The following is a 62,127-nucleotide window of genomic DNA, read 5'->3' on the forward strand; positions in this document are numbered from 1 at the left end:
CCCGTGCCTCGCGTGCGAAAGAAGACCGCGCTTCCGGCCTGCTTTCCTCCCTCGCGTGCGCTACATTGAGCCGCGATTGCCGGCTCTCCCTGGTACGCTTTCACTCGCACACAGCGTATGGCGCGCGGCGACGATATTATCGCCGTAGGACTTTATACGACGACAACGACGACAACGACGGCGGCGCCGACGGAATAAATGCGCTTGGAGTGTCCATATAATTGCTATCGCAATAAAATACAGTTTCAATGCTCGCGACGCCCGCCGGCTACGTACTTTCAAGTACGGCGGAGCGGCGAAATGAGCCCAGGCTACCCCTGCTGCCACCTTACGCAAAGCGGTGGCAACTCAAGCGGCGCCGTTTGACTACCTCTCCTATTCTACTATGGAGGAGCATACCGCAACGCTATTGAAGCCGAGTGTGGTGGCCCAACACATGGTGAAAACGTCAGAGTACGGAGGATATACGTCAGAGGGCGCGGTAGGTTTTAGTACTCCCGGCTGATTTTTTTTTTTTTAACAGTGAAGCTGTTTAGCTAACCGTAAAAAGTGGCACCTGCTGTCGCAAAACCTCGCCGAGCTCTGACGTCACTCGCTGCGTTGCCTAGCAACCACCTCGTGGAGTGGCGTGTGCCTCGCCTCCTCTCCGTGCCGTGCACATGTTGCCTTGACAGGGAAGGAGAGCATGCGCGCGGCGCGTGTAATGCTCGGGAGAGGGAAAGGGAAAATGAGAGCGAGATAGAGAAAGAAATTGTAGCAGCACCAACGAGGCAACGCGCAGAGCTGCTGGGAACCGGGAAACTGGGAACCCGCGTTCCCAGTTTCCCGCGTTCGCGCTGGGGAAACACGGGCGGCGTCGGCAGCAGCTCGGCAGGTTTCGACCAGCCACGCCCCGCCAAGTGCGGAGGCGCAGCTTGGCCACGACGTCACCGGGGAGATAAAGCTCGGAGCTGCCGCGACGGCGGCACAACTCTCGTTGACTCTGTGGCGAGTACATGTAGCCTTGACATGGGACGACCAAAGAAGATCCGGACACCCTAAGAAGAAGCCGCTCATCTTGAAGCGCGCCGCGCGGCCAAGCAAGAATCTGCGCGTCGGCGGCGAGCCGATTCGGAATATCGTGCCTAGCAGCGCTTAGCGTTTCCTAGCAAAACTTAGCCAAACCTAGTAAAGCCTGGAAGAAGCTAGGTCGATCACCAGCTCCGCTGTTTAGTCCAGCCTAGCACCACTATAGGCTGCCCACTTTTTTTTTTCGATACTCATTCGAAACCATTTGAAGCTCTTCAAATAAACAAAAACAAAACAAGGAAAAATATGTTTTCCTTCCTTTATGTGAGCAGCTGCCAGCCGAGCGCGCACCCAACAAAAACTACCGGTAATCAAACGTATCGGAAAATCTCGATTTTGCTCCGGCCGTGATCTCGACGAGAGCTTGGTGGCGCAACCCACGGCCCCGTTCCAAAGGGGACGCCCATAGCATCCATCCATCCATCCATCCATCCATCCATCCATCCATCCATCCATCCATCCATCCATCCATCCATCCATCCATCCATCCATCCATCCATCCATCCACCATCTAGAGTTACTGTATATGATCCTGTATAATCCTGTATATGATCCTGTACAGATACTGTCATCCATCCATCCCTTGGGGAGCAGATTTGCGCATCTGATTGAACGCGCCGCCAGCACCACTATTCGCCAAATCTGGTCACATGCGCTAAAAGCATCCGTTTGAGGAAAAGCCAACTTCACAACTGCGCCTGCACCATAGAGTTTCTGTGGCCTGCACTGCCGCCCGCCACCGCCATCGCGGAATGAAGGAGCAAGCACATTCGGCAGCCGAGCCGAGCCGTATCCTGCATTCAAGAGGAGTGGTTTCTCTGCTTAACGCGGATTCATCGGCGGGCCAGATGGCGGACCTATTTATTTATTTATTTATTTATTTATTTATTTATTTATTTATTTATTTATTTATTTACAATACCCCCAGGGCCAGTGAAGGCATCGAAGAGGGGAGTGGATTAACAAACGTGATAAAACAAACCTAACTGAATTGTTTACAAGGGTGAAAATAGCACAGAAAAAAAAAATAATGCAGTAAGAATTCACACACAACGCAGTAATCCTGTCGTTATATAATATTAGCTAAAGCGCTACGAAAAAGTGAGTTATCGTTGATGGACACAATATTGGCGGGAAGGTGGTTCCATTCAGTGGATGTTCGAGGTATGAAAGACTGCAAGAAAGTGTAAGTGTTAGACCTATCGATGCCAACTTTATGATGGTGATCCATGCGATGTGATAAGTAAGGAGGTCGAAGAACGAATTCATTGCTCAGCGTAGAATGATGATACAGCTTGTGAAACAGGACTAAACGTGATATTTTGCGGCTTGATGATAATGGTGGAAGCTGAAGGTCGGACTTCATGGCTGTAATGCTTACGGTTCGGCTATAGTTCGAATTGATAAAACGAACAGAGTTATTCTGTACAAGTTCAATGGCGCGAATTAGTTTTTCGTAACATGGATCCCATACAGATGACGCATACTCCAATTTTGGACGAATTAGAGTCTTGTACAGCAAGAACTTCAAAGAAGACGGAGCGCTGGAAAAGTTACGGCGTAGATAACCAAGCATGCGGTTTGCGTTTTTAATTACGTATTCTATATGGGTTGTCCAAGTGAGGTTGAATGAAATAAGCCCAGGTACTTATATGAACTTACTGATTCTAAAGGAACGTTATTCAAATAGTATACATGCGGGGTATTAGTAATCCTGTCCACATGCACAGATTTACACTTACTAATGTTAAGTTTCATTAACCAAAGTTCACACCAGTTAGCAATCGCAGTAAGATCAGTCTGAAGAGAATTAAAGTCGTCAGAACCTTTAATTTCGCGGAAAATAACACAGTCATCGGCAAAGAGGTGAATGTTAGAAGATATTTGAGAGGGGAGGTCATTAATGTAAATTAAAAAGAGTAATGGACCAAGTAGAGATCCCTGAGGTACACCAGAGTGCACCTCAGTAGGTGAAAAGTTGTGACCGTTAACTGAGACAAATTGCGAACGTAGTAAGAAAGCATTCTATCGATTTTAAAACAATAGACTCAATGTTAAGATGACTAAGCTTATGAAGTAGTAGTTTATGGCAAACCTTGTCGAAAGCTTTGGCAAAATCTAAAAATGTGCAATCGACGGAGTGATGATCGGTCGAGAATGCGATGAAGTTTATGTGTGAAAGATCCGAGTTGAGTTTCACATGAGTATGACTTACGGAATCCATGTTGTGCAGGTGTAAAGAACAAGTTAGATTTAAGGAATTCTGTCAGCAGCTTTAAAGATTATATGTTTCAGTAACTTACAGCATGTACTTGTTAGAGAGATGGGGCGATAATTAATGGCCATGACATTGCTGCCTGACTTGTAAAGAGGAACCACCTTCCCAATCTTCCATTGTGTAGGTAAAGTACATGTGTCAAGAGATTGCTGAAATATCTTCGCTAATATGATAGAACTATATGCGGACGTATTTTTCAAAAATTTTGCATTGACAGAGTCAAAACCGGGAGAAGAGTGATAGTCCAGATTTTCAATAAGTGCGCGCTAACTGTGCTCCCGTAGGAGGCGTATGCGGTAACTCTACACCCATCTAAAATCTCTTGATGACTTGAAAGTACCGGCACTCTTTGAACTATGCCGCCACCGCGCGACCTCCTCGCCACCTCCTCACCACTTGCGTGTCCCCTCAGCGGGTACCGGTTTTGCGCCCGTTTTTCTGCACAACGATTGGCCTCCCTGCCGTTTCCCTTGAAAACACGCGGATCTCGCGTTTTGCTTGTGTTTTTCTTTTTCGTTGGCGCCATGTTTCTCCTTAGCTCGGCTGGCTCGGCGCAGCGAACGTTGCACGCTGTGTTTCCTGCGGGGTTGTGCACGCGCTGTGCCGTGCTCTAGCGCATATAACTGCAGCAACAAGCCTGAATATGGTTATGCAGTTTTGATGATACCATAAGGAAAGCGCGACGGCTTGCGCAAGAAGCAGTGGCTGCACAACATTGGCCGAAATTGCACAACATTGGCCGACAAAGAACTGTGTTGTTTGCGAGGTAAGGCGCCTTATTCCTCGTATCAAAGCATCCCCTAATGCTGCTTTTTTTTTTTATTCTTCCGGACTGCTGATCAGCGTTTTTGCAGCAACAATTTGTACGTTGCATAAAAATGGGGTTGTCCTCACCATGCTGAATATTTTGCTGGCACTCCATCGCCTCGCACGTTGTCAACTGTTATTCAGTCGGAAATGCAGCACTACAGTATAGAACCTATTGACCCTTTTCTCGGAGCATTTTGCTCTAGAGGAACGAGATGGCGCTTTCGGCGGCGCGCCATACGTTGCCTCAGCGAATGCGCACGAATACGAAACCATTACTACTAATTCTGCCCTGCTACTGTGCGATCAGCTGTCGGAAATGCAACTGGGTGTTCGCTAATGCACTGTGCCCAATTCATGCTGCAAAATGTGTAACGATAAAGGGAAGACGTGTGCGCTAGTTCGCTGCAAAAATAGTGATTCACATATTAAGGAATGGAATCAACCTGTTGTAATGCAGTGGTTTGGGCTTGTTGGTATGACATTGTGAGGCTTATAGCGCATGAAAAGACAAGGACGAAGGAAGACGGGACACACACTGGCGCTATGTGTGTGTCACGTGTGCGCCTGCGTGCGCCAATGTGCGCCTGTGTGTGTCACGTCTTCCTTCGTCCTTGTCTTTTCACGCGTTATATAAGCCTCACGAAATCAACCTGTGTCGCCGCTGCTACATAAGGCCTGCCTGTGTTGCCGGCCTTTTGCGATGCACGGCTTTCCTCGAGCATAAAAAGTATAATTCATCCGCCAGCGCTATATAGCTAACCTCAAAAGAAAGGACTCCGGAACGTCGGCACTTAAGAGTGAGTACCGCTCGTTACAAAAGGAAGTAGCGCCTCTTACTAGCATAGTAAGTTTCTCGCACGTTATCTACACACATCCACCCCTACTCGCACGCAACCTTACGCCCACCCTATATATCGCCAACGTATCAATAATAAGTGAATGGGCGCACACTTGAATCAATGTGTCGATGTGCCAAAGCATGAGTGACGGCGACTACACCGACAAGACGCGAATGTTGGAAGCTGAACGTTTCATGACGGTCCACAGAGTAAGCGAGGGACTAGCGAAAATACCCCTTTGCTACAAGCTACCACAAAGTACAGAAGATTTATGTTCCAAGCTTTGTGCGCAGCAAGAGCAAATCTATCGCAGCAGAGCAAACCCGCGAGCGATTAGACTGAAAATAAACAATGAGATAGTGATCGACCGCACCGAGGAACCAAAGAACTTTACTAAGTCAGAAACATGACAAGCCGCTGCTTCAAAATTATTCACAATAAATAAGGAAGAGCACACTAATGCTGATTTAATTCATAAGCGGAAAGTGTGGACAGCTTGCAATACATTTCTAGCCCGCTTTTAATAGAAGCACCGTATACGCTGCTCGCGCCGTTTGGACAAGGCGTAATGAGCTCTGAAAGCACTTACATGTCCTCTAAAGCTGTGGCCAAAGCTTCTTCTCGTCCACACAGTCAACTTCTACGATTTGCGTCGAAACGGAGGTTTGCTACGCTGCACCGGCGTCACGCGCTTGCATTGTAAACACGGAGGCAACGGAGGCGGCTGAGGCAAGCAATGGACGCGTCACCATGTGATCAAACATGGCAGCGCCCACGGGAGCGCCGGGAAAAGGGTCAATATATAGGTTCTGCTTTCCGCTGTGAACAATTACATATTGTGGGGATGCGCGACTCTCACGCGTCTCCTGTAATCCGGCTTCACCGCGTAGCTAAGTGCCGGCGGCGGTCGTGGTGGTAGCGGCGCATTGCGAGAGATGGCGCGAGTGTCGCGATGCTAATAAAGCCCATATATATATATATATATATATATATATATATATATATATATATATATATATATATAAAGTAGCGCCATTCTTAGATCTTACCGCCACCGCGCTCACCCCGGCGTTTCCTCCTTGCCGCCTGCTGTCGCCCCAGCCTCCTCCGCTCCCCCATAGGCTGGCGCTGAGCCGTGCTCCCTCAAGGGCTGCAGAAGATAGCGCCAACCTTTCCCTTTCCCTCAAGAACCACTTACCACCTCCCCCATAGGCCAATCCGTGTCACGTGGAAGCACGCGTTGCGCTTTTGTACATTTTTTCTTTCCAGCGCGCTCCGACTGCCAGCCTGTGCGACGAAAGTAGGCCGTTTCACATGGCGCGATTTTCACACAGCGACACAGCGAATTCCGTCGCTCAGCGGCCGCCGCGACGTCGCGGGCTCTCCGCGACGGGATTCCAACATGTTGGAATTTCCGTCGCTGAGTCGCAGCGATCGGCGCGATGTGGGCGGAGCAACGTGACGTAACAGCAAGCGCCGTCGAAATAGGCACTTTCCTGTTTTACCGCGTGTTGGAAGCTCAGCGGAGCAATGTCGCGCACCAGTTTCAATGATGTTTTAACAGAGCGTACCCACCAGCGCTTGTGGCTTAGGAGCTTCATCCAGAATTTTTTTCGCCAGCTCGCACAATTCATTTAAAAGGAGAAGCTGCATGCTATCCAGGTCGGGAGCTGACGCCGCCTTCAACATACGGCACGTGCTCTCATGATCGTCGCCGTCGTCAGCGTCTTCATTGCTACAAATTGTGCCAGGCACTTGCACACTTAATAGTAGCTTCTTCTTTTGGAGAGGCAAATACTCCTACAGGAGAAGAGTTGTGGCTTCCATCGTACCGCAACAACACAACTAGAGTGTACAAAACAAAACCACCCACCACGCCGCACGCTTATGCGGTTTGTGCAGCATTTTCGCTATCCGCAACTGCGGACTAAGCGATCGCAGTCTCAACGCGTTTAAAGGCTGAAAAATTATGTACTATTCTATTTTCAAAAAAATTGTAATGTAATGTATATAATGAAATTGTAATATTTGACTAGTTTACATGTTGTTTTTATTTAACGATGCAGGCATGGATACTTTGTGAGCAGGGAGCAACCTTGGGCGTCGCTGCGACGGAAATCGCGCGGTCGAAGATGCATGTGAAAGCTGCCAGCGAAAATCGATCTGCGACGTGCGCGACAGAACGATTTTTTTTCGCCCCAATCGCGCCATGTGAAACGGCCTAGTGCTGTACGCACAAACGGATCAAACTGTGTTGGGACAAGAACTTCGTTGCGATGGCATGCTGCTGCGCCTCAAGTTGCCTGCAACCGACAAGGCGAGGGCAAAAGGTTTTTTTTTTTTTCTTTTTTTTTTTTTTTACCATCCGGCGTGCGCAAACGCTTGCTGCACACTTGATATTTGCGCCGTCTCGCATCGTCGCGTTGCTACTTCCAAAACGGCATTATTAAGGCGAGTTACTGACTGATACCGAGTTCCTCTGGTAGCGCGTTAGCTGTCGTCGGCCACGGCAGGCCCGACGCAGGCGGCGCCACTGTCGATATCGCGCCTCGATCGCGCTGGTCGCGCCTCAAGCCCCTCCATCCACGCGAGGGGCTTTAGTCGCGCCGAGCGCGATAGTGGAACGGAGGAGGAGGGAAGTGGATGGGGCTTTAAATGCTAACGCCACCGAACGGCGGGGTGACTTGGGAGAAAAAGGTCAAAGACGCTTCCTCTTTGGCTTGGGATCGGCGACCAACACGCACGAATTAACGCTTCGCGCGTGCGCCAGCCCGCTTCGCGGGACCGTCTCGCGAGGCTAAGAGCAGGACACCGGTATGGACGAACACGGATCGTTCGAACGCGCCACTGTTCGCGTGACCGTACACGTGAACGACTAGGCGATGGTGTCACTGCATGGGGCGAATATATTCGCTCGCTGTCGGGTCGCGGTGAGTCGGACTTTCTTGATTTGTCGCGCGCCCATGTGAATGTTCTATTAGCTGTAATTCGGCTAGTGTACATTGGTGTATGAAAGGCGCAATAAATGCCCCTTTGCTTGTTTGCACCACTGTGTTGTCGTTCCTTTGTCCCAAGAGCACGTATGAGACCCCACAATATGTGCGAAGATACAGCCTCTCGATTGCACTTTTCGCGATTGTTAGGATCAGTTGCCTGTTTTACAGAAAATCGAAATAGTGGCTTGTACAGGAGCTTTCTTTCCAGATTACTTCGATGGGTGTGACAGTCACTTAGATACAATGAATGAACGCCCTGAAAAAGTTGACGGCAAGTATACCCGTGGTACTGCGGGTGGTGAGCGTTAGCTAGTCCACATTGCGTTCTTTCAGTTCTTGAGTTTGCTTTCAATTGGGCTGCCACGCGAGCATGAGTTGGTGACGATTAATATGTGGTTTTCTCACAGGTACAGGCAATGTACAGGGGGTGTTCACATGATCGCCCATGCTTTCTGGCACTGGAACTGCGCAACCGTCCTATTCAGTTTGGAGACCACAGCGCAAAAGCAACTTTCACATTGAGAAGACAAACACATGGACGGACGATGCACTCGCGACCAATTCATTATAAAAAAGGCACACTGAATATAATCCCTGCGGTGCACATGCTCGCACAGCAAAAAAAAAAAAAAAAAAAAAAAAAGCCGACAGAACCCACGCCCTGTGGGAATCAATGTTATGCGAAGCAGTGTGCGGAGAGGAGAGCCTACCAAGTTAACGAAACGACCATGAGAGCACCAAGACGTAGGCGGCTGTTTCAGGACCTACATGACACGCCTATGTAATGACATTTATGTTCGTCATACACTCTTGTCATACTGTGCTGATTTTGGTACATACCAAGTTAACGAAACGACCACGAGAGCACCAACACGTAGGCGGCTAGATAGATAGATACCCTCAAAGTGGCAAATGTTCGCCGAGAAATGCTTCGCATTTGAAAAGCCAAACACAGAGGGATGTGCCATAAGCAATACTAGACCAGATCCACAAAGTAAAGCATCTTTTCATGTGGCACAAAAAAAATGTACATATGGAGCATACAACTCACCTCAAAGCTCTTTTTATCAGTATGCCCCATTCATTCGGCTGAAAAATCTGAAAATTTACGAAAATGCTGAAAATGAATCCTCAGTGTGCGATTACACCGAAAAGAAGTAGTCACTTAGCTCATTTTTCAGCCGATGGCTTTATTTTTCGCGTTTTCGTGAGAGCGCGCCACGTCGCCCGCCCGCGCAAGTTGGAAGGCGTGACGACACGACACCCTCGTCGGATAGCCAGCCATGGCTGGCTATCCGATGAGGTTGCAGCCGGCCGCGGTCATTCGAAGCGCGCCGACGCCGCCATCGCGAGCATGGATTCGACGTCCGGTGTCTCTACCAGCAATGAGTACACGTCTGAAGACGAGGACCACTCCAACTTGGCAATAAATATAACCGCTTACGGTTACGAGCCTTCCGCGTCAAGCGACGAAGAAGAGCAGGCGGCCGTCGACGTGCCGGTGAGGTTTTCGCGAACCGTAGCGCGAAAACCTCACCGGCACGTCGACGGCCGCCTGCTCTTCTTCGTCGCTTGACGCGGAAGGCTCGTAACCGTAAGCGGTTATATTTATTGCCGAGTTGGAGTGGTCCTCGTCTTCAGACGTGTACTCATTGCTGGTAGAGACACCGGACGTCGAATCCATGCTCGCGATGGCGGCGTCGGCGCGCTTCGAATGACCGCGGCCGGCTGCAACCTCATCGGATAGCCAGCCATGGCTGGCTATCCAATCGATGATTTTGCTCTGCACCAGACACTTATGCAAGAATTATTTGTCATTTCCACTGTACACTTGCTTTTTCAAGAGCTCACGCAGGCGAGGCGGCTGCGGGGTACTTCAACACTGCGTGTATGACTGAATAGTAGTTTATGCCGTCGGCGTGATCAACCGCACAAGAAGGTTGCAAGTGAGCGAAAAAAGTACCGACCTCTTTTCGTCTCCGCTTTTCAAACGCGCCGCTGACCCTTTCTGCCTTGCGTTTTCGTGAGTAGACCGAGGGTACGGCGTCAGGCTTTAGGCGTTGCCGAGGCGTTTTAGCCCAACCGGGCTGGTCACATAATCATCGTCGACGAAGTGGTCCGCGCAAATGGTCATTTTTAGAGGCCTCCAGGCTGGGCGTGATGGCTGACAGGCACATATCCAAAGTTAACGCACCTTGTCATCTCTAGGAAATGTGTGCGACCGCGTGTCACAACCGACGATGTTGTTATAACAGCCTTGGGCGCAGCATTAATGTCCGGGAATTTCCTTCCGCCGCGATGAACGCGGGAAGGCACATGTAAGACGCACCACCTGCGCGTGGAGCGCCGACGGGGATAATAATGTTTCAGACGGACCACGTGCGAAGATCACCGACGGGGATAAACGCTGCAAGGGACCGACACCCCCGAAAGATTGCGACGGCTGTGGCCGACCTTGGCCGCGCGGGTGTTATATGACGTACGTCAAATTTCAGCTTCTGCCGGCGGCCGCTTGAAGGCAACGCGCAACGGAAATCGAAAAAAAAAAAGATGTTTCGCGTTCTTTTTTTCAAGGCAGCTTGTTGTATTCGACATTTTCGACAGTTCAACTTTTCTTCCGACGCAAAAAACCACCCGCCAACTTTTGTGTCCGTATCCCTTTAAGAAGAAACCAACCTCCTCAAAAACGTTCCCTTCAGCATTCTCGATGCTGTTATCACAATTTTTCAAAATTTTGTACACCACTGGGTGCCAACTGGCCCAAAATCATGCGCCTCCATCGAATGCTGCGGCCCGTCCGCGGGAGCCAAGGAGAAAAAGCGTGCCGTGCGCAGCGCGCGCGAGGAGAATCGAGGAAGAAAGCGCCACGGGGAGATGAGTGTCTCTACTTTCAAATAGTCAAGGCGCTTTACATCCATCTAAGGTCCCTCCGAATTTATTGAGGCACTTTACATCCATCCATCCGCCAACGCCACCTAGAGGAAAGTCTAGGTGGCGTTGAGCGAAGTGGGGAAGGAGGAGAAAAGAGGGGAAGCTTCGCAGAGGGGGAGGGTAGGCATAGGCGCGCTGGGTTGACCTGGGGCGGTATATTCTGTAAGAGTCCAATTAGTAGACTGTCCATTTCGGCTGTTGCTGATTGGCTGCTGCTTCACGTGCAGGAAGTAGACTGGCTGGCACCTTCCTGCACGTGAAGCAGCAGCCAATCAGCGACAGCCGAAATGGACAGTCCACTAATTGGACTCTTACAGAATACCGCCCCTGCTCTGGCAGTTGCTACCAAGTTGGTTGTTTATTCTATGATTGCTATTGTGCGCCGCATGGGCGTTGCGGATTCGTCTCGTCATCGCGCCGTATGCTGCATATGTGCGAGTGAAAGCGTACAACGGTGAGCCTACGATGGCGGCTCAAACTCGCGCGCGCAGGGGAGGGAGCACGCCATCTTCCAACCGGAAAAGGGGGGGCTTTTACTCCGGCGGCTGCTGCTTATGGCGCGGCCGCGCAAGCGCTATCTTGAAAGCGATCTGCGATGCGGACAGTTGAGGCGTAACGAGAGCCAGTAGCTTCATGTGCGCTTCAACGGAACCACCTACGAGGTGCTCACCCACGTGGCTGACCCCTCGGACACAGCTGTCACGGCGTCATCCTCCTACCTATCGACTCACCCGAGCAAGCCATCCTAACCACCCTCATCAGCCACCCTCATCCTGACCTCACAGTAGGATCCGTCAGGCGACTGGGCAACACCGAGTACATCAACTACGAGGGTTGTGCCCTCCGCTGTATCCCGTGCCGGCGTGCCTACAGAAGATCGAGGCTTGCACTCGCTGCCGCAAAGTCGGCCATCGCCAGGACTTGTGCCCATTCTCCACAGACACACGCTGCCCGAACTGTGGAACCCTCGACCCCCTCCACGGACCACAACGGCAAACCGGTGTGCATTGGTCGTTTGTAACGGTGCACACCCTACGGGCTCCCAGCTGCGCAAGCAGCGCTGCAAGCCCCAACCCGCTCCCTCCAAGGCAAGGAGCCAACAAGCACCCTTATTCCCGGCCCTAGATCCTGCCCAAGCCCATGCCAGGAGCAGCAGCAAGACCCCAGGGCCACACTCCACCTCCCAGAGTGAAGCCTGGCCCGCCCTACCACCAGCACCGTCACCTTCCCCACCCCAGGTAAGCTGGGCTAGGGTAGCCTCCACCTGCTCCTTGCCATCTCAGCCATCCAATCTCGAAACATCTCTCCTTCGAGAAAATGCCACTTTCAAGGACGAGATTCGCCAGCTATAACTGGCACTTCAGTCCACCGAGCCGCCCTCCCCCTCCCAACCTTCTACTCTCCCATCATCGCAACCTCTCACACCATCACTCCCATCACCTACCCCTACGTCCACCGAACCACCCTCTCCCATGGATGTTGCGCATGAATCGCAGCCACCTATGCTACCCTCTCCCCCCAACAAACGCAAAACCCCCGATACTCCGCGCACGGAAGATCGCCTAGACGATACCCTCCTTGGATTTAACGATAGAATTACCACTCTTGAAACTAAAGCCCACCAACTACAACAAGACTTCATGACCTTCCAACAAAGCTGCACTGCGCAATTCGTCGCCCTTAATGACAAACTCGACCGCTTTCTTGAGTCCGTCATGGTACAACTAGCCACTCTCACCCAAGCCATCACTCCACCCCCAACTAACTCCCCACCCACCCTCCTGAGCGATGGCGAGTGGTAGTCCTGCCCACTCCGAACTCATAGTCTGGCAATGGAACTACAGGGGGTTTGGCCATAAGAAAGCCAACATTCAGCAGTACATTGCCAGCTGCAACAATCCGCCTGCCATCATCGCCTTACAGGAAACCCACGGAACTGTGCGATTCTCTAGTTACAATATCATGCAAGCCAAATACAACGCCAAGCCCTAATACAGCCGTACTCATACTTAAACACCTAACTGCCACCCACTCTAAATTCGAAGACATTGACATAGAGCACGACTTTATCGAAATTCATTCTCGCAAATTCACACTCCGGCGTTATACATTCTGAACGTTTACAGTCGCCCTAAAGACAAACATCATAAATTCGACCAACTATTTGCTCGTGCCCGCTGCCGGTAGACACCCTCTTTTAATTCTAGGAGACTTTAATGCCCTTAACCAATTATGGGGTCATTCCAGCAGTACACCCAAGGGCAGAGCCCTCTGGGCACATATACAAAACCACCGCCTTCCACTCCATAACGACACTGACATACCCACACGAATTGGTAACAGCGTTTCCAGAGATACCTCCCTCGACCTAACACTCACACACAAAATCCAGCACGCCCAACTGGACTAACTTGCAAATCAACCTCGGCAGCAATCATTACAACACCCAAACAACCTTACGCTTCCGCCACAAACCCCTCACACCAAAGCCCCTCAATCGCACTAAATGGGACCAGTTCCGCGCTGCAAGGCAAGTGTCTGCCCCTGCCGACATTGCCGACATCACGGAATGGGTCCAACAACTCCAAGCCGATATACATAGGCACACACCACAACCCTCCCTCTTGACACATCGCTCCCCACAGTCGATGCCCGGCTCCTACACATGTGGGAAGCCAAGGAATCTCTCCTGAAACGCTGGAACAAACACCGCCACAATCGAAGGTTGAGACTTTGAATTGCTCAGCTTGATCTCCAAATTCAAACATATGCTACCCAGCTGACTAACCAACAGTGGGGCCAAATATGCAACAGCATGCACGGTCAGCTCGGCAGTAAGCGGACGTGGAAACTGTTACGACACCTCATAGATCCCACCACCTCACGTACACATCACAACCACCACATAAGCAAACTCTTACACGCTCACAAAGACAACTTAAAGGGACTCTTTGCTGAGCTTCGAGAAAAACACCTTCCCCCCGCACGCCGTTTCTCCACTCCCCACTTACATCGGCATACCTAATCTGGACCTTACTACACCGATCACAGAAGCCGAGGTGCGCCACGCGTTGGCTAACCTCCGCACGACCTCCGCTCCTGGCCCCGACCAGATTAATAACAAAATTCTCTGCAACCTGGACAATTCTGTCAAGGCACTCACAACATACTTCAACCCCTGCTTCGACACTGGCACCCGTCCCTTCCATCGATCCTCGTGGAAAGATGCCAAAGTCATCTTTATTCCCAAACCCCTCAAACCCGTCAACACATCAAACCTCAGACCAATCTGACTCACCTCATGCATTGGCAAAACTTTCGAACACAGTATCCTCAACCGCCTCAATAAATATATTGAGGACAACAACCTCTTTCCACCAGAGATGGTGGGATTCCGCCATTCCCTGTCGTGCCAGGATGTTATGCTTCGCTTGAAGCACGACATCTTGACACCCAACCCTACTCAAGACACACAAGCAAGTCTGGGTCTCAACTTTCACAGCATTTTTAATAACGTGGATCATTGCATCATACTTCGGGAGCTAAACCTTCTGGGGGTAGGCGAAAGGATCCACAATTACATTGCCGCATTCCTCTCCAACCGCACCGCAACAATACTTATTGGCGCGGAGCAATTCTCTACTTATCACCTTGGGAGCTTTGGCACACCCCAGGGGTCTGTGCTATCTCCCCTGCTCTTCAATTTCGCCATGCTCCACCTTGCATGCTCCCTTAAGACCATCCCAGGGCTGAATTCCTATACGCGGACGACATCACCCTCTGGGTCATAGGTGGCTCAGACGGTGAGATTCAAGACGTCCTGCAGGCGACCGCCGATAAAGTGGAGGCGCATGAATCTCGTCTGTTCCCCAGAGAAATCGGAAATCCTTCTCTTTCCCACCTACACCGGCAACCGTAGACACGCTCCAGACATTCACATCCTCCTCGGCAACAAACGTGTCCCCAGGGTAGACGCTCAGGGTTCTCGGTCTGCATATTAAGAGCAATTGACACAACACGCACACCCTCCAGACACTCCAATCTACTGTCGACAACACTCACAGACTGCTCGGCCGCGTGTCCAACCGACACGGCGGTCTGCAGGAAAATTATCTTCTCAGACTAATACACGCCTTTGTCATCACAAAGGTAACTTACACACTCCCATACTTGCACCTTCTCAGAAAGGAGACTGACCAGGTCAACAGCCTCCTTCGTAAAATCTATAAATTCGCCCTAGGCCTCCCACTACACATGTCCACAGAACGGCTCATGCAGACCGGTACCTTCAACACCCTCGACAAGCTCGTGGAAGCCCATCTCAGCTCCCAACACACCCGCCTTTCCAAATCGAAAACCGGACGACACATTCTTAACTCCTTAGGCATTTCTCCACCGTCTCTCACTCACCCCAAACACACCATTCCACACCACATACACACGAATTTACAAATACCACCACTCCCTAAAAACATGCACCCTATACATCACATCCCACGCAGGAGGCAAAGGGCCAAGGCCCTACACAGAAAATTCTCCAATTCAACCAACGTGCTCTATGTCGATGCCGCCGAATATGGCACTGCCTCCAAATATGCCCTCTCAGTAATAAATTCGCAAGGCGAGTTAGCTACGGCCGCCTCTGTCCATGCTTCTTCTCCGGAGGAGGCGGCCATAGCCCTGTCTTTCACTATTCCAAATTCCTCCGTCATTGTCAGCGACTCAAAAACAGCCATCAGCAATTTCGAAGCAGGCAGGGTGTCAAGGAAAGCTTTCCCCTAACCCTCTCTCACCCTCCCACACAAGACGTAGACCTGATTTGGACCCCAGCACACGCGGGTCTCGCCGGCAACGAGGTGGCTCATGCCAGCGCCCAAGGATTAATGGACCGGGCGCGGGCATTAGGTGAGTTGCAAATCGTTGCTTTCGAGAGGCTGTTTTCCGCGAGAGATTGCCTTATCACATTCCACGACATCTGTGCACATTATAGACTCGATCGTCTGATATTTTCTCCGTTGGCGTGTAATTCTCCACGTGAACGCGAGATCCTGTGGTGGCAGCTACAGACTCCCACCTTTCCCTCCTCTCACTTTCTACACGTCATTCACCCTTCTTTCTACCCTTCCCTGGCCTGCCGCTTCTGCTCAGTGGCCAAGGCCAATCTCGACCACATAATGTGAGGATGCCCTCAACACTCATTACCACCTCCTCTTAATAATTTAATTACTAGTGAGGAGCAGTGGGGGGCTGCCTTGCGCAGCTCCAGGCCCGACGTTCAGGAGGCTATCCTGGGGTGGGCTGAGAGGGTAGTGGAGGACTACCTCGAGTAGACCCCTTCCCCCCTCTACCCCACTGCCTCTTTCCTTTGTAAAAAGGATAAATAAAGTTGTTACTACTACTGCACTGTGCGTTCAAACGTCCGGCCAGCCCAGCGAGCCGCGTCAGATTTTTTTCAAGGACAAAGAGCCTTTCAAGTGAGCCGGAGGTTAAAACAGGAAGTATTTGTGGGTAGCGAGCCTCTGAAAGGTGCAAGTACTTGTTCACGGGATTGCTCCACTGCTACAGTTGACTGTTTTCTACATTCACAGGCAACTCCACACTGCGACTCATGTTGGAGTATATCACATATAGCATCTCACAATATATGTGTTCAAAATTAAGCTTTATGGTTTTCTTAAAATTAGGCACTGAGAGGCACGCGAAGACCACCTGTGCAAATAAGTTATGTGGCCAGGGGGGCACAAAGTGATCGAGATGATAATCATCGCTGTCAGAGAGAGGAAGGGGAACAGTTATCTTTGCCTATGCCTCGGCCCTGTTGTCAGACTAAACGCCACACGCAACAGCCGCGTCACATCAGGGAGGAGCTTTGCACCGATCTGCATTCTCTTGCATGCGTAATCATGCGAACCAAAGCTCCGGAACAGGGGGGGGCAGTTGCCCCCATACTCAAATCTGTTCCGACCGACGCCCCCCCCCCCCTCTTCTCCCCTCCCACGACGCATGAGGCTAGCGACTCCTTTGACTAGTTAAAGGGTTAAAGAGGTATCGAATAAAAGTAGTACAAGCCTACGCCCCAACCTCTAGTCACGATGATGAAGAAATAGAACAGTTTTATGAAGATGTTGAATTAGCCATGACAAAGGTGGAAACTCGGTGTACTGTAGTCATGGGCGACTATCAATGCAAAAGTGGGGAAAGTGCACGTTTGGTGAACAAGCAATTGGCAACTAGGCATCGATTCTAGGATCACTAGAGGAGAGATGTTGGAAGAATTTGCGGAAAAGAATAGGCTCAAAATAATGAATACCTTCTTCAGGAAGAGCAGCAATAGGAAGTGGACCTGGAAAGCCATAATGGAGAAACAAGAAATTAGATTTTATACTCTCTGTCGATCCCAACATAGTGCAGCATGTAGAAGTGTTAGGTAAGGTAAAGGCCCATAGGTTAATGAGGTCTAGGATTTCTCTCAATTTGAAGAGAGAAAGAGTAAAATTAGTCAAGAAGAAACAGGCCAACCTAGATGCAGTAAGGGTAAAAGCAGACCAATTCAGGCTGGTGCTCGCAACAAATATGCAGCTTTAGAACAGAAAGATGAACATAACATAGAGGTAAAGAATGAAACCGCAACTATAGACTGATCTCAGAAGCAGCAATTGAAGTGGGAGGTAAAGCACCAAGGCGACCACTAGGTAAGCTCTTCCAAGAAACAAAGGACCTAATACAGAAACGACAAAGCATGACAGTGTGAAACTCAAGAGATCAGATAGAATTCGCTGAACTGTTAAAACTGATCAACAAGAAGAAAGTAAGGGATATTCGAAATTATAATGTGGAAAAGATTGAGCAAGTCGTGAAATATGGATGCAGCGTGAAATCACTGAGAAGAAAACTTGGCACAGGACAAGGCAAGATGTAGGCACTGAAAGATAAGCAGGGTAATATCAGCAATTTCGATGACATAGTAAAAGCAGCGGAAGAATTCTATACTGAGCTGTACAGTGTACAGAGCAGCCAAGCTACTTTCATTCGAAGTAGTGATGCACAGGATACAGAGGCTTCTATAACTAGCGATGGAGTTAGAAGGGCCTTGAAAGACATGACCAGGGGGAAAGCTGCTGGAGAAGATGGAATAACAGTCGATTTAATCAAGGATGGAAGAGATATACTTGAAAAGCTTGCGGCCCATTATACGCAATGCCTCACGACTTCAAGTGTACCAGAAAGCTGGGAAAACGCCAGCATTATACTCATCCTTAAGAAGGGAGACGTTAAATAATTGAATAATTATAGACCCATTAGCTTGCTCTTAGTATTGTATAAAATATTCACTAAGATAATTTCGAATAGAATCAGGGCAATTAACACTTGACTTCAGCCAACCAAGAGAACAGGCTTGCTTCAGGAAGGGATATTCTACGATGGATCATATCCATGTCATCAAACAGGTAATAGAGAAATCTGCAGAGTACAATCAACCTCTCTTCATGGCTTTCATAGATTATGAAAAAGCATTTGACTCAGTAGAGATACCAGCAGTCATAGAGGCATTACGCAACCAAGGAGTACAGGATGCATATGTGAATATATTCGCAAATATCCACAAGGATTGCACAGCAACCTTGGTTCTATACAAGAAAAGTAGAAAGTTACCTATCAAGAAAGGGGTCAGGCAAGGAGACACAATCTCTCCAGTGCTATTCACTACATGCTTAGAAGAATTATTCAAGCTCTTAGACTGGAAAGGCTTAGGAGTGAGAATCAACAGCGAATATCTCAGCAACCTTCGGTTTGCAGATGACATTGTCCTATTCAGCAACAATAGGGACGAATTACAGCAAATGATTGAGGACCTTAACCGAGGAAGTGTAAGAGTGGGGTTGAAGATTAATATATGCAGAAGACAAAGATAATATTCAATAGGGCAAGGGAACAAGAATTCAGGATCGCCAGTCAGCCTCTAGAGTCTGTCAAGGAGTATGTTTATCTAGGTCAATTACTCATAGGGGACCCTGATCATGAGAAAGAAATTTATAGAAGAATAAAATTGGGCTGGAGTGCATACGGCAGGCATTACCAAATCCTGACTGGGAGCTTACCACTGTCGTTGAAAAGAAAAGTGTACAATCATTGCATTCTACCGGTGCTAACATATGGGGCAGAAACTTGGGGGTTAACAAAGAAGCTCGAGAACAAGTTAAGGACCGCACGAAGAGCGATGGAACGAAAAATGTTAGGCCTAATGTTAAGAGACGGGAAGAGAGCGGTGTGGATTAGAGAACAAACGGGGATAACCTATATTCTAGTTGACACTAAATGGAAAAAATGGAGCCGGGCGGGCCATGTAATGTATATAGGATGGATAACCGGTGGACCATTAGAGTTACAGAATGGATACCAAGAGAAGGGAAGCGCAGTCGTGAACAGCAGAAAACTATGTGGAGTGATGAAGTTAGGAAATTTGCAGGCGCAAGTTGGAATCAGCTAGCACAAGAAAGGGGTAATTGGAGATCACAGAGAGAGGCCTTTGTCTTGCAGTGGACATAAATACAGGGCGATGATGATGATGCGATTTGACCATAACACGTCACTGGGCCAGCTATCCGATTGGCTGCCCAGGGCGTGTCATCGATAATAGGGAGTTTTAGTATAGCGGAAAACGCTTACGTTAGCGTTAGCGTGCGACGCAACGCTAACGTAAAGAAAGACTGCACTGCGCGGTACAAGGTAGTGTTTTAGAATAGCGGAACGGAGCAAAACGCTAACGCTAACGCAAATACACTTGGGCGCCATCTCGAGGCGGATACAGCAAACACGAGCAAACATGAGCAAACCCTCTCGTTAAGCCTACTCCGCCGCTAATCGAGAACGTATATCGAAAACAACGCCCATTTGTCACCTGTACGCTGCTGTCGAAGCATCCTCACACAATTCTAAAGCAAACACGAGCATTAGTGGGGAACGAATGAGCCGAACAGTGCAGGCCGATGACTCGATAGATCCGAAGTGGACGGCTCTCGCTTCAACAGGTGCCGCCATCTTGCCCTACGTACGGAATCCCTTGCGTGCGTTAGCGTTGAACGCTATATTCCGGAAATAGCGTACGTACGTAAGAGTTCTGGCTACGTTTACGTTCTGCGCATGCGCAGTTTGCAGCACGCAACGCTAACGCTAAATCCTTGCGTTTGCTGTTTTCCGCTATACTAAAACTCCCTAATTTTTCCAACATCATGGTGCACAAATGTTCGTAATAGTTTAGATGTTAGTTAATTTGTTTCTATAAAAAGAAAGTAACAGAAAGAGCATGCACAAGGACATGTATCACTACACTAAAAGCACGTCTGGCCCACAGCAAGTTCTTCTTCTTTCTTCTTCTTCTTTCTGGGGTTTTACGTGCCAAAACCAGTTCTGATTATGAGGGACGCCGTAGTGGAGGGCTCCGGATTAATTTTGATCACCTGGGGTTCTTTAACGTGCACTACAACGCAAGCACACGGGCGTTTTTGCATTTCGCCTCCATCGAAATGCGGCCGCCGGGGCCGGGATTCGATCCCGCGACCTCGTGCTCAGCAGCGCAACGCCTTAGCTGACTAAGCCACCCCGGCGGGTGGCCCACAGCAAGTGTCGTCTGCTTGTGTTATAACGTGCTCCGTGTTGACGAGAGCTGCGTGGTCAGTGTTGGTCTTGTTCTCTCTATTCGCGAACACCATGGTTCGCCCTTAATTGTTGCGTTGTGGGCTGCAAACATAGCCATCGGCGATTAGTCAAGCGGCGACATCGTGCCCGCTGCAAGGCAGCAGACGAGCAGAGTGGCTGCAGCGCATCGGACTGTCGGTATCCAAACCGCGCCAGCATCTACGCGTTTGTGGCCGTCACTTAATCAGGACGAAGGATTGCCATAATAGAGTTTAGCGTGTCCTGTATTCAGGTAAACGCAAGCGCAAGTGTACTGGCCATTTTACCACGTTTTACGTGGTGAACGGAGGCGCAAACACAAACTGCTTGCACGGTGCAGCCAACTGGCGGCACAAGGCTCAACAAACACACAGCTAATATAGCAGTAACCAAGTTTTTTTCTACTTTGCTGCTGGCTCAAATTTTCGGCAGGAGCGTAATCTTGAACATGTTGTCTTTTTATGTGTTTAAAATGTTTCACACTTGGTTACAGGAATATTAGCTCTGTATTTGGCTGGTTAAGCTCTGCGCCACCAGCTATGGCTGGACCGTGCATGCTGATCAGGCCGCTCACGTACGTCTACGAAGCTCCTTCATCACAGTGGTATGGAGGGGCTTTAGTTTACGCCTCTGGCTATCAATCAAAACACCCAGCTCTCCTGTGGTTACCAGAATACCGGACACGCTCGGCGCTGCGACAGAACGCTCGCAACGCACACTGCATGATCGCTCTCGCTGGCGATCGACGGCCAGGCGGCTAGCAGAGAGGCGTGAGAGCCTTCGCGCGCTGGCTCCAAGACAACCGGAAGTAGATGACAACACGTCACAACATGACTAGAGTCAGCGAAGGTGGAGCTTAGCCCCGATCACTCGGCGAACGAGTTGAGGAGGAAATGCATGGCTAGGGAGGAGGGTAACGCTTCACTTAAATTGTGACGCGAATGTTTTACTGTAGCTGTACCCTACGTGGCTACAAACCCTTTAACGCTGATTCTTCCTGCCTTTTTTCCTCCCCATTTTCTTTTCTACATTTCCCCCTAACATGCTACACTGGCTACCTCACAAAGCTCGCCAAGTGAATTCCCAGCAGCAACACGCCTCACAACTGCATTCCTGCGACCAGCCACCACGTTGCTTCCCGCCAGCACAGCCCACATCCACAATAGCTCTAATAGCGAGCAGCACAACGCAGCTCAGTATGCTGTTCAGGTTAAGCCTGCTTGTATGCTGCATAGAGATAGCACGTATCAGGTGCTGGACAGTTGAGGCATGCCACCCATTCCCGACTATTTTGCATACCTGACTCTTTCTCGTAAGTACCGGTGTTGTACACATTGCTCTAAACAGGAACGAAAGCTCGTTCCTCGTTCCTTTACAACCTTGAAATGAGTTCCCGTTTCAAGTTTCTTTAATGCAAAAGGAACATGTTCCAGTTGCGCTTCTAACATTAGAACGTGTCGTTACATTAACGTTACATTTGATTTTTTAAAATTAAAATATAGTGTCGCATATTCCTGAGGCGAAATAAAGTGAGCAATTTAAACGCGCAGTAAACTGCGTATATTATACGAATTTGAACATCTCCGGCAGCAGATTATGTGGAGATAAAAATAATCACAAGAAAGGCTCCAAGACGAATTTTTGCAGGGAGCACCGGACGTACTCCAGACATGTCTAACTGCAACTTTGGTGCTCGTCTATTACGAGTGCAACACATATGGCACTGTCCACTTCGGTCTTCAAATATGCAGTCAGGATACTGCGCTTCAGATGTGCAAATAGAAAGTTGCTCACATGCACCAATATAATTAAATTTCTTGCACAAGAAGCCGCATCGAAAGGAACAATACTGGGCGTTTAATGGATGCTGATCCAATATTGCAGTAGGAGTGAAAAAAAAAATGTCCAGAATACATATTCGCAACTTAGTTAAGTCCCTTGTTTGAACTCAGCAAGAGTTGCATCTCGATGTTGGTGTTTGGCATGGTTAAAGAAACTACAGGAAGGAGCGCCACGTGACAATCTTGAAGCCTAGTCATAAAAAAATATAATGGAGAACTCACGAAAAAAAAATGCACCATAGTCACGTGACAGGCAAGCACGCTAGTTCTTTGTGCCTCACGCGGTCGCCCATCCACCCTGCATGATGTGCTGCATACGTGCGTGCATCTGTTCAATGCAGTGGAACGTTTGCAGAAGAAACGACGTTCCCTCTGTCGTTCCTTCATAAACCTAACGAGTTACCGTTACAGTTCCACCAACCATTAATGGAATGGTGGTGTTCCTCCGTTCCTTCCAAAAGGAACTAGTTCCAGGAACGCCGTTCCGTACAACAATGGTAAGAACTTGCTCACTGATCGTTAAACAGCAGTGCAGACTGTAAAGTGGCTCTAGTGCTGTAGCTGCACATTCATGATGCTAGTGTGTGCACAGACACTGTCTTGTGTACTACAGATATTGTACAATCAAATGACTTGGCATACTAGTGGTTTGGACGACGCTGTTATCAACGGGTTGGCGTTTCATTTCAGCGCTGCCATCCGTTGTTGCGGGTCGGAGATTAATCCGCCGCTGCTGCCAGTTTGTTGAGACTCGGGTAGCGTTCAGGCCGGTGATCCTTCAGCCAAAGGGATGAGTACGTCCGGGAGTAAGAGCGATAGAAAAAAGGGTTTATTCTACAGTATTTACAGTGGCTCCAAATATGGAAGCCCACTCCATGGGGGAGCACTTTGAAAGTCTCAGCTCACTACATGTTTGAGCACATATCAGAACAGGTCAGGACACACCACTGCACGCAAGGTGTCTCCTTATAAAACATCGGTCTTCCCTAGTTGACCCGACTAGAGAATCAGATGACCTTGATGCGGCCAATCAGACGGGCCGTCTTGTTCGCTGAACTCCGCCTCCAATGTTGCACCTTCGAAGCAAGGACGAGGCAATCCGGAAACAGGGGGTTGACACTCCTTCCACGAAAGTCGGTGACCTGTTTCTTGCCCTCCGACGGTCAGCTTGCCCGGGTCGGGAGAATGGCCTTTGCACTAATCCCCGCGTCTAACGAAGGGGGGAAGCTTCGTGAGCTTCTTTGTCATCGCGTCCCAGCTGGTGTTGCGCCGCGTCGCCAAGTAGGCGGCTGCTGATGAAGGGGGTGGCATCGGGGGAAGCACCTAAAGAATGCGCACTGCCTAGTTGGGGCGCTTGTTTGCCTGTCTCGTCGGTGTCTGGCACTGTCGCCGTCTCGGTGACGCTCATGAAAGGGCCTGCCTCGATGGGAAACAATCAAAGAATGCGCCCGGCCGATTCGGGACGCAACAACGCTTAGAACTTAGGTGATCATTTGTGAACTGTGTAATGCAACTGCAATTTGGTTCTATCACACATATTTGGTGAGACCATTACTGTTCATACCCAATTAAATTGCATCTTACTGCACTAAGGCACGAGTTGGAATTTTGATCATTTCCTGGCCTATAATTTGATGTTCACTTGTACTGCACTGTATTAGCCAAATGTATGTCCTCCTAAGACTCTTTGTGCATTATATTGTACATTGGGCTTCAATCTTTTTTTCAAAATTAACTCGGAAGCAATTACTCAAAATATTCATCCTGAATATGAAGTCCAGTGCATGTGGAACTGTATGAAAATGATTTACTCATAATCTTGTCATCCGCTTTTGAGAAATTTGACACTAAATTCATCTAGACCTCTGTGTTGTCTCAGACGCTGGAGAGCAACCTTGAAGTGCGTTTTGAATTCCTCGAGATTGTGTGAAAATCTAGGATGCAGCGGCAACATGGCAATGTACTCAGGTAGTCCCATCTTCATCTCTGTGTCTACAATGAAATGCAGTTCTTATCATAGCAAACATGAGGAGATGGTTACTTCTTCTACGTACACGGTGTGGGGATGCGCGACTCTCACGCGTCTCCTGTAATCCGGCTTCACCGCGTAGCTAAGTGCCGACGGCGGTCGTGGTGGTTGCGGCGCATTGCGAGAGATGGCGCGAGTGTCGCGATGCTGGCGTCACCGGGCGGCGGGGTGACTTGGGAGAAAGGGGTCAACGCCACTTCCTCTTTGGGTTGGGATCGGCGGCCAACACGCACGAACGCTTCGCGCGTGCGCCGGCCCGCTTCGCGCGACCGTCGCGCGAGGCTAAGAGCAGGACACCGGTATGGACGAACACGGATCGTTCGAGCGCACCACCGTTCGCGTGACTGTACACGTGAACGACTAGGCGATGGTGTCATAGCATGGGGCGAACGTATTCGCTCGCTATCGGGTCGCGGTGAGTCGGACTTCCTTGATTTGTCGCGCGCCCATGTGAATGTTCTATTGGTAGTAATTCGGCTAGCATGCATTAGTGTATGAAAGGTGCAATAAATGCCCTTGTGATTGTTTGCACTACTGTGTTGTCGTTCCTTTGTCCCAAGAGCATGTGCGAGACCCCACGACAGAGATGCAGCTTTTGGCACCTAACCGTGGTATATAAATTTAAAAAAAATACTTTTCACATTCATAACATATCAATAGACAATAAAAACCAGCTTGAAAGCGATTATGCCCCATAGCTGTATTCGGGTTGTAGGAGGACACATGCCATGACACATACATACATACCTACATACATACAGACACATACCCAGATGTATTCTTGACACACACAAAAGTTTAGCAGTAAGTAGATAGGGCACCCCACTCTATATTGCCACCAGAATGTCTTCCTTAATTACCCTCAATAAACATGTTGTTGATAAGTCTATGCTGAGGTTTTATTCGCACAAATGTCAGAACATCTGCAGTGTAAGTCTTCAAAAATAACAAGTGTTTCTGCAATGATCTCCAATTTATAAACATAGTGGATTGGATTTAAAAAATACTCTTTACAGTAAAAAATTTACAACAGTGGAAAACATCGGACATTTCGTGATTACCAGTAAGCTGTTTAGTTAACTAAACTTCACTAGTAAACTTTTTTTTTCAGCTGATAACTTTACTGGACATACTGCAACATATTGAAGCTGGTTAGTGCTTAATTTAAGGTAAGCCCACTGGGTAGGAATGCCCCCGCCCACCTAGGAATGGGTAGGAGTGCTGGCTGGTGTGGGAACTGCAAAGCAGCGTTGCCACCTGTCTTTTGTTTATGCACATTTTATTGCTTACCAAGCCTCCTCTCTTGGTAATAGTGTTTTTTTTATGTTGTAGAAGCTTAATTTACTAATACAGCTGAACTTACTTTTCTCTTTAGTGTCCCTTTAAGATTGTTACTTCATCTGGTTTTTACTCAAACAAAAATTATGAAGTACTCTGAACTCTAGTTCTCTGTTGAGTGTCTCTCGTGCAAGGGCCAAACTTTTTTTTTTTTTTCTAAATTAGGGTGCACATTTTTTTTAGTATAACCTGCACACTAGTAAAAATAAAATAAATGAGTATTTGCTTTGAAAAACATTAAATTAAATTGTGTGATTTAAAGTCTCGAAACTGCACAGTGGTTTATGAGGGGGAGAGGCGCCATAGTGGAGGGCGCCAGATTAATATTGACCACCTGGGATTCTCTAATGTGCACTCAATCCACGGCACACAAGTGTTCTTGCATTCCTCTCCCATCGGAATGCAGCTGCCACAGCCAGGGTTGAACCTAGCTGGAACCTTGTGCTCAGCAACACGTCACAACCACCGAGCTACTATGGCGGGTGCTTGGAAAACAGATGTGCTTGCCTCTGAATACAACCTTGGGTAGCCCTTAATTTAGCTAGTGTCTGGTTCACCGGAATCACGCTCGGACACTCGCTCGAACGTTGCATCGAAAGATTGTGTGATGAATAAAAAAAAGTCGCAGTTTTGCCCGAAAGGCGAAGCATCGATTGCGATAGAAAATTAGTGGGCAGCTATACGAAGTAAGGATAGTAGTTCTATTGACCGTATAAACTTGTAAACATAGGTATACTAACTAAATTAACAAGCATGGTGTTATGCTCACACAAGCAAACATGAACACATCTCACTCGATGACCGCGGCAACTTGTCAAAACGCTGGAGTCTTCGGGAAGCGCGGCAGCAGCAGCGAGCGAATTGACCACCGTGCTGCGATTCGCATCAACGCGAACTAAACCGCAAAAACACAGCGCACAGCGGGCTGTGCCCCCGTCGCAGATATGGCTTTCAATAAACAGCGGCCCGGGCATGCGCGCGCAGCAGCTTGGAGTAGAACGTCCCCCCACCCTCCCCCGGAGCCTTGCGCGCAACGAAAGACAGCGCGCTTCCTTCTCACTTTCCTCCTTTGCGTGCGCGAGATTGAGCAGCGATCCCCGGCTCACCCTCGCAGGCTTTCCACATGCAGCATACGGCGCAGAAAATAGAGCAGAGAACTGTCACTACGTCGGCGATATCAGCAGTGGACTTTCTCTTCTTCTATTAATCTTTTCCTCCGCTTTCAACCCTCCCCCAGTGCAGTGTAACCAACCTCGCGGGCTCAGTGCTGATTAACCTCCCTGCCTTTCGTTTATTATTTTTCCTCTGTCTCAAGGGAGGATCCTGTTAATGGCTATATTTTATTTTGGTGTAATCATTGAGTACAACTAAAAGACTGCTCCAAAAAATGGAAATGACAAGACATGAACACAGCTAATAGCATGGTTTGCCATGGCCTAGAAATTTAGACAATCTTAGTCCAAATTATTCCGGAGTCCCCCACAATGGTGTGCCTCCTAATCAGATTGTGGTTTTGGCTTGTAAAACCCCACAATCTAATAAAACTGAGCAATTAGCAGGCTTCAAAGGCTTGAACACTCCTGTAATAAACTTTCAGTAAGGTAAAGTCGACTCCCATTAATTTGACTTTTCGCTTAATTTAAACACGCTGGAAAATCTTGGCGAGAAACCGTACCTATTGAAGGGAAGTTCATTTAGTTTGAATGTGAAAGCTTGTCACTTTGGTATTGACCCCTGCCAGCACCCCTTAATGTGTGCAGTGGTTACTAAAAGCTTGAAAACAAAAGAAATTCAGCAGACGGCGCTACTGGTTCCCTGGGCTAAACAGTGATGGCAGCAACCTGTTCTGCAATGATGACTACGACTTTCGCTGTGTGCTGGGTAATGCCTCTTTTGACGATTTTGTCAGCATCGATGACAGTGTCGAGGTTCGTGGGCAAGTCATTGATGACGACATGTATAGTAATTATTGTAATTATTGTAACACTTGTAAGGAAGAAGTGCCGGTTAGTCAGGTGCATCTCCGGTGTATGAACTACGACGAAGAAGTGCCGGTCGGTCAGGCGCATCACCAGCGCTTTTACGCACGGGGCTTGTCCTGACTGCTCGCAGGGTTCTGACTGCCGCACCGAGTTCGACCTCTCAATCCTGTCAATAAACACCTTGACATTTGGTGGAGGTGCTGGGTACGACTCCATCAACGCTGGAACTTCGCAGCCGAACCCTTCAATCATCTCGGCCCATGCCAGACGATCCAGCCCAGTCTTCTCGAACCATGCCTGACGATCCAGCCCAAGAAGCAGCAGTCACGGCACCAACTGTCATCTGTCCTGGCGTGCAGCGTCAGCGGGATCCTGCGATTTTTGCGGGTACCGGTGATCAGGACGTCGAGGACTGGCTCGCCTCGTACGACAGAGTCAGCAGGCACAACCACTGGGACGATAGGGATAAGCTCAACAACGTAATTTTCTACTTGAGCCACGTTGCGCACTTGTGGTATCGGAACCACGAATCCGACATCTCGACATGGTCGGCGTTCAAGACCAACTTCACGGAAATCTTTGGTCGCCCTGCCGTACGTAAACTTCAGGCCGAACAACGCCTGCGCGGACGCGCCCAGCAACCAGGTGAGAATTTCACCAGCTATATCGAAGACGTCGTTAATCTGTGCAACAGAGTTGACGCAACGATGCCAGACGCCGATAAGATCCGGCATATCCTCAAGGGAATTGAGGACGACGCATTCCACATGTTGGTCGCCCGGAACCCGACCACAGTGTCTGTCGTCATTGCGCTGTGTCAAAGTTACGACGAACTTCGAAGGCAGCGAGTTGTCACACGACACCCGCCCTCAGAATTTGCCCCTGTCTCAGGTCTGACGCTAGGTGTTGACGAGTCGCCTCTAATGCACCAGATAAAGGAGTTCGTGCGCGAAGAAGTTGCTCGGCAGCTTTCCCTGGTGCCCTTTACGAACGCGCAACCACACTCCCCACTGACACGGGGGTTACAGACCGTCGTCAAGGAGCAAGTCGCTGAGTGCCTGCCAGCTGCTACTCCACCGCCTACAGTCGCGGCGCCCTTGACATACGCTGACGTCGCTGCAAGGCCGCCCTTCGCTCCACGTCCACCTCGCCAAGCTGTTGCGCGACCGCCCCCGATTCCCTTCTCGCCGCCTGCACCACAGCTACCACGCCAGCCAAATCCTTGGCGCACAGCCGACAACCGCCCGATTTGCTACCATTGTGGTATTCCGGGACACGTTGCCCGCTTTTGTCGACGCCCCTGTTCCCTACACTACTCGTCGTTCGCCATCCCCACGCCGCCGTTCCATCTCACCGATGAGACGCCGGCCAAGCCCTCTGCCTCAGGGAAACTAAGTGTCGCAGTTCCCGAGGCGAGAACTGCGTCCCCTTCGCTTTACCCAAGGCCTCGAAATCAGCCCTGCAACGTAATTGAGGTATACGTCGACGGGATTCCAACATTCGCACTGGTCGATACGGGCGCAGCAATCTCGGTGTTAAGCGCAGGACTTTGCCGACGGATGGGAAAAGTAACGACGTCGCTTTCCGGACTGTATTTGAGTACTGCGAGCGCACAGCCTGTAGAACCTTTGGGAGCCTGCACTGCTCGTGTTGTCATCGCGGAATCTCTTCATGTCATTGAGTTCGTTGTCCTGCCGTCCTGCTCCCACGATGTCATTCTAGGCTGGGATTTCCTATCGTCTAACAATGCCATCATTGACTGCGCCCGCGCCGAGGTGGAGTTGTTCCCTTCCGCTGCAGCCATGGACCACGATCCTGTGACGCCTCCACAAATGATTGTGGGCGAAGTTACCGATATCCCTCCTCAGTCCGCCGCCGTCGTCTCGGTGTCTTGCGTATCTGCACGTGACGCAACCGTCTTATTCACGCCATGTGACTCAATTGTTCGCCCGTCGCCGTTCCCTTCCGCTGCCCTTTGCCGTCATCGCCATCAGTGCTGGCCGTGGTGTGATGTGTGTGTGCAATGTGTCTTTCCTGCCGGTTACTTTGCATCACGGAGAGTGCCTCGGTTATGCTGAAATTGTGGATTCTTCGATGCTCTTCGATGCTCCCGACACCGCGCATTTGACATCCCTCGCCGCGCTCGACAATGCGACTCGACCGCCGTTGGAGTGCTTCGAACCGTCAATCTCCGGTGATTTGACAACCACTGAACGCGCGCAACTTGTCAGCCTGCTACGCGAATTTGCCGCCTCCTTCGACTGCCATCAACCTTCTCTCGGCCGCACCACCACAGTGTCGCACAGCATCGACACCGGTTCGCACGCCCCACTCCGGCAGCGTCCTTACCGTGTCTCAGCTTCTGAACGCCGCGTCATCGACGAACAAGTGAGCGATATGCTTCGGCGTGGCGTGATTCAGCCGTCCCATAGCCCGTGGGCATCACCTATTGTCCTCGTAAAAAAGAAAGATGGTTCTATTCGATTCTGCGTTGATTACAGACGTCTTAACAAAATTACGCGCAAAGACGTATATCCCCTACCGCGCATAGACGATGCTCTTGACTGTTTGCAAGGTGCCGAGTTCGTTTCCTCTTTGGACTTGCGGTCTGGATATTGGCAAGTCCCCATGGCAGAGTCTGACCGCTCCAAAACCGCCTTCGTTACACCGGACGGATTATACGAATTTAATGTCATGCCATTCGGCCTATGTAATGCGCCCGCTACGTTCGAGCGTATGATGGACAGTATCTTGCGCGGTCTCAAGTGGCACACGTGTTTGTGCTACCTAGATGATGTCGTTGTCTTCTCACCTGATTTCTCGACTCACCTCCAACGACTCAGAGAGGTATTAAGCTGTCTGACTAAGGCTCGCCTACAACTTAACATGAAAAAATGCTTCTTTGCTGCTCGTAAGCTTACCATCTTAGGCCACGTGGTATCCAAAGAAGGCGTGCTTCCGGATCCTGCAAAACTCCGTGCAGTTGCCGAGTTCCCCAAGCCCACTAATCTGAAGACACTACGCAGTTTCGTCGGCCTCTGCTCCTATTTTCGCCGCTTTGTGAAGAACTTCGCCATGATCATCGCCCCTTTGACTCAACTGCTGGCTGGAGACAACGCCCTATCCGCCTGGTCGAAAGCATGCGATGACGCGTTCACGACCCTTCGCCATCTGCTCACCTCTCCTCCTATTCTGCGGCATTTTGACCCCGATGCCCCAACTGAAGTCCATACCGATGCTAGTGGAGTCGGCCTTGGGGCGGTTCTTGCCCAACGCAAAAGTGGTCTTGTGGAATACGTCGTTGCTTATGCTAGCCGCACGCTGACAAAGTCGGAGCTAAACTACTCTGTTACAGAAAAGGAGTGTTTAGCAATACTGTGGGCCCTTACGAAATTTCGACCTTATTTATACGGCCGCCAATTTGATGTAGTAACGGACCACCATGCGCTGTGCTGGCTCTCCTCATTGAAAGACCCCTCTGGCCGCCTCGCACGCTGGGCACTCCGTTTGCAAGAGTACGACATCCGGGTTGTGTACCGCTCTGGACGCAAGCACACCGATGCCGACGCTCTCTCCCGCTCGCCACTATCACCTGACCCTGATCCTGACCGTCTTTGCCCACTCAACTTTGTCCTCTCAGCACTTGCCATCGATGACATGCGCTCTGAGCAGAGCAAGGACCCGTGGATTTCTTCGCTTTTGGAGTTTCTATCTGATCCTACCACTGTTACGGCGTCTAGGACTCTACGGCGGCAGGCGCATCACTTTGTTATTCGCGACCAACTCCTATACCGTCGCAATTATCTCCCCGAGGGTCGGCAATGGCTCCTAGTAATACCGCGTCATCTTCGGGCTGATTTATGCGCATCGTTTCACGCTGATCCCCAATGTGCACACGGTGCCGTGTTAAAGACCTACACCCGCCTTAGGCTCCGGTATTACTGGCCTGGCATGTACAAGTTCGTTCGGAAGTACGTCCGCTGCTGCCTCGACTGCCAGCGCCGAAAGTCGGCCCCTACTTCCACGGCCGCACCCTTGCAGCCGCTTCCTTGCCCATCCCGTCCTTTTGATCGGGTCGGAATCGACCTTTACGGCCCGCTTCCTTGTACTGGTGCTGGCAACCGCTGGATTATCGTTGCAGTGGATCACCTCACACGCTATGCAGAAACCGCTCCGCTTCCATCTGCAACTGCCCAAGATGTTGCATCCTTCATACTGCGGCGTTTTGTTCTTCGTCACGGAGCCCCTCGGGAACTTCTCAGTGATCGAGGCCGCGCATTTCTATCTGAAGTCGTGACGTCGCTTCTGAAGGAGTGTCACATCATCCACAGGACCACTAGCGCATACCATCCACAGACGAACGGGCTGACAGAGCGTTTCAACCGTACTCTTGGCGACATGCTCGCCATGTACGTCGCGTCCGACCATTCCAACTGGGACGCTGTGCTTCCGTTCGTCACGTTCGCCTATAATACTGCCACTCAAGCTACCACTGGTTTTTCTCCGTTTTTCTTACTGTACGGCCGTGAACCTTCCTGCACCATCGATACCATGCTCCCCTACCAGCCTGATTCATCGGAATGTGTTCCTGTGTCTCAAGCTGCGCAGCATGCTGAAGAATGCAGACAACTCGCCCGTTGTCTTACCACCGCAGATCAGACACAACAGAAGCTCCGTCGTGGTGGCTCTGTTCCACCAAGCTTCCCTTCCGATTCGTTGGTTTGGATGTGGGTTCCACCTGTAGCTCCCGGCCTTTCTTCTAAGCTGCTCCCAAGATATCACGGACCTTACCGTGTAATTGCACAAACTTCCCCCGTGAATTATGTCGTCGAGCCTGTGTCACCGTCCTCTGATCAGCGCCGTCGCGGTCGCGAAACGGTTCACGTAGATCGGCTCAAGCCCTTCTACGATCCCTCTATGTTACCGTATGCTTAGATCGCCAGGATGGCGTCTTTTTCTCCGGGGGACAAATGTAAGGAAGAAGAAGTGCCGGTTAGTCAGGTGCATCTCCGGTGTATGAACTACGACGAAGAAGTGCCGGTCGGTCAGGCGCATCACCAGCGCTTTTACGCACGGGGCTTGTCCTGACTGCTCGCAGGGTTCTGACTGCCGCACCGAGTTCGACCTCTCAATCCTGTCAATAAACACCTTGACACACTGTGTTCAAGTAGATTTAAACTCATTCATTTTGCCGCTATTTGTTAATCCGACCTTTCAGATAATTCGACCAGATCTTGTGGTCCCAGAAGGGTTGATTTAATGGGATTCGACTAATACTAAATATACCATGTAGGAGGTGTTATAAACTACTATTCATAAAAGCAGAACAAGACAGAGATAGACAGGAAGACAATTGATCACGATGCATAAAAATTATGTTTTATTTGGGAAGGACTTCTCAAATGACAGCAGGTAAGGTTACCAAAATCATTTCAGTTCTTGTGCTTTAACTCGAGTATTTAAACATGAAATGCTGAGACACTTGGAAGTTGGACATTTTCTCAGTGGCCCACAGAAGCTCTACTAACGTGTTTCAACATGGGATACAACCTTAGGGGTACAACTACATTTTTTCGCTAGTCATTTATAATTTAAAAGCTTTCGTTGCAGCTCCTTGAAAATGACTAATCTTGTCTATTATAAACTGCAATGTGTTTATGGTTTACTATGGTATTATTATTAAGGCGAAAGCCTTATATGTCTCATCATTCAGTCGACCTTCAAATGAAACTCCTTGAGCGAAAACGTATCGACTACACGAAAGGTAAAAAAAGTCACGTGGTCACAGAGACGCGATCGTGCTACTGCTCGCGCGTTCGTCGCGTCTTCCACAGCTGGCTCTATGCCGCTCATCATGCAAAAAAAAAAACGCTAAGTTAATTAAGATAGAGTAAATTCAGGCACTCCAACCCACGACCTTCGGTGAGAGTTGAACCCCCGACCTTTGGTGTTAATCGAAGTTAATTAAGGCACAGTAAATGAATATAGAGTTACTTAGGGCATTTAAACCCACGACCATTGGTGTTAATTAGGGTGAACTTAATTAAGCCACAGTTAATTAAGGTAGCGTTAGTTAAGGCACTCGAACCCCACGACCTTTGGTTGGAGAAAACAATAAGAAGTAACAACGCATTCGAATTAGAATGTCAAGTAATTTAATGAATGTCTCGTGAGTGCCGCAGGTTTTCGTCTTCATCCTCTTTGGCGTATGCTAAAGTGACTGTCAATTTTTTACAATCATAAGAGGGGACTTTTGCCCATCTACTACTTGACAGTAGACAGGGCTGACTGGTATGTTGAGCTTGAAATGCTTACACCCAAAATGAGATCCGATTCAACAGAGTGCTGCTAAACATGAACTGCATCAGACATTTGTGTGCTGCAATCATGGCTGAATTGTGTTCCTGGTAGTTATCATTCCCAGCAGTGACCACTTTGTATGTCAAACGCGATTGCAACATGGGCACCATACTGCATGAAATAAATGTACTGATGCTGTGCTGGAAATACAGTGCCAATTCATAAACATCTTAGAAAAAGGCGGTGTTTAATATCATGGTTAAGGTGTTTTGGTATCAACATTTGTTGGAGGTAGGGTTTTCAGTGATATAACGAGAGAGAGAGAGAAAATTATTTAATGAAAGGCAGGGAGGTTAACCAGGACTGAGCCCGGTTGGCTACCCTACACTGGGGGAAGGAAAAAGGGGAGAGAGAGATTAAGAGAAGAATAGAAAGTCCACTGTTGATATCGCCGACGTAGCAACAGATCTGTTCTATCACTGATTATCAATCAGTCCGGGTCATAGACGGTCACTCAGTCCTGTAGTTTTTAAAAATCGCAGCAGCGCTTTTGTGGCCTTTTGCAGCTGTGATATTCGAGGCCATGGTCCCAAGATCTTGCTCAAAGTGAACGGTCTTCTATCTAGCCTATTGAGAACGTTGCAGAGGTCATGTCTTTCGTTTTGAAAAGATGGACAGTAGCATAGTAGGTGTTCTATAGTCTCATCGACACCGCAGGCATTACACTCGGCGCTATCAGCCATTCCAATCAAACACGTGTAAGCATTGGTGAATGCAACACCCAAGCGTAAGCGGCACAGCATTGTTTCCTCATTTCGAGGAAGTCCAGGCAACAGCCGCAGCTGCATAGATGGGTCGAGAGAATGCAACCAATGTTGGGCGAATTCAGTTGTATGCCACATCTCCAATGTCATAGTTTGCGCCAGCTTGCTTAGGTGTTGGGCTGCGTCAGTCCTCGATAAAGGTACAGAAACAATATTTGCTCCTTCGTGTGCTTTCCTAGCAGCTTCGTCGGCGATGTCGTTGCCGGTGATACCGCAATGACTCGGCAGCCACTGAAACACGACGTCGTGTCCATTTGCGATCGTATGGTGGTGCATTTCTCGTATCTCCGAGACGAGTTGTTCGCAGGACCCGCGACGGAGAGCTGACAAAAGACATTGTAGGGCCGCCTTTGAATCACATAATATTACCCACCGATTAGCCGGTTGGTTGTTAATATAATCAATGGCACCTCGGAGGGCAACGAGCATCATCAATAGGGGAAGGGGGTGCAATTGTGAAGGTATTGCAGTTAGAAATTCTAGGTAAATGCTTAACTTCAGGTCCACGGTAAAGGGATAAGCATACTGTCAAACAGAAGATTCCATTGACGTCAGGTTTAAAGCCCATAGTTGTGCACAGAGCGGATAGATAGTTGGGTGTATGAGCCTGAATTCTCTGCAATGTGGCAACATTACACAAGCATTCAACATTATTTTAAGCTGTCCCATTTTGTTCTCAAAAGTATGACTGCTTACTGCCGACAGTGTGCAGGAAACACAGGACGCTTCCTGCAGTTTGTTTGGCACATTCAATTTATGTACAGGGATCTGTACAGATCCTATTGCAAGCTGTTTTTTAATCAGTCATTTTTTTTTTTTTTACCTGGCTGGACAGTGTTCTATTGAGCTTTCAGTTAACTACATCTATAACTGCTTTGACATGAAGCAACCTTTTAAAGACATTTTCATCCCAGCTTGCCTAGCAGTTTTATATACCATGCACTTATACTATGTAGAGCTTACTTTGTATTGTTTCTGTCAAGCATTTTAACCGCTTCAGATGCCATTTAATTCTGGCCACAGAAAAAATTTAGTTTCACCACACTTCACATCTTCAGAATCGTGAAAAGCGTACAGCTGCAGAACAAATTAAGAATTTAAAATTCTTCAGTGACTTTTGTCAAGTCTACAGAATGTGGACTCCATGCGATAACTCTCTATAGTAATGCAAAATATGAGATCAACTAATTCATGTCTAGCATACTTGCAAAGCACCTATCCAGCGACTTTAAAAATTCTGCTTCATGTAGAACATTCAATAACGACAAAACAAGTGAACCCGCTACATGGTGACATAGCAACATCAAGAGCAAAGATGCAGCCATCTACTTTGCACACCTAGTTTTAGTAAAACACTTTAAAAATACGATTCAAATTTGAAGCACAGGTCCAATCAGAAGTGTTTCAAGTTGTATGTGAATGGTTTTAAATGTCATTAGTTTAATCTGTGCCTTTGCTTTCGATGCGCTATCTTGATGTGCAGAATTGTGCACACAGCACCCGAAGGGCTTAAACAGGCATCCTGTTTAGTCTGGCTGTTTAACACAGATGAGGATTGTTGTATTTGACAAATTTGGCATTTAGCTTTAGGACTAGCTTGAGAAGACCAAAGCAGTGCTTGACAAGGTAAGAGAGGAAACATGTCAGATAATGATGTTGCTAAATTTTGGTGTGTCGATCAGCCTATTTTTTTGTTGTGTCGTTCATGTGCAATAAATAGCTGACAGGCTTTGTCATTTCAATGTGCAAAGGAATTACAAGGTATAAGTGCATTAGAGCAGCAGTTTAGAGACGTTCCTTAAAATCTGCTAGTCAGTTCTAAAGCACAGCGCATGTCTAAGCATATGAGCATCATGGTGAAAGTGTGCGCGATTCTGGATAGCCTCCTAGGTCTAATGTAGTTGCCTGGTTCTTGCTTTCAAGGGACACTAGTGGCAATAACATTATACAGGTGCTGTCATGAACGAATGAAACACGAACAGGATAATATTAATACAAGCAGAGAAACGAAGACTTACTTGAAAGAAAGCAATGTGCTGGACAATGAAGTTCAAATCATATCTAGCTGCTATTTCATGTTCCTCAATTGCAGTGTATTACCTTACACATTTTGACTGTTCTAGTATGTTTCATTCGTTCACACTCATGTGGGGGACACTGCCTTTGTTTAGAAGCATAGTAAGTTGCTTTTGTATTTCATGATTTCAAAATATTGCCAGCTGCACAGCATTCATCTCTCGAAATGTCCAATTCTATGAAGAAAATTTATAAAATGCATGCATAGTAACAGCCAAACATTTGTGCTATAATACCACACTGGTAGCACTGTAAAGTTGAATGCCAAGAAAAAATTGGCAAATGGCATTGACGCCCTCATTCTTATGAGCCGGTTGGGTTGGTCTTCTTTACTGTGACGATTTCCGGCTGCAATCCTTGAATGAAGAGCTTCAACCTGCTGCAGTACTGAAAGATGCACTGCACTAATTTTCATGCACAACTGATGTCAGCGCATCCATTTGTCTGTTCTGAAGTGCTGAGCAATAAAATTTCCTATTGAAAACATGCTGTGTGATTTCTCCTGCTCTAACAAATAATGTTCCTCTTGCAGAAAAAACACTATCACATTTGCATCCATCTACATTCTGTGTGTGAGAAGAGCAGCAAACAAAATGTATCTCATGCTTCATCTTTTCTACGTCACATATGCAAAAAAGAACCAAGATGATGTTCATGAGATACCTTGTGTGGCATTATTTGCCATGCGATAGCGCATGGATAAAAAGATATTCTGGAAAGCTTTAAAGAAGGGTGGCCAACAAATAAAGATATTGTGCAGGAGTTAGTGCTTTGTCAGCTTCTATTACAAGTCAACCTGTACGAAGTTGGTAACATTGTGAGAAAGTTGTCACTGAGTAATGCTGAAATATATTTACCTACTTTACAACTGCTCCCCTAATGCTTAAGGCACAAAAGTGACAGAAAAAAAATTTATTACCGATATTTAAGCCACGCACCAATGATGTTCTAGTACATGAGAGCAACGTTACATGTATCAAACGCACTTGGCTGTGATACCTCCCACATATGACTAGCATACCTGCCAACGTTTACGATTTTGGATCTTGTTTACATATTTTCATATTTGCACCAATAATTTTACAATTTTTGTTGGCACCTATATTTGGGCAAAACTTACTCCAAAAGAATGCAAGTACAGTCACTGTCAAATTTTTCATAGCCCGACTTTTTGGACCTGTCGATTATACAAACGTACCTGCACAGCAGCATCACCAACTTATAGAACCAATGTATAGTGGCAACTGAAATTTCGGCCATCGTTACGTGAATATTTCATGAATCAACTTCATAAACATTTCTTGTCTGTGGCACAGATCCTTCTTGCTGCAACTATATAGTACAGTGCCTGTTCACAGCATCCCGACAAGTCAACAAATCGTTAATAAACAGTCAGCACCTACAGCAATGAAAATGTTCAGTATTTTTTGCCAAACTTTAGCATTTCTTGGCTTCAACAATAGTATTAAATTTCTAAGGTTGGCAGGTCTGGACTGAAATGCTTTAGCCACTTCATGTGTCAGTGAACTGACCTTTCAAGTTCAATTACGCTGTGCAAACTTCAACTGGATGGCAACTGCCGTTCACCAGAAAACAATTGCATATATATACGACTGTGTTATGAATGTTTGTGACTGGATTCTCGAAGCCTAGGATGCAGTTTCCTTTAAAAAAAGAAACAAAGAAAAGCTTTGAAGTGATGAGAACATTAAGAAACCTTTATGGTATTGAATACGACAGGTACAGGGTCGTCCACTCTTAGGGTGAACGCGGCTCAGCGTGGCCGCGCTCTGCGGAGCGCCAGTCCGTACGGCGCGGGCGCGCATCGAAGTGAAGCAGCGAAGGTGCACAGGGGCCTAGGGGAGGTGCTTTGCGTCGTCTGCTACGGTGCGGGAGCGTGCCGCTCTTGATTTGCTGCAAAATACACTTCACTAAACGCAGGCGACCGAGCAGCCGAGGCGTCGTCGTCGAGGGAAAGCGCGTTTCACTAACTGAAGCATTTTCCGGCTGATTTTGCCTACAGCTTGTGAACAGCTTGCTTAGTCAATATGCATAAACAGAAACAAGCTTGGCAGCACATAAACAACTTAGCATTTTTTTTTTGTAAGTGATGAGGTTAAATGAAAAAAAGTTATTTTTTGCGCGCTCTTTAACAGGGTGGGGCCATTTTATTTTACTGCCACAGCTGTTGGTGCAGTGCATCCGGACAAACACATCAGGAGCGCTTTTCATGTTTCTTTTGCTTTAACGAACCACCCCATTATCTTTCACTTATGAGCGACCAGCCAATTAGTTGAGCAGTCGTTGGCAGTAGCGTATCAGCATCGTACACTCATAAGAGAGGTTAGCATGACCCAAGCAAAAGAAAAAAAAAGAGAAAAAGCTCGGCGGTGGATTGGGCCAACGCCCATGGTCTGTTAAAAAGTAAACGACCCGATCTGGGTCGGGCCGGGCTTGGCTCTTGTAAATGGCCAGCTCATTTGCTGACCACCGGGCTGGCGACTTCCCCACATCGGCAACAGCTTAGCTTGTCTGCGGCCAGCATTCCTTTGGTGGTATTCATACTTAGGTTTTACCCATTCAGCCTAGCCCCCCCCCCCCCCTCCCCCCTCGAAAAAAAAAGATAAATCAATTCATCATACTCGCCAAATTTACGAAGAAAATGTGGACATAAGTCATGCTGTCACAAGTGGATGCAAGAAATGTCACGCGGCCGCCGAACATGGCATGAAAAGCCCTGGCAGACTTCACACACACAGGCATGGGTTAGCGGCAAATACAATGCCGCGGTAGCTTTAGGGTGTCATTATGTTACAATTTTAAATTTCAAAGGACCAAAAAATCCCTTTCTCGATTTTACGAACTTCCTGATTTAACGAAATGATTCGAGCGTGGTCATCACTTCGTTAAATTGAGTTTCAACTGTATATGCTGACTGAAGTGTGGGAAATTTATTGCAAAGTCCATTTTTGCGTTATTGATATGCCAGAGTAAAGATTTAGCGGCGGATAGTTTAGCAAATCGATTACTAATTATTTCAATAATTAAGGTATAAATTAAATAATTTTTTGGCAATAGTGCTCTCCATGGCCAGAAATAAATGTCAATTTGTTCCAATTTTTATTAATGAAAGCCAGTCTTCAGTGAAGTTCCGGTAATAGTTCTACCAGAGTTGCACAATGCATTCAACTTTCCTGCATTATGTTAGGTATTTCCACTCAAAATAGGAGTACGAGAAGATGCCTGCCTGCAAAGCACTCGGCCACATGGCTATTTTCTTGAGCAAAGTCTCACCCGATTGCACACAGAAGGCCGTTGTTATAAGCAAAGTGTCTTGCGCACCTTACTACCTTTGAATACTGTCATGTATTTGTTGTATTATTCTAATAGTGTAGTAGCTCGACCTTGTGTTATTGCATTATATAATCATTACTTTATGCTACTACTAAATGCACTGTATCTCCTTAATGCTGAGAACATTTATGTGATTGTGTTTTGTTCTTCATGCTTATACCCCCTTTTGAAGTTTCTTGTTGTTACTCCCCCCTATGTTATGCCTGATTCTGGGCCCTTAGGGTAAATAAATGAAAAAAGAAAAAACATATTTCTGCATTCAAATGAAGATGCCAGCTCACAAACTATTTCACTCTACTGCATACAAATGCATTACTCCACATGAGGGTGCAGACAAGGTGCAACCTAGAGTCGGACAGTATGGTACGAGACTTGAAAGAAGCCCAGGGCACATTTTACATGGACCCATTGAAAAATTAAATTATGGGGTTTTACGTGCGAAAACCACAATCTGATTAAGAGGCACGCCATAGTGGGGGACTACGTAATAATGTGAACCACCTGGGGTTCTTTAACGTGCACCTAAATTTAAGTACACAGGTGTTTTTGCATTTCGCCCCCATCGAAATGTGGCCGCCATGAACATGTCACTTGAGAGCACGGGCACCATAACTTCTTTATTCTTTTTGTTTTTGAAGCCTTGCAGACACAAATATAGCATAAGTACACTTTCTATGAAAATAGAATGAAGCATGATTCCACCGACATTCAGCATGGTTGACAAAAATGTGAATTATCAAACAACCACATGCGTGTTATCAATTTGTAGCTTGCAGCAGCTCACACTAGTGGTGATGGAGTTGAGAACCATCCTCTTTCTTTCTGCATTTTATAAATAAAGAGTTGTGGACCCTGGCAGAATTGTGCATTAGTGACCTCTATGATGAAAGAATCTAACACACATCCAAAATTTAAGTTCACTTTAGTGTAGGGGTGCACAGCATATAGACTTCTGTGGTGTACTGGCACAGGAATCGGAGTATGGCAATACAATAAAAAAAAGACACACTACATGGTGGCATCAGGCAAATTAAAACAAAAAAAAAAGACGTGGTACACACTATCTCATTGTTGGTTACAGATGACACACGACCACCGAACATATTGTTTAAGTTACCAGTGCCAAAACTGCATTACTGCCGCAGCATACATAGCTGAATTGAACATCCGTTTTCCCAATGTTTCAATTTCATGGACGGTAGCACCCGTGAACAGATGCTTTTGTTTGGTGTATTCGCCATACTTTTCAGCCTTTTTCTCAGATTAGGAGGCATTGGGAGTAAGCGTCAGTCACGATTATTTGGACCGGGTAACATTGGCGCCGACATCGTTATTCGAGGCTTTCTGCCAGGCTGGTACAAATAGTAAACGCATTTTAAGGAGCTCGTAATGAAGTGACCAAGGCTTGGCAGAGTGGTTTCTTGACACGATGTTAGCCTGACTCATATTAGTATTAGGATGCAGACAGAGCCACTTATTTCCATTCTAATGGTAGAAGCCACTACGCTTTCTATCCATATCATCATTAAAAAGTGAAATGGGAATGCCAACTTTTTCAATAATCAGATGTTTTTTAATTCAAGTATCAGTTCGTGCATGTGAAGAAACCTTTAGAACATGTCTTTTAACAGGATTCCAACAGCATTTTATGTCATATGAAGTTAAGAAACAGAGAGACTACCTGTTTCATAACCTTCTGTGACGCCAAAAGACGGCGACAATACAGTGCAGCCATAAAGCTCCACAGACCTCAAGTGTCCACCGGAGCTACAAGGTGTGCAGAGGGAGGAAAATCCCCTCTGCCGGTTTTATCATAGCCTTATTAAAAACACATCTCTTCAGAAGAGCCTACGTCTGGCTGGGAGTAGAAATTTTGTTCGACGACACTGAACATGACCCACCTTCAGTCTTCAAGGTCTGACATGACACTACTGGAAATGCTGAGGACAGCAATGAATAACATCAGACTTTCTTTCTGCGAGCAGAAGATGCAATGTTTCCTGCAAAAATGCAGCTCGTGCGGCACCTAGAGAAGTTGATTTGGGCCCTAGATGGTTTCGAGTTGTGCACCAGTGCTTTAAAGCCGTGTGTCCTATACTCCGTTTCATACATGAGGTGCAACGCTGTGGAAGCTACGCAAGTTCGGTCACCAAAATTTCTCACTCCGTGCCACGGTATAGGAAGGAGAGGTCACAGGTCAGCCCGAAGGCACAGCGGAGCAGCCGCATGGAAAAGTTGTTCACGTTTGCCTACTTTCTACCAGAGAGCGCTAGGGGTATCGCGGCCATGGGGCCTTGCGGACAATGTGTAAATCTGCTAGGCACCACTTCAGTTTGCTCTGCCGCAAGGCCATGTTTGATATCAGAATGTCTGTTTTGTGAACCTATTCGCAATCCTTAACAATTTTCCTTGACACTATCAACTTATATGAGGTGTGTGCAACCATAGAAGCGATGGGGAAAAAGTGTTTCGCCCCACATTGCACGACAGGGTATAAGTCGTGTACTGAGAAACTTTTGTTCTCTGCGCCGAGAAAAAGAGCGCCTTCGGGTGTGGAGGAATGCCATACCGCGAAAGGATCGTATACTGCAATCCACCGACCATTTATGTGAACGACACTTCGAGCCACATTTGGTGAGCAAAACCTGGGAGGCTGTCTACAACAGTAATGTTTAGCTTCGCATGCCCTGGAAAGCGTCTCTGTCCAAAGATGCAGTGCCCACTATATTTCCAGACTGCCCAAGCTATCTGCCGAAAGAGAAAAAACAACGAAAGAGGCCGCCAGCTGAGAGGCAAGACAACACCACACCTTTCAAGAAGCACCGCAAGCTAAGCCAGGAACCCAGTGACCCGGTTTTGCAAAGCGATGTTGTGGATGAGATTGAGGGTGACGCAAGTGCTTCGGACATGCTCTCGCATGATTCCGCGTCCGCACCCTTGGCAGCGGTATCAACTTTTGATGAACTGTTTGAGAGCCCAGCCTGTGTTGTGCTTCTGTCCACAACTTGGAGCTTTCACAAACTGCACGTTGACGAACTTCGTAATGCTGTGTTCTTTGAATTGCGTCGCGTTTGAGAACCGCAGTGCATCACTGACACAAGCCACATAGTGACATAGAAACTTGTTCAGTTTGACCAAGACATGAAAGTGAATGTTGTCCTGGGAGTGAGCCGGGAGGTATCAACCATCGAAGACATCACAATTCTACTTGGGAACCTTGAGAGGCTCCACCTTTGCGGTGGTGGACCAACGACAAATTAGTATCCTCATGCCCAACTAGAATGCGCATTTATTGATGTTTGTGGATGGTGGAGGCACAAGAAGTGTGTATGGGTTCTTTCTGCCAACGGTGCATGCCAGAGGTGTGCTGGCTTGTCATACTCTGCGGATTCACCAGAAGAGAGCACTGCTCAGGAGGCAAGGGAAAGGCGCTCGCACGAACTTCCGACTTTCTACCTTTCAAAAAATGAGTTTTCCGACGAGCACAATATGCACTAAAAAGATCCAAGGATCGCCTGAAAAAGAGAGTTAAAGAGCTGCAGCAGGTACTGAAGACAACGCAGGACAAGTTTGTTTCTATCTCGAACAAATCCCTGGAAGAGAAGTTGAATGAACTGGACATCACAACTGCACAGCTCACTGTCATTCAAGAGTGCACCTCAGCTGCTAAGGCAACAAGCAAGAAAAATTACCAATACACACAGAGTGTATCAGCAGTTCCTGGCTAAGCATGCACAGACTGCCGCGACAGGCCGAAAAAAAAAAAATACGGAGCAAATTGATCTAAAACATGTTAGCAGCCATATAAGTACATGATTTGTTTGTTCCTAAGGATTAAATATTTTTCCATTTAGAATTCAGCCTATATAAAGAACATTTTCACAAAAATCTGTTCACAAAAATCTGTCCAAAAAACCCGTACCATTTTTAAGTGTGAATGCATCCACCGCAAAAAGTCTCTCTAGCCTCCACAGCATTGCACCTGACATATGAAACAGGGTATAGTCTCAACAGAGATACAAACATAATGCACCAAAGCACAATCACTGGAAGCAAGTACACTCCTCCACTTCCTGTCATTTGCTAGCTTCGCATGAGCTGTGCTCAAAAAGCTAACTAATTGATGTATGAGAAAATGGACAACCAAATAGCCTGCACAAAATTTATTTTCTTATCATTTCAGCAGATAAACTGAAAACAGAGTTATGAGATCATTCTTGCCGTTTCACAATTTGCACTAACACAACGATTCCTTTAGAAAATCGTGTTTTAGGGCATCCTCAGCTGTGATCCGAGTTGTAGGGTCAGGGTCAAGCAACTTGTACAGCAGGTCATAAGCAGAGTCTGGCACACGTAGCCATGACTCATGGTACCTGAAGTGTGCCTTTTCCACATCATCGGCTGTCTGCCCACTTTTGGCCTCACGGGTACCTCGTAACCTTTCACACAAGGTTTTTAGATCTAGCACTGGTTTTTCGTGGCTGACAGTAAGCAGTTTTCCTGGAAGTAACAGAAAACAGGTCATAATTTATTATGGCATGTAGGTTAGTAAGTTGTTTCAGCCAAACATAATTTGAAATCTGAAAAATACCACATTGCATATCTAATATAGCTTCCTGCGCAATTGAATAGTTAAGATTACTTAACTTTGTAGAGCTCAAGCCATGTGCACTTCCCTCATGATATTTTTCAAAGGAGTCTGGATGTCATGGGCAGAAACTTGTCCAAGCAAAGATAAAGTGCTGTCCCTCAGTGTTGACTAAGCATGCATTACCTAGACCAGCAGTCTCTGTTGCTGCTATTGTCTTTATAGTATCAAATTAAACTGTTATAATCTTGACCATTGTCAAAGAAAATGTGTGTAATCACTTCATCAGTCAAACCAAACTTATCCCTGACAATATGTTTGCAGCAACACAAATTATTTTCAGTAGCTGTTAATTTCTTCAAAAGCATGAAGAGAATAAAGCCGACGTAACCTGCTGAAGGTCAGCAAATAGGATATATGCAACCTGAGATTTTTGACCATGCATCAAAATGCTTAAAAAAACAATTGCTTTCTTAGAGGCTCCATTACAATACAGTTCATCCTGTGGTGCATCTTTAATGCTTCTATACTCTAGTCAGCAAAAATGCTCTTTACATGCAAAGAGCACTTGCATCAATTTACACAATGACCCTGGCATAGGTCAATGCATGCACTTGAGTTAGCGGAAAGTAAACATGTAGTCAAAGCAGTGCAGTGTGAAACCAAATTATTTCGTGGCATTCACTTGTTCCACCCATTATCTGCCAGAGCCAATAACATTTTGTAAGACAAAGTTAGCACAAAAAAAAAAAAAAAAAAAACTGATTTTTGAGCAGCAACACTGACATAACGCATATGTTGATTTAGAGTTCGGCTAAATTGTATGTCATAACAAAAGGTGGAGTTTCACCCGAAAGGCAAAGCACTGATTGGGATAGCAAATTAGTTGACAGCTATACAAAGTAAGGATAGCAGTTTTATCGGCTTTATATTTTATATAAATAGTTATATTTTATAGTTTTAAACTTTATAGTTTATACGTTTTTTTTTTTCATAACCCTAATGCATAAGTCGACTCATCGTTATAACCACACGCATAACCAGGATTTTGTTTGCACAAGGGGGGGGGGGGGGAAGGCTAAGGTTGCATACGCCCACTTGGTGGTTTCCAAGAACCTTTTAGGTCTCTCTTAACATTTTGGTGTTGATTACTATGGTTATGTAATGCCAGGTGTAGTTGTAAATTGGACATAAAGCACAATTCCGCATAGTGCAAATCCGCGCACTTGATGCACGCACATGCACTTCGTGCAGGCATAAAAGGGAGCAGGGCACCGGCCGAAAAAAATTCACGCGACGCAACTGCTGAAGCCCGGTCAGCCCCCCCCCGGCTACGCCATTGGTTTAACAGAGATATCGTTATATGCGGTATCGTATACGAGGTTGTTTGAAAAGTAACCGACCTTTGGCCGAAGAATAAAAAAAAAAAAAAAAAAAAGCAGGCATAACTGGAGCTTTGGAAACCGAATCACCCTCAATGTAGTCACCTTGGGACTCCACACACTTCTTCCAGCGGTGGAAGCATTCCGAGAAGGCCCCTCTTTTAGAATGGAGTTTAGCTCAGCTGTCGTTGCAGCCATAATGTCCTCTCTTGTCTGAAGTCGCGCTCCTTTCAATGGCCTCTTGATTTTGGGAAACAGCCAGAACTTGCAGGGGGCCATATCAGGAGAGTAAGGAGCCTGTTGAACTACAAAAGTCTGGTTTTTTGCCAAAAAAGTCTGAATCAAGTGCGGGGAATGTGCAGGAGCATTGTCGTGATGGATGTGCCAATTTCCTGTTGACCAGAACTCCGGTCTCTTGCGCCATACAGTATTATGTAGGCGATGTATTATGTACGTACTTGGGGTGTACCACACCGTGGGAGTCAAAGAAAGCAGTCGGCATCACTTTGACGTTGCTGCGCACTAGGCAAGCCTTCTTTGGTCTTGATGACGTGGAATGCTTGCACTGTGAAGACTGGGATTTGGTTTCCGGGTCGTACCCGTACACCCATCACCAGTGATTATGGTGTTTATGAAGTTGGGGTCACTGTTTGTAGAATCTAGCATGTCCTGTGAGACTTCAACACGAAGTTGCTTTTGCTCCACCGTGAGCAGCTTCGGCACGTATTTCGCCGCAACTCTCTTCATGGCCAAACCTTAAGACATAATGGAATGTGCAGAAAAAGTGCTGATGCCCACCTCTTCCGCAATTTCTCGGATAGTCACACGATGGGGACGCATCACCACTTCGACAATGACCTGGTCATTTCGACATGTTGATGGCCGACCAGAACGTGGCTCGCTCTCCACCGAAGTGCGACCGTCTTTAAACTGGTTGTACCACTCCTTAATCGGTCTGCTGCTCATAGCATCGTCACCGAAAGCCGTCTGAATCTTCTGAATGGTTTCCACTTGGCTGTCGCCCAGTTTCTGGCAAAATTTGATGCAGTAGCGCTGCTCCAGTCGCTCCGTCATTTTCCTTGCAATAAAAAAACCAACGAGAGCACTGCGCCCTACCTCACTCAAGCGCTGCGTCCCAGCGACTGACGCTATCGGCAGGCAGGAAAAAATTGGCACATGCGCACGAAGGTTTAAGGTTGGCTGATGCAAGCACGCTTGTTTCATATCCATCAGGTGTTCACAATAAAAAAAATAAGGTCGGATACTTTTCAAACAGACCTCGTATTAAGTGGACTGCACTGTGTGCATATAATGAAGGTACTTTCATGGGGATGCAAATTTGTTATAGCAAGGTTCAACTATTTCCTAGCATAAATTCCAGCACTTAATATTTCTCTGCCAAACACCCTTGTGATTACCAATTTTTCTTTGAAACCAAAATTTCATAATTAATCTGATGCCATTTTTTATGTTCTTTGTGTTCTAACGAGCATTTGCAGAGTAAGGCGTTTGAACACTCGGTAGGATGAAGCGATCTCTACTTGTTAGCCTTGTGAGGAACGGGGTGGTCACATGGGTTAGCATGCCAGCTGCCATGTGAGCCTCCATAGCAGAATAAATGCTGTGTCAAAACCTGCATGAAGAAACCGCCTTCCGGATATACTGTAAACGGTTACATAGCACTGGAACATCAAGTCAGTGTTAAGCCTCCAGCGTCAGACGCTGGATGCTGCACTAATGTTTTCAGCATTACAAGCTAGTCCATGCCTGTTACATGCTGCATTGACATTCCTGACAGCGTCACAGCTGCTGTTTGACAATAGTGGCCAGAGCAGTAGTATTTTTTTTTTCCTCTGCATTGCTGCTTGTTCACTGTCCAGTGAGAGTTGCCAGTGATAGTTGCTTTCACTGGTTTAAAGTTCCACTTACTTCATTAAAGAGGTATTTTGTCAAACAGGAATGGGGGGAAGAAAAGTCCAGAAGATAAAGCTCAGTGACAGTATAGCAACCAGCATTTGACTCAGTACAATGCATGAATTTTTACCAAGCCACCACAAGTTCAATTACAGTACACAGAGCTAGCTGGTCCATTTAGCAGAATACGAACTGAAGCCATTACAAAAAAAATGTTGTGCTTTGTTGCGAGTGGCATTTTAAATTCCAGTTAAGCACAATCCCTCTTTGAAAACTAGCATTTTCATGCTGTTTTTTTAAAGAGTTTTCTGCCCTATTAGTCGTAACAGCCTTTCCTGTGACGATACTAATGACGTGTCACCAAAATGAAGACTCACCCATTTTTTCAGCTGCCAGCTGCACAGGAATGCTGCCAATGACTGTGATGATTTCTGCCAATGCAGTGAGGTCATCTTGGGCGCGGAAAAATGGGTAGCGGCCACTCAGCAAGGAGAGAAATATGACACCAGCTGACCACATATCTACGGCTGAAAACATTTAACACACAAAACAAAATTATGCAGACATTTTTGTGTGTGTGCACCAAACACATACAGCTCTATACTGAGTAGACCACAAACCTGTAGTTTGGTTTCGGCACTTCAAAAGAACCTCTGGAGCGCGAAAACCAGGAGTTCCAGCACGAGGGGCAATTTCAGCTGGCCTGCACATTGCAAATTAAAGCAGTAAGCAATCCAAAACTGTTGCAGGTGCAAAGGCATAATCGAAGGTGATTAATGCAATAAAGGTCTAAAATAACTGTTCTTGATGGACACAGATTTGCAGAGCACAGATTGATGCATTCAAATAGACAAATAGCATCTGTAGGCTATTATTTCATACAACAGCCTTAAGTGCTGAATTGCACAGCTTAATATTAACAATCAAAAAAGGAACCTTCAGAGATGGTTACGGTGCTAAAAGCCACCCACATAAAAACTGAAAATCACACAACAAATGAAATAAAAGCTTGGTTGCCTGCTTATATTAATAATGAATGAAGTTATCAAGAAACACTTTTTTGGCCGAGTTCAGTGTTTTTTTTTTTTTCATTTATAATGAAACACACACACATTTTCATTATAAATGAGACATGAAACTGAAAGCATACCTCAAAACAGTGTTTGCCGGTACTTTCTATTACATGAGTGAACATTGTTCTGGATAAAGTACTACCGCTTGGCACTTGGTAACAATGCATGCGATGACAGCCACATCTTTCATTTCATTTCATTTATTATACCCTCAAGGCCTGTGAAGGCGTTACAGAGGGGAGTGGGTTACAGGTAAAATCAAACAGTAAGTATTACAAGAGAAACAAGTACAACATAAAAATACAATTTGACAAATAATTCAGTGGGAATACAATGAACAATGAAAAAAAAAACCTATTACAATAAAAAAGACAAGATATACAAGTACATGAAACTGCATTCTAGCAAGTAATGTTGGTTAAAACATCACGAAACAAGGAATTATCGCTGATTGATACAATGTTTGCGGGAAGGTGGTTCCACTCTAGTGACGTCCGAGGTACGAATGACAGGGAAAATGTATTTGTGCTGCAAGAAGGGACGTGAACCTTGTAAGAATGATCGATGCGATGAGATACGTAGTGTGGAATATGAATGAATACATCATGCAGTGTTGTATGGTGAAAAATTTTGTGAAATAATGATAAACGGGAAATTTTACGTCGAGCTGCAAGAGATGGAAGAGAAAGGTTAGTTTTCATGGCTGTTACGCTGGCAGTTCTGTTGTAATTTGAAAGAATAAAACGAGCAGCGTTATTCTGAACTAATTCTAATGTGTTAATTAAGTTATTAGGGTGCCAGACTGATGTAGCGTATTCTAATTTCAGGCGTATTAAGGTTTTATAAAGCAATAATTTCAGAGTGTGGAGCCTTAAAAAGTTTCGCCTTAAGTAACCAAGAGCGCGGTTAGCATTGTTCACTATATTGTTAATGTGGGTTGCCCAGGTAAGGTTGTACGTGATATGAATTCCTAAGTATTTGTACGAAGTTACCTGTTCTAAAGGAAGGTTATTTAAATAGTATACTTGAGAGACGTTGGGTGTCCTAGATACATGCATAGCTTTACACTTGTTAACATTTAATTCCATTAGCCATAAACTGCACCAGTTGGATATTATATCAAGGTCGGATTGAAGATGATTAGTATCACAATCTGCAGTTATTTCTCTAAAGATAACACAATCATCAGCGAAGAGATGAATGTTAGAAGTTATTTGCGAGGAAGGTCGTTAATATATATTAAGAACAACAAAGGACTGAGAACCGATCCTTGGGGCACTCTGGAAGCAACAGAACACGTCGGTGAATTGCAGCCGTTAGCAGTGACGTATTGTGAGCGATGAACAAGAAAACATTAGATCCATTTTAAAAGATTACAATCAATATTCAAATGGGTTAGTTTGTGGATTAGAAGTTTGTGACAGACTTTATCGAAAGCTTTTGAGAAGTCTAAAAAAATGCAGTCAGCGCATGACGAACGATCAAGAATTTGATGCAACTGATGAGTGAAGGATACGAGTTGAGTCTCGCATGAGTATGATTTCCTAAAGCCATAATGTGCAGGTGAAAAAAATGTGTTATCTTCAAGAAAGTCGACGAGGTTTTTGAATGCAATGTGTTCGAGTAGTTTGCAGCACGTGCTGGTAAGTGAGATGGGGCGATAGTTGGTTGCTATGTTTTTGTTACCAGATTTGTGAAGCAGAACCACCTTCCCAACCTTCCACTGATAAGGTAAAGCGCCTGTGTTGAGTGTCTGTTGGAAAATTTTGGTTAGTATAATAGACCTGTACGCGGAAGTGTTTTTTAAGAACTTGGTGTTAATTGAGTCGAAGCAAGGTGAAGAATTGTTGTCGAGTTTGTCAATAAGTTTAGCAACACCAGATATATGAACTATTACTGGGAACATGACTGGATAATCATAGTTACGCAACTCGGGAAGTTGCTTATTAAGAACTCGTGAAAATTTTTTGCTAAAGGCTTCGTTAAAGTGAGTTGCAGCACCATTTTTTTAGGAACAGGCTGCCCAGTAGAGTCGCGAAGGAAGGTCGTTACCGCATCTACCACATCCCATATATATTTCCGTACCGCAGGATTCTGCATGCATCAGTGTATCAATAGGTGAAGATCAGGTTGAGACACGCTCAGTACACCTGTTAATCCTCCTTGCTGTTATGAGCTGCTCATCACATCAAAGACTGTATACTCTACAGCTCACTAGAGCATTGTCCCAATGCAAGAATATGGTCCCAATTTCCAATTGGGACAATACTCTAGTCCCTTCTCTCACTTGACTTGTGCTAACCTTCAGCCGTGACCCACCACACCAATACACAACCGCCCACAGCAGGGTCCCCAGCCGCCGCCCCCCCCCCCCCCCCCCCCAGTGCCAGAAGCCGCCAGTCTGTACCAGTTCGTATGTGCAACAAGGTTGATCAATTTTTTTTTTTACTCCTACCATGTCATGACTTAATGGGGCCCTGAACCACCCCTCGGGCTTGGTGAAATAACATAGTCCGCGGGTAGCATACACTGCTGTGAACACCCCAGCCAAGTTTTGCTGTCATACGCAGTGCGTGGAGCTCGCAAGCGGAGCGCGAAGTCACCTTTCTCTTAAACGCTCTTGTTTCAACAGAAGCCATAATCCTCACTCTTTTTTGCGTGCTTTATTTTGTAATAAAGCACATTCCAAAACATGGCTGCTATTGGTCGCTGCGGGGGGCCGCCACAAGTCCACTGGCTAAGCGCACTGCCGCTCGCCGAGGACAACCGCCTTTGGCTTACGTTTAGCACATCGTAGGCACCAAAATCCAAAGTCGTGGCGTCTACGTTAACATCCAAATTGAAATTTGAACTGCGTGCCACAGTGACATTTCGAAGGCGGAGTGGTGTGGCCACGCCCCACCTCGCCATAGCCTTCGCAGTGCAAGGCATTAAAGAAGGAATGGAGCACAGCGGAAGCCATGTTTGATTGCCAATAACTCTGCTTCTGCTGAACGCATTGCAGTACTTTTTGCGGCAAAGTATTTCTGAAATAGCCTATTTTCACATCAAATGTCTTTCTCCACTTCGATAAAAAGTGGTTCAGGGCCCCTTTAAACAAGAAAGGTGCAGTATAGTTGCCCAGCTAATATGGCTACCAATATGGATAGAGGTATAGTAAAAGAGGTACTGCAAATGGTTAGGGCTTAAGAGCTCAAACCACGCCAAAAAGAAAACTGCCTTTACATTTATGACAATGCAACAGAAGACCAAAGATAAGAATGCACAACCAGGCTGTCAGGCATTATAAGAATGAAATCTGGTCTGTTTATTGTTATCCAGTATATAAAGAAAGCAAATTTCGGGACTGTCCCGCTAAATCCGGGACAGTTGGCAACCATATTGAGTATGCACCAAGGCATATAGGAAGGCCACAAGTCAATCAGTCATGTTTGCAAAGGAAAAAAATGCACAGGTGTAATAAATAGAACTTTATGTACACATTATCAGCATGTGGGTGACAAGCTCAAACACTTTCTGAAAACCTATCACCCACATGCCTGCATGAATACATTTTCTGCTTTTTTTCCCTCAGAGCAGGGGTGTGCAAATAATCAAAATTTCGAATACAAATTGAATAATTTTCGCTATTCAATTCGATAATTCACTATTTAAATATAATCAATGCAAGTGGTGAATGCTCCGAATGATTCCACGGATGGAGAGCTACGGCTATTGTGTAAAGGCGCCACTCTTAAGGGGCCCTCACCAGGTCTCGCCATTTTGAGATAACAAGTGCAGTGCATATAATGCGTGCTCTTGATAGAGTCTACTAAGAATTATATAGCTACGCACCGTGGAAAGAGCTGAAATTTCAAACTAAATGCCGTTTGCCCTTTTTCTTGTGGGCGCCGCACTCCAAGAAGGGGGGCATGACGTATATCAGCAAGTGCACCTACGTGCATGTCTATGCTGTGAAGTCAGTCATAGTGACACGTGACACTTCGAGAATTATTAAAGGCAACATCTGTTATTTGTGTAATCTATTGCTTTAATAGACAAATAAATGTTTATAGAGAAATAATCAAACACAAAAACCGAATATCTGCGTGTTTTTGTTTTACTTCGCAGCACAGCAAGAGAGATGTATTTCCGTTTCATCTGCTTGTTCCCACGTCGTGCAGTCGCGCGCGCCGAGAGCAAAAATGTGTTCCCACGCGTGATCATGCTCTGTGATCCGCTTGCGTCTCGTCTAGCACTGACCTATACCGCTAGTCAGGCGTTCTCGTGCACAGCGCGCAAAATCGTGCGCTGCACAAAACAAGACAAATGCAACAGCTCGCGCACACAACCGTCAGCGGAAGTGCGCCGCGCCACAAAAAAGCTGGAGACAAAAAAAAAAAAAGAAGAAGAAGAAGGCCTGTGCGATATGCATCACGCGATCCTCCATCTCTGTTATGGGAGAATGCAGGGAAGGAATTTTGCTTGCGGAGGCTAAACAGGGCAAGTGGAGAGAGTGTCCTTGTTGGCGGTGACGCTCGCCTCCTTAGATCATGGGTTCACGGCACTGAAATATTTCTATCTCAGCTATTAATGAACCAATTTGAAAAATTATTGCGGTAGAATGCTCCCAAGAGGGCACGTAACAACTTCCAGTGTATAACCAAAACTTGCTATGTGGTCTGGTTAGGGGCCCTTTAGGCGAACACAGAGTAGATAACTTCTATTCAATCATTTCCAGTTACTGAATAAGGATGTCTAGCCTTCATACAGCCTACAGATTTCTCAACTTACACGAAGCAATTGGTTATTTAGCCAGTCTCGCCATATTAGCATCCCTTTAAAATGATATACAGTTTTGTAGTATTACATTAATCTAATTCAACGAACGCAACACTTTACGCACTTATGCATGGAGTCGTGCTGTTCCTTTGTTTCAATACTGTCACTCTCATGGCGCACCAGATGCAATCACCTTTCAGCAGTTACTCATTTGAAAGCATCTCACTTGACTGCACGTCCAATTGTACTAAATGCCATTACATGCACAAAGTAATGTAAATAAGCGTTCTTACACTATATAAACTCCACTAAACCCGTATATTTCGAATTGTTTAGAAATAAGAAAATATTCCATATTCTATATTATATTGAAAGGAAGTTTTTCACAATATTCAATTCAAGACTTTCGCTATTCTAACACCCCTACTGGAAAGTACTCAGAGTTATGCCATATCTGCTCTATTGTTGCATGCACAATTTTTCCAGAAAAAGTTTACTAAACTGACACAGGTAAGCATTTACCAAAAGTGCGACAGCAAATTGACATATGTTTAACTTTGCATAAACATACATCATGCACATTTGGAATGTGCAGAATTTCATGCATTAGGCAAGTTGAGTAGAAAGTTACTAGACTACTTATACCACCGATTCTTCATAACTACACAGTTCCATGAATGCTGCCACATTTCAGTCATTTTCTCTTGCAGAATATTGCACCTGAACTGCTATTTTCAGTCTCCATATATAGCTAAAATAGTTTGTCTCAAAAATAGTGACAAATTTACAAAACAAAAAAACTCACTGCTGCATATATGGAAATTTGTGTTGAATTTATGCAACACTGGCAATGCAGGTTAAAGGGACACTAAAAGAAAATATTAAGTCTAGCTAGATAAATTATTCATCTGGAAGTCTACCATCATTTTCTGGGTGCCAATACAGTATAGACCACTTATAACGTAACCGCTTATAGTGCAGGACCGGATATAATACGGTCTTTTCAGACTCCAGTTAATTTTCCCATAGCACTCTATGTATACGCGTATCGCTTATAGTGCAGTTGCGGGACACGAAATACTGGTTACAGTGCGGCAGCCTGGAAGTTCGGCAGTCAACCTAGACGGCAAACGCTCCCCTCAAGCCACAAATAAAGTATTTACTCGAATCTAACACGCACTTTTTTTTCCGATAAAACAGGTCCAATAATTGCGTGCGCTTCAGAATCGAGTACGACCCTAAATCTGCGTTACCATATAGCCGTCGGCATTTCAAAATGGCCGCCTCGCACGCGCGTCGAGCATAGCTACCGTAGCTCAATTCCTCCATGTGCTGCAGTACATGTGCTTAGGCAATAGTCTACCGTCCGTCTTCACGTTCTCTGCTGGTCTATCAGCATGAAGTACCGAGTTCATCATGATGCCGCATTTAAAAGGAAAGTGATCATGTGTGCGGAGACAGACGGAAATCGGGCCGCAACACAGGGGTTCAGAGAATCCGAAACTTGCGTTCAGGACTGGCGCAAACAGAAGGAGAGGATTTTCGCCAGCAAAGCAATGCTGAACGGTTTCAGTGGACCGAAGCAGGACGTAATCTGCGACGATCCACTTCGGCGATATGATCGCCTTGGCCCTATCTTCAAAGCAATCTGCGACGAGGAAAGTCCGCCGCGCGCCGTGTTTTCGCCGCTTATAGGTCGCTTTGAAGCGAGAGGCATGATAGCACGAAGGTCAATTCACTCGCCGCGATTCGTCACTCGAGCGTTTTGACAGTTCGTTTCCGCGGTCAACGAGCGAGATGTGTTGATGTTTGCTTGTGCGCGCGTGACACCGTGCTTGTTAATTTGTTTTGTGAGCGAATACGGAACCTAGAGCACGGTGACAGCAACAGCAGAAATGCGCCTGGAGTGTCCATTATCGCAACAAGATAGTTGTTTTGGTTATAGTGTGGTACCACTTATAGTGCAGATATTTATGACTCCGGCAACTTACGTTATAAGCGGTCTACGCTGTACATGACTTCATTGCGTTGAAAAGTGCCACCAAAGCTCCCGCTGCTGCTTAACTTGAACCGCCCGTGCAAAACGGACAGGTTTATGTAATCTACACGTGACCTCCCTCTACGACGCTTTTTGTGAACCAGCCAGTGCTGATGTCACATGACAGGTATAATCCACAACAGGTAACACTGCTCCAATTTTCCATTTTCTTAATTTTCTCGCTTACAAAAGGTGTTTGCACTAAGAATTTATTCGATATTACAGAAGCGAAATCTTTCAATCTAGCTTCACTTAATTTTTTTTTTTTTTAGTGTTCGTTTAACCCTTTCAGTGTTATTTTTCGGAGATGATGCACCTCCAGAGTCGGGTTCCTTTCTCGGATATTGTAAAACGAACACAATGGTTTATCTCTGGTTATGCAGAAGGAAAAAGAAAATGACACAGATAATGGCAAATGCTTTCTTGGTATGGTCCTCAAATTCCTATCCGACGTCAATGACATGGCGGGACAGAAACGCAAAAACGTACCGGTGCATCAGCAACACTGAAAGGGTTAATAGAGCTAAAACAGGAGCCAAACTCGTATTCATAACATACGTTTTGCATACATAAATGCGCATACCTGCTAAGACAAATATTGCAGACTTCATTTCTTCCAAAGCAACAGCACAGCTTTCTTCTTCCGCGGCGTGCTTGATTTAGTGCCCCTTTAGACACAGGCTTGGCTGAAGCTGCAGTTGCCTGCTGCAATTTGCCAGCTGCGGTAGCTGCTTTTGCGACATTGTGCACATTGATTGTGTGAAGTGGTGGCCCCATGTGTGCTGGCAGGCACTGGCGCTTCACTTGAGCTTTCTGGAGTGAACAAAGAAAATTAAACTTAATGAAAGCCACTCACTGGAGACAATGTAAAAAAATATTGAATGAAAAATCACTAAGTCTATACTTGGTTTTCTTGGTCAAGTGTTCTGGCTCTCTTTCTTGATGGCGGGTTTTGTGATGATGGCCCCAATTCCTTTAGCAATGGTCCTGGTGGCCTTGGTTCAGAGTCACTAGACCCACCACCTAGCCTCTGGGCAAGGCCAAAGTCAACTAAAGAAAATCTATGAACAAAAACAAAAAAAAAGTAAAGGACGCATGTCCAAGATGTTTCCTTTACAGCATCAGCAGTAAAAGGAAATGGCAAGATGATCTGACCTTTTACATTTGCGACTATAGAGAAAGTTGCTGGGTTTGATGTCCCTGTGAATGATGTTGAATGAATGAACTCTTCTTAGTGCAATGAAGAGCTGGGTCATGTACTCTTGCACTTCAGTGACACTCAATTTATACACGAAGTCCTGCAAGAGTGAAAGGATACCAGTGAGGACAATAATGTATGAGCCTCTACTGCAATACTTCTGTGTGATGAGACTTACTGGGAACTTCTCATGAGGAAAGTATGGCATCACAATGGCCACATGGCCTTTATGCAAAAAGCACATCTTCACATCCATGACATTGCTGCTGCCCCTGAATAGGAGGAAGACCATCCACACTTATCTTATGACACACTGTTCAGATGTTCAAAAATAAAAAGCACTACAATATTGCCGATATCAGCACATTAACAGTGGAGTTGCACATTAACAGTGGAGCCACAGCAAAACTAAGAATGATGATCACTCCACAAGTCTAAAAATCATGCAGACAATACAATTGGTCATCTGCAGCTTTCATTGTTTCTTGGCCAACTATATATAGGTAGTTATCACGTGATGTCAGATGCAGCTTCAGACCATGCTGGTATTTCAACATGGCAGCCATGATCACATCAGTGCAGCATATTCACTGCCACCAGTAACCTGCTTCGTTGCAACAGAGGCGCAGCCATCTGTGCCAGAGCCAAGGCAGAACCCTGGCGGAATGTAGTTGCCTCACTAGGAGTGCGTCCTTTTGCAGTCTCACATTTCTTACTGCTTACGCAGGTTATCACACTGGTGCACCAACAAAGTGGCTACAATGACATTACGCAAGTCATCTATACTAATTCAAGCCTACATTACCTCACTTGAACACTAGCTTGAAAAGGGCTGAGCTGAGAAAAAAAAAAGCAATCTTGCAAAGCATGAGTGCAATGAAAACATTGACGTACACGTGGGCTCTATACATAAAGTTCAGAACAGCTTTCGTACCTCAGCCATTTTCACTGTACCTAAAAATGTTTGCTCGTGCCCAGGATACATTCACAACTTTACCTCACTGCCAGTAGAACATTCTGCTCAATAAAGTCTGGATGTATGGGGTTAACACATTTACAGTCATCTGCCAGTTGTGTGCTAAGTTGACAATGTTTGTGTTAAAAAGCTTGAGAGAAAACTAACCTAGTACAACTGAAGCAAGATGGCGAGTTGGGCTAGTTGGTTCAATATAGAATGTTTTTTGAAGTGCAACAGCTAAAGCACAGAAATTGAAAAATGAACCTGTCTCGGTCTACTTTCTTTTTTTCACCATTTTTTTGCTGTGCATTACCTGTTACACTTCAAAAAACATTGTTATATAGTACAAGTGAGCAAAGTATATATAAAAAAAGGGCAGTGAATGAAATTAACAAACAGCAGGCAATTCAAAGTTGTAGTTGTGACAGCTGTGACTTAATAGCTAAACAGAAAATTTAATGAGATAGCATCGATGTTACATGTGACCAACAGAAAGTATAAGCAGGAGCAGTGACCACACAAGCGTTAGGAACATGGTTTCTCTTGACTGCTAAAAATGCAATAGCAATTATACTGTCATATAAGCATGCAGTGCTTTATTCATATAAAGAAAAAAGCATGCAAGTGCTTCCTTTATAAATATGAATGCAAGTGTAGAAAAAACAATATCAACATGTTCAAGCTGACAGTAACCAAATGGCGAACTAGCAAGGGAAATGTCCCAGAGCACACAAGTGGCTTACATGATCAAATGGCACATTTATCAACAAATAGCTTACACCATGGAGGAAGGAAACAAAACTTCCTCTATTACTTGCACTGACATCCCAGCCACCACATTAGCAAACCAGGAAACAGCTTCGCAGAAACTGTTGATGCTGCATCAAAATTCTGTTTGTCAGGTTATTTGCAAAGCATAACCCTTTCCTCACCTGGTCACAGTCAGCGGCTAAAGCAAGAGGACATTTACTGTTACCCTGCTTAAAAGAGCGAATGTATAACACAATCTATACTACTACACCTGCACCGGTAGAATTAGGCTTGGTCAAGTAATGCCACAACTTCATTCTCTTACCCGATTAGTCTGAGGCACTGTAGTTCATTTGCAATTCGAGAAGGGTGACTTGTGGGAATTAAAAATTTAATGGCGAATTCCATGCGCACTGCACTTGACTTCAGTCTTGCTTTGTAGACATGACTGAATGTGCCTGAAAAAAAAAAAAAAAAAAAAAAAACAGAACAAAAAAACAGCAGGAAGTTTATTTGGCAGGCTGTATATAATCATTTATCACTGCAGTACGTACCTTCACCAATCTTGCCACCCAAAATGAAATGTTTCTGAACTTGTGGAATATAGGCGTACAAGCAAACGCTGTCATCGATGCAATCTGGAGAAATTGAAATTTTTAGATTATAATGGCTCTTTCACACAGTGAAGGCAAAAAGTTATATTCATGGCGCTGCACGGTGCAGCATCTACTGCCCGTATAAAAGCCTGGATTCCCTGAAAAAAGCCATAAGAGACAACCCGCCAGCCGGGCCAAGATCCTCATGGCTTGGTATTTCTGCCTGACAAACGCAATGGCAGTTTTCGACTGCGCAAGATGCAAGAAATAATTTGCTTCTGACGGTGTGCGTAATCGAACCTTCACAACACAGTAGTTAGAATGCTCAAAAACTCTTCAAAACTGTCAGATCAAACAAGCTTTCGTATAAGCTGCCCAATTATTAAATGAAGGAGCTTACTTGCGACGTTGGCGCTAAGCATAACGCTTGATGAAGCTCTCGCCGAGTGCTGTGTCTTTACCAGACCTCCGAGCTGTCTACGGTACTCCTGTTCCACGGCAACCTTCTCAAAAGGTTTGAGCGCTTGCACAGCCATTTTTTTCTTTTTTAACCTGTAGAAATAAATTGCGAAGCAATCCTGAACACAATGCAGCACGCGCAGTCGGCACAGAGATTTCCTCCAAGATCATTACAACACAATAAAAGCATGTCAAGAATTCAGCAGTGTGATCGTACTTCCGAAGGATCGCACTCAATTTGCAAAAAATTGCCCCCATGGCTGACAACGCGTACTCCGCCTCGCGAGCTTCTTCTCCAGCGCAAGTTCTAATAATGAGTTTCTTTCAATAAATACAAGACGTGTACCTTACCTTCGATTTTCCTTGGCTGCCAGTCGTTGTGGCTACTCGTAGACTCGGCAAATTTTGGTTTAACAACTTTTACATTCCAGAGCAATAAAAGTCCCGCCAAACACAACAACCCCCTTTCACCCTGGCATTCACCGGCTCAGCTGCCGTCAACGCCGCCAACTACGGCGACCGCACCAACGACCGCACACTGCAGCTGCCGCAGCCACGACGCCACGCTTCTGCCCACCGTATGCAGCGCCAAAATTAGGTTGGCAGCATAAAGTTGTAGCACTGGGCGAACATTTCTGCCGCAGTGAAAAAATGTTTTTTTTATATACTTTCTCCTCAAGAGAAAGATTTTACTGCGCGAAAGAAATTATGAAAAGTCGAGAGGTCTTTCCTGGAAACCTGACATGTGTCACCACCCCGATGCAAAGAAAAAGCCTCTAAGTATCTATCCACGTTGTATCCACTTAGTGGGTGCGCCATTTACCTTTGCGCCTCCAATCAGCTAGTCGGAACAGAACTATAGTGGAAGATAGCGCCAACCTTTTTCTTTCCCTCAAGAACCACTTATCATCATCATCCCAGGCATAGTTCTGCTATCTAGTTCACACCTGAACGTCGCCCCCGAGGGCTCCGATGTCGCTGCGCATGCGTGAGCTGAGAGAAGATGAGAAAGGAGAACAACTCTCCTTTGCCGGATGTGACGTCACATTATTGTTTGTTTTTTGCTTTTTGAAATAGCTACTCTCGAACTCAGACACTATGGTTCGCGCCTCGTTCGCGCGCGCATTGTGAGCATTCAAGTTTCGTTTTTTGCACTTGCTTAGTAGCCGAAATTGCGGACATTGCAGGGTTGGGCTTGATGACATTTGTTGCTCAGCTGCCGCGACACATTTGGAGCAAAGGTGAGTGTCGTGCGATTGCCCGTTCTCTAGCTGACACTTGTAAAAACAACCGGTTGCGCATTTGAGCTGTGGCCGATGTGATCTCGAAATTCGAAGGAGCACGAAACGGTTGTCGCAGGTCTCGTAGTGATCGCAGGATAATTTATTCGTTCGTGCCTTCAACAAGTACTATCACAGTTCCTACGCGTTACCCCGATGTAAAACGAACGGCGGAAGCGTTCACGCGCCGGAAAATGCATGCACTCAACTAGCTCTATCGGTGAATGCCGTCCTTTGGTATATATCTCGTGCGTAGGTCTTTGTTTCTCCATCTCTATGGGATGACTACGCTATGCGTCTCTTATTTACCCATGCAATTCAATTACCTTGCTGCTGCATTCAATTACCTTGCTCACTGCTTGCGCTGACCGCGGTAGGTGCGTCAGAGGCTTTCATTTGTTGCAGTGAGATAAAGAAAGCGTATTTCTTTCACTTACAGCTTCTTAGCAACTCTTTTGAGAGCCGTGGAGTTAAATCGTGCAATGTGTACGTTGTGAGTAAGCTGTTAACCAAACCCGCTTTACTGCTGCTGTCGCTTTTACGGGCACCTTCAAAATTAAACATATATGAGTGTATGAATTCAGCTCACCTTCTATACACATCCGTTGCTTTCGTTGTTCGTAGATCATGTGCGTACCTTTGCAACCGTAATCGACATTGTAAAAACAGCAGGAAGGCAGATGACACAAATACTGTGTCCGCCTTAATTGTTGTCTGTGCTGTTTTTATAATGTAAACAACTCCACACACTTGCTGTTTACACCAAAACAATCTTGATATTTTTTTTTT

General features: G+C 46.4%; 1 protein-coding gene and 1 pseudogene across 5 annotated transcripts; one reads left to right on the forward strand and one right to left on the reverse strand.

Annotated features, from left to right (window-relative positions):
* The first annotated feature begins 40,888 nt into the window (after positions 1-40,888).
* Positions 40,889-43,954, forward strand: LOC125940090 (uncharacterized; annotated as a pseudogene).
* A 536-nt stretch (positions 43,955-44,490) lies between these two features.
* On the reverse strand, positions 44,491-60,645 carry LOC119436515 (cell division cycle 7-related protein kinase). Of its 5 annotated transcripts, none has more exons than XM_049658207.1 (11): positions 60,410-60,645; positions 60,000-60,151; positions 59,558-59,641; positions 59,329-59,461; positions 57,474-57,567; positions 57,253-57,395; positions 57,002-57,158; positions 56,681-56,910; positions 48,846-48,928; positions 48,603-48,752; positions 44,491-44,841 (listed from the first exon to the last, which is right to left on the reverse strand). In XM_049658207.1, exons 2-11 carry the CDS (start codon positions 60,133-60,135, stop codon positions 44,579-44,581), a joined length of 1,473 nt encoding a protein of 490 aa, XP_049514164.1. In that variant the 5' UTR covers positions 60,136-60,151; positions 60,410-60,645; the 3' UTR covers positions 44,491-44,578. The 5 variants fall into 5 exon arrangements, with proteins under 5 accessions (XP_049514164.1, XP_037559310.1, XP_049514178.1 ...); XM_037703382.2 differs by having other exon boundaries at positions 60,405-60,645; XM_049658221.1 differs by having other exon boundaries at positions 60,000-60,141; positions 60,399-60,645.
* Between the last annotated feature and the right edge of the window lie 1,482 nt (positions 60,646-62,127).

Source organism: Dermacentor silvarum, chromosome 1 (genome assembly GCF_013339745.2).
Source record: "Dermacentor silvarum isolate Dsil-2018 chromosome 1, BIME_Dsil_1.4, whole genome shotgun sequence".
In the NCBI taxonomy this organism is placed as follows: domain Eukaryota; kingdom Metazoa; phylum Arthropoda; class Arachnida; order Ixodida; family Ixodidae; genus Dermacentor; species Dermacentor silvarum.

Coding starts and splice junctions, on each gene's coding strand:
- LOC119436515 (XM_049658207.1), bottom strand. CDS start 60,135: ATGGCTGTGCAAGCGCTCAAACCTTTTGAGAAGGTTGCCGTGGAACAG. Junction 59,462..59,557: donor GGGTGGCAAGATTGGTGAAG/GTACGTACTGCA, acceptor TTTTTTTTTCAG/GCACATTCAGTCATGTCTAC. Junction 57,568..59,328: donor CAGTGCCTCAGACTAATCGG/GTAAGAGAATGA, acceptor CCTCCTATTCAG/GGGCAGCAGCAATGTCATGG.